The sequence below is a fragment of the Thalassophryne amazonica genome, chromosome 2 (assembly GCF_902500255.1).
Source record: "Thalassophryne amazonica chromosome 2, fThaAma1.1, whole genome shotgun sequence".
NCBI classification, from domain to species: Eukaryota; Metazoa; Chordata; class Actinopteri; order Batrachoidiformes; family Batrachoididae; genus Thalassophryne; species Thalassophryne amazonica.
This window is the reverse complement of record NC_047104.1, coordinates 4,878,676-4,939,623: the sequence shown is the minus strand read 5'-3', so window position 1 is coordinate 4,939,623 and position 60,948 is coordinate 4,878,676. Positions and strand designations below refer to the sequence as shown.

Sequence of the window (60,948 nt, the reverse complement as noted above, 5' to 3'; positions counted from 1 at the left end):
TAATTTATTCCTCAGAATTGAGTGATTCCATATTTTTTTCCCTCTGCTTGGTCTAAAAAAGTAACCGTTACTGACTGCCACAATTATTTTTCCTGATTTCTTATAGTGTTTCTTAAAGCCAGGAAGTTGCCATTTGAAATGACTGAAGTTTTGTGTCATGTCTGTGATCTGCTTTTTTTCTACAAAATTAAACAACTGAATGAACATCCTCCGAGGCCGGTGATTCCATAATTATTGCCAGGGGTTGTAGTCGTCCAATCTAGAAGAGACAAACGCATGAATCAGGGTCTCAGCATCAGCCATAGACAGGATGGGACGAATCCTCGCTATATTTCGCAGGTGGAAGAACGCAGTCCTCGTAATATCTCTAATGTGGAGGCCAAAGGACAACATAGGATCAGAAATGACCCCAAGGTTCCTCCCTTTGTCAGTGTGATGTATGACACACGAGCTTAGGCTAAGCGTTAGCTGATCAAATTGATGCCGATTTCTCACTGGACAGAACCATCATCAAAGTAGGAAGTTGCTAGGCATCCAGCTTTTCACTGATGCAAGGCAATCTTCTAAGGATTTTATGTGGATGAGATTACCAGCAATTACCAGCATGTATAACTGAATATCATCAGCATAGCAGTGAAAGGTAATCCCAAAACACCACAATATGTGCCCAAGGGGTGATATATAAAGGGAGAAAAGCAGGGGGCCTAAGATGGACCCCTGTGGAACCCCAAATTTCATGTCACTAAGGTTGGAGGTAGTGTTATTGTTCAAAACAGACTGAGAGCGACTGGTCAGGTATCACGTCAACCATGCAAGTGCACTCCCAGTAATCCCAAAATGGTATCAAATGCAGCACTGAGATCTAACAGCACCAGAACTGTAGTGGTGTCCGAATCCATTGCAAGCAGAAGATCATTCACCATTTAGTGAGAGCCATCTCTGTGGAATGATATTTTCTAAAAGCAGACTGCAATGGCTCATTAAGATAGTCCACGAGCTGCCATGAAACCACCTTTACCAGAATTTTAGAGCAAAATGATAGATTTTATATCGGCCTATAGTTTTTCAATACACTAGGGTCAAGATTAGGTTTATTAAGTAATGGTTTAATCACTGCAGAGTTGAAACATTTAGAAACAGATCCACAAGTTAATGAGAGATTAATAATTTCCAGCACAGTCTTAAACAGTTTTGCTGGGCCCTTGGACAAGGTCCTTAATCCCCTAGTTGCTCCCAGTATGTAGTATCTTGTATGGCAGCACCCTGACATCAGAGTGAATGTGAGGCATTATTGTAAAGCACTTTGAGCATCTGATGCAGATGGAAATGCACTATATACTGTAAATGCATTCCATTTATCATTTGGTATAGGATCAAATAAGCGGGTTGTGCTTTTCGTAGACGTTCTGAGTTTCGTCAGCACGCCTAGTGAAATACTATCAAATTCTGTAAATCTAGGTAATACCTCAGTAGTGGCGCCCACCTCAGTAGCAGGGTGTAGTGGCTGGGTTAAGGCATGCTGGGATATGTTTAACCTCATGTCTTCTATTTTGTTCTCAAAGTAATCCAGGAAATCTTGTGCTGTAAAAGGAGAGCGAGCTACAGGTGGTTGTCCATGAATAAGTGTTGCCACCATGTCGAACAAGAACTTTGAGTTATGCTTGTTTTTGTTGATCAAATCAGAGTAATAGGTCGACTTTGTAGCCAGTAATGCATGTTTATAGTCTAAGATAGCATCACGCCACGCAAGGTGGAATACTTCTAATTTTGAACTACGCCATTTCTGTTCAAGACCTCTAGCATTATGCTTGAGGTCACGCAAGCAATCATTCAACCAAGGTGACTGTGTTTTCGAGGGCATGGTTTTAATATAGGAGGTGAGATTATGTCGAGTGTAGTTTTGAGCGCTGAGTTTAAACTATCCACAAGACTGTCTACTGACTGAGCATATTCCAAACATGAAGCTAAGACATCAGGCAGTCTAGCTTCGAGTTCAATCGTAGTTGAGGAGTTAATGTGTCGCCGCAATGATAAATAAGGTTGTTGTTCCACTAAACACGGCAGTGAAACTTTAAACCTAATACGTAAGTGATCAGAGACCACTGATACAAGAGGCATGATGTCAATATTCATGACAGCAGTACCACATGCGAGAACCAAATCCAGGGTATTTCCACCAATGTGAGTTGAGTCCCGAATGTATTGCTGAAATCCTAATGCATCCACAATTTCCATAAATGATTTGCAGAGGGGATCAGAAGGCTTATTTATATAAATGTTACCAAAGTCACCAATAATCAGAATGTTATCTGCACTAGTCGACAAGTTAGAGATAAACGCACCAAATTCATCTAAGAATTCAGAGTATGGGCCAGGGGTCCTATATATACAGTGACAAAGTAATACGGCTGATTTTTATTCTTTTGACCTTGGCAATGCATAGCATTGTGGCTTCATGGGCAGAGCAGAGAATCAGATGTTCAAACAAGTTATATTTGTGATCCCCAATAGCTGATAACAGCAACACCCCTGCCTTACTTCACATCACGAGGGACGTGACTAAATGTGTACACTGGTGGGCAGGCCTCATTAAGGGAGAGGGCGGCTGTAGGTTTAAGCCAGGTTTCAAATAACCCAGTCATATCTAAGTGATGATCCATAATTAGATCATTAATCAACAATAATTTTGAGGACAGTGATCTTATGTTAATGAGAGCCAGACTAAGGACCTCAGTGGGGTTGACAGTTGGACTGTTTGAATTTAGGGGTGGTTCCAAAGTAGCATATATAAGATGCCTGGACGTAGGTTTAGGTTTGAGACATTCCACACGGGCTGTTGATACTGCTGGAATAACCAATGGGCCATCCTCAATTTCAACATCATCCAATGTACAACGCCAATTCCAATGAAGTTGGGACATTAGGTAAAATGTAAATAAAAATGGAATACAATGATTTGCATTCAGTTGAATAAACCACAAAGACAAGATACTTAATGTCCAAACTGATAAACTTTATTGTTTTTGTGCAAATATTTGCTCATTTTGAAATGGATGCCTTCAACAGGTTTCAAAAAAGCTGGGACAGTGGTATGTTTACCACTGTGTTACATCACCTTTCCTTCTAACAACACTCAATAAGCATTTGGGAACTGAGGACACTAATTGTTGAAGCTTTGTAGGTGGAATTCTTTCCCATTCTTGCTTGATGTACGGCTTCAGTTGTTCAACAGTCCGGGGTCTCTGTTGTCGTATTTTGCGCTTCATAATGCGCCACACATTTTCAATGGGCGACAGGTCTGGACTGCAGGCAGGCCAGTCTAGTACCCGCATTCTTTTACTACGAAGCCACGCTGTTGTAACACGTGCAGAATGTGGCTTGGCATTGTCTTGCTGAAATAAGCAGGGACGTCCCTGAAAAAGACGTTGCTTGGATGGCAGCATGTGTTGCTCCAAAACCTGGATGTACCTTTCAGCATTGATGGTGCCATCACAGATGTGTAAGTTGTCCATGCCATGGGCACTAACACACCCCCATACCATCACAGATGCTGGCTTTTGAACTTTGCACTGGTAACAATCTGGATGGTCTTTTTCCTCTTTTGTCCAGAGGACACGATGTCCATGATTTCCAAAAACAATTTGAAATGTGAACAGACCACAGCACACTTTTCCACTTTGTGTCTGTCCATTTCAAATGAGCTCGGGCCCAGAGAAGGCGGCAGTGTTTCTGGATGTTGTTGATGTACGGCTTTTACTTTGCATGGTAGAGTTTTAACTTGCACTTGTAGATGTAGCGACGAACTGTGTTAACTGGCAATGGTTTTAGTGTTCCTGAGCCCACACGGTAAGATCCTTTACACAATGTTGTCGGTTTTTAATGCAGTGCCGCCTGAGGGATCGAAGGTCACAGGCATTCAATGTTGGTTTTCGGCCTTGCCGCTTACATGTAGAAAGTTCTCCAGATTCTCTGAATCTTCTGATTATATTATGGACTGTAGATGATGGAATCCCTAAATGTCTTGCAATTGAACGTTGAGAAACATTGTTCTTAAACTGTTGTACTATTTTTTTCACACAGTTGTTCACAAAGTGGTGATCCTCACCCCATCTTTGCTTGGGAATAGCTGAGACTTTTGGGGATGCTCCTTTTATACCTAATCATGACACTCACAATTAGTGTCCTCAGTTCCCAAACGCTTATTGAGTATTGTTAGAAGGAAAGGTGATGTAACACAGTGGTAAACATACCACTGTCCCAGCTTTTTTTTTTAAATGTGTTGCAGGTATCCATTTCAAAATGAGCAAATATTTGCACAAAACAATAAAGTTTATCAGTTTGAACATTAAATGTCTTGTCTTTGTGGTGTATTCAATTGAATATAGGTTAAAGAGGATTTGCAAATCATTGTATTCTGTTTTTATTTACATTTACACAACGTCCCAACTTCATTGGAATTGGGTTTGTAGTAGTGGGTATTAAGTTTGCAGAGCATATCCTCTATGATTTTTATGGACTTGTCTACGGAAGCAGGCCACTGTCTCAACTTGTTGATTTTCCCTCCCTGGCAGATAAACTGCACTGTCACCATAGTTGTTTTTCTGCACTAATTTCCCCACTAAGATAATGGATTCCACCCCCACATTTGTCATAAACCTTGCAGGGTCTCTAATCACCTGCTCTGTGACCTCCTGTAAAATCCTAATGTTACCCTCTCTGTAGAGCTATATCTATGTTCACAGACAAGATGGCGGCGCCTTCCCCAGTTGTGTGAAGGCTGTCAGGCATCGGCAAGCCACGGTGACCCCAGAACGAAGGCCCATTATCAATAAAACTAAAGCCTTGCTGTCTACAAAATTGCGCCAGCCACCTATTTAAAAATGTGAGACTGCTAAATGCCTCATCATTACCCTGGGAGGGGAGGGGACCAGAGACTATTAATCAATGCCAACACATGTTTCTGGGACCTCTGATTGCTTCATCCTGACATCATTGGCACTGCCGTGAATAACTATGTGACTCTTGTCTCGTGTCATGATCTTTTGTCTGTCTACCCTTCTGGAGCATCAGCATCCTAAGATGGGAGGCAGTGTCGGGACCTTTGGCCCCAGGAATACATTTAATGTCAGCCATTGTCTGTAACCTGACTTTGCGGGTGATGGAATCCCTTATCACTAAAGCCTGGTGTTTCGGCCTGGAGATATGAGTGGAAGTCACGCATGGGCTCAAAGAACTCACATCAGGAATATCCAACGGAGAAAACTGGTTCACAGTTTGCAGTGGCAAGTGTGATCGAGGTACCACAACCTGGCACCAAGCCCTACATGACTTCCTCCACCTAACCACAGTCTGAAAGCCGTCCTCCACAGCCGGTACTTCTAAGCTGATGCTAATGGACTCGCAAGCCGGCCCAACACTAACCTCGTCTGGAGTGCCCGTATCATCTAACTCCACTGAGCTAAGAAGCTGTTCTAGCTTACGTACACGGCTCTCTAAAAGAGCCACCCTATCTTCCAACATTACGCAGAATTTACGTAAAATGTAAAGTAGTGTACTTTGTGCTCCAGAAAATTCAAGAGTATAGCCAAACTAGTGTGAGCTAACCGCTAATGAAAATGGTAACCACTCCTAAGATTCACACAGGAGTAAAATAATGAGCTAAAATTCACAGCTGTTACACTGAAAAACTAACAGAAGTATTAGACTGGTTGAAACAGTAATAAAAGAAACACGGACAGGGAAAAAATGCCTTTTTCTGTAGCTTTTGCCACTTCTCTTTTTGCCTTACACGGCATCTTCTTGCACTCCTGTCTATTTTCTTCATCTCTCTGAATATCCCTATTCTTTTTCACCAGCCTCTTTCTTCTTATACTTTCCTGGACATCTTTGTTCCACCACCAAGTCTCCTTGTCTTCCTTCCACTGTCCAGATGTCTCACCCAGTACCTTACTGTCTGTCTCCTTCACCACATCTGCAGTACTTTTGCACTTGTCCAAAACTTCTTCCCCTCCATCCAGTGCCTCTCTCACCTGCTCACTGAATTTCACACAAGTCTCCCTCCTTCAGCTTCCACCATCGGATCCTTTGTCCAGCTCTCACTCTCTTCCTCTTCTTCACCTCTATAGTCGTCCTATAAACAACCATCCTATGTTGTAGAGCTACACACTGTCCTGCCACCACCTTACAGTCTCCGTTTCTTTTAGCTTGGATCTCCTACACAGATTTGTAGTCCACCTGTGTGGTCTGCCCTTTTCTTAAAGTTGCCATTTCCATCCTTTTTGCAAAATCAGCTACCATCTGTCCTTCCGCATTCCTGTCCTTGTTATCATATCTACCCATTACTTCCTCATCACCTCTAAATAAATGTTAAATAGACTGCATTTATAAAGCGCTTTTCCATCTGCTTCAGACGCTCAAAGCGCTTTACATACTTACCCCATTGTGAGGCTGCTGCCATACAAGGTACTCAGTACACACTGGGAGCAACTAGGGGATTAAGGACCTTGCCCAAGGGCCCTTAGTGATTTTCGGATCAGACTGGGATTTCAACCAAGGATCCTCTGGTATCAAGCCAAAACGCTTTAACCATGAGACCATCACCTCCCCACATCCCTTCACCTTTCCTTCACCAACATGCCCATTGAAGTCTGCTCCTATCACCACTCTTTCATGCTTGGGCACACTCTCCACCACCTCATCTAACACACTCCAGAAATCTTCTTTCTCCTTCATCTCACAACCTACCTGTGGGGCATATGCACTGATGATATTCATCATCACCCCTTCAATTTCCAACTTCACACTCATCACCCTGTCAGACACTCGCTTAACCTCCAACAAACATACTGTTTCTTTAAAATGACCCCAAGACCATTTCTCTTCCTGTCCTCACCATTCTACAACTTACAACAACTTGAACCCCCCTTCTACGTTCCTGCTCTTACTTCCCTTCCACTTGGTCTCTTGCACACACAATATGTCTACGTTTCTCCTCTCCATCATATCAGCCAGCTCTCTCCCTTTACCAGTCAGACTACCAACATTCAAAGTCCTGACTCTCACTTCCACCCTTCTAGTTTTCCTCTTCTCCCGCTGTCTCTGGACACGTTTTCCTCCTCTTCTTCTTCTTCTTTGCCCAGCAGTAGCCTGATTTCTCATTGGCACCCTGTATGGCAAAGGCACTGTTGGCAGTTGTTGTTAACTCGGGCCTCAGCCAATCCAGTAAGGAAATTAAATTCGATTTGTTCTCTTCGTGGTTATTTTGGGTTGTTTTACGTTGGATGCCCTTCCTGAAGCAACCCTCCTCATTTATCCGGGCTTGGGACCAGCACTCAGAATGTACTGGCTGAACACCCCATGTGGCTGAATTGAAACTTTCTTCTTTATAAAATTCTTATCACTGCCTCATGAAGGCTCAGCTAATTTTAGATTATTTTAAGTTATTTTTTTATCTGTTGTTTTGTCTGAATAATAACATTCTGTCTACATCTACACAGTCACATTAATGTGTGTGTGTGTGTGTGTGTGTGTGTGTGTGTGTGTGTGTGTGTGTGTGTGTGTGTGTGTGTGTGTGTGTGTGTGTGTGTGTACACATAAATATATAAAAGTACTCACACAATCAAAATATTTACTGTTTTACAATGTCCTAAATTTTTCAAATGGAAATAAATCAGTTTATGCCAAATATGTGGATGTGCTTATTTTTGTCGTTTCTTTCTTCAGCAATTAAAAGTGTGACCACTAGATGTCACCATCATGTTCTTTCGAAGCAAAAAAAACACAAAAACAACTGTCAGTTGGCTCTAAAGTGTCAAAAAGCTTTGATTCTGTGACTGTTTTTATAAAATGTTTTTGTTGTATTTGTTTTCCGTCATTCACAGCTCACAATAAATAACATCAACGGCACCGTCGCTAATGCTTTATTTACACTGTCCTTAAAGTCACGCAGTGATTGATGTGTTTTCAAAAAAATTCCAGCTTTGATTAAACTTCAACATTAAAACATTCTGTAACAAAGTGACAAAGTGTTATTGTGATTAGCTCACTAGCTAACTAACTAGCTAAGCCGTTTAATTAATGTTACACCTTCATCTCTTCAAAATGGCAAAACATCAGGTTATAGAATTAGCTAATGAATGTATTATAGTCAAGGCTACATACAGTAAGAGTAAAGGTTTTGTTCTGACACTCAACTTTAAACTGACAAAGTCTCGTGAAGCTTCACTGACAACAGATTTTTGGAATGTGTCCTGAACACATGATCATTAGCCAAAGAAAGTTAATATACGTTACCCAAACTGAAACTTGAAGGATGCATCTGTGTGGTGACATAAACCGAGCCACCAGAACCAAACCGCTAAGAGGCCGACGCCTGCTGGGAACCAGAACTATGGAGGACCAGCTGAGAGTCCGGGTCTGCGGCACCGTCTTTGTCTCACGTGCACGCAGGGGCCGTTTCAAGAACACTGAACATTTGTATAGTTTCAGTTGCAAATCTAATAAAACACTTCATGAAGAATCTTGACAGTTACTCATTTGTTTGTTAAATCATTTTATTTGGGATTAGGGAAAGATTTAAGGTTCTTAATTTAGAGTGTTTTTTTAAATTATCTGCTGACGGTTCGTCTGTACGCGCTGCTCCGCTGTTGTTCAAAAACTTCGTTTCTTGCCAGTTTGACACAATTGTCTTTGAAAGTTTCAGTGAATTCTTCAGTCGATCTTATTTTTCTATGAAGTATTTTTTTTTATAATTAATGATTGTCAGGATCTAAACAGTTTTTTTCTACAGTACCAAACAGACACGACCTCATGACCACCTACATTAAGAATTTTTTTTTTCCTGTCATCAGTCTGTCCAAGTTAAAAATTCTGTGTTTAATTCTATATCTTATTTTAGTTTCCATAAAAACGACCTTCAGGTTTCTCTTCATTGAGCTAGTTTTTGTCATCATATTTTCTCCTTTTATTTTTAGAGATTAGAAATGAAATATTTGAATCAATGAGTCTAAATGTTTTTTTCATCATTTCACTGCAGCTTTGAACTGTTTGTATAAAAACTTTTAAACATTTTAAGACGTATTAATTCAGTGTGCAAACTTCAGCCTCAGGAAGCAGAATGTGATTTCAAAGCTCGACTACACTTTGATATTTTATGTTTATGCACAAGTTGTTTTTTTCTCATATCAGTTTAATTTTGAAATGAGAAAATTCTATATAAAAATGAGGTCACTGGCCTCGTAGGTCTGTCAGCTGCTCTGCCTCCTTTGACGATGTTGTAGCAAATTATTTTGTTGAGCTACATGAAAGTGTTAATGTTCGGTTTCTTTAAGTCACATAAGTCACCTGGATGCTTTGACATGAGGACGTCTGGCCTTCACCCACCCCGAGCCAGCACGTCAGGAATGATGAAATATGCAGGTCGGAGCTCGTCCTTGGACTTCATATTTTCTCTGCACGTTGAGACGGCTCGTGAGGATGTCTGGACCAAAACACTGAAGTCTGTAGATGGGTATCACTTGTCTGGAGAAGACTTGTGATGCGTTGCCACCTCAAGAGGTTTGGAAGTGCAAAACGGAGGAAGGAGTGTGTGGGAGCAAGGATCTGGGTTTAAGGCAGTCTCTGCAGTGAGAGACGGCCTGCACAAGGGATCTTCTTAAAACCCTGAACATTTGGAACCAGTTATGCATGTGTTAGCTTTCAGGATTAAAGACGAGTCCATCTTGGCTCAAACATTTTGCAGATGACACTGTGTTGTACAGCAAAATGAGGAGGAAGTAGAGAGGAACAGAGGAGACTTTTTAGAAAACAGGATTGGAGACATCAAAGACCGAATGTGGTTTAATGAAGATCAGGATTCAGATTTGGCTTCCAGGTGGAGTTATTGAACAGAGCAGATACACGACAGGCTGAAACTGAGTGAATAAATAATCCACAGAGTGCAACTAGAACAGGGTGTCAGGAGTGTTGTGTGTCCCAAGAATCCAGGAAAAGGTTGAAGGTCAGATCCGTCAGAATGTACTACGTCCACCACAACAGGCTCTGGGGACAGATTGGTGACAGCTGGTTCATCTTTGCATCTTAAAAATATCCATCTATCTGCTGCAGGTAGGTGGTGCATGGGCATCCTCTTGGACTTATAGTGTTCCTGAGGTCCTCATCACCTCTGTGCTGGATCATCCCCAGAGAAGCAGACCTGCAACTGACGTTCCTTCATAATGCAAGCAGCCCGCCTCAGCTGAGTCCACTGAAGTAACAAACCAGTGGTACCCAAGGAACCTGCAAACACACAGAGTACCAAAGACATCCAGCTGTCACCTTTGGTCACCGGTTAGAATCCAGCTCTCAGTCGTACACTAAGAGTAGAAGAGTCAGGACCTGAAAGACTCTCACATCCTGTGATCTGGATGTTCACTGATTCCACAAAGATCAGCCATAAAATCAATGACATGCTGGACTCCACAACACATCCCAAGAGCCAGTCAGAACACAAGAGGAACCAGAACACATCCCTGATGAATGCCAAAATTCACTGGGATGAAGTCAGAGTTTTTGAACCTGGATCCATATAGTACTCGCAATACGAAGAATCCAATTCTCAGGAATTTCAAGAAACCCGTCAAGTCTCTGAGTGAGCGCTTCCATTTGGGCTGAACATGGAACTCGCAGAAAGCTGAAGAAAATTACACTGAAACCAACTAGACATTTTGTGTCTACCACCTGAGAGAAGAGGATCTGTCTGTTTGTCTGATCTGATTTTCACAGTTGTTATTTGTGCAAAATGTCCTGAGTGACTCCCTGGTGGTGGTGGCAGAGAAGAGACCACTGGACAAACTGCTGGACATTATGGACGATGCCAGTCAGCCTCTGCACACCGTCATCAACAACCAGAGGAGCCTCTTCAGTCGCAGACTGCTGCTTCCCAAGTGCAGGACCAACAGACTGAAAAACTCCTTTGTCCCTCAGACTATCAGACTGGACAACTCCTCACTCAGGGGGAGGAGGAGGAACAGGAAGACAGAGGACAGGAAGGAGAGCAACTGTAGTAGTCAGTAAACCAGTATTGAATGGTTTGTCTGGTATTTATAGTTATATTTTAAAACTGTTTTTCTTTTTTACTTTCACTTTTGATACTCAGTCCTTCAGACTGACATGTTTTTGCACACTGCAAATGAAGTTTGTGCTTTTTGGCAAACTGTGGCTCAGTGGTTCAGTTCTGACCCTGTTTATGGAGGAATGTTGCACTGATTTATGTTCTAAAGTCCGATCGGTGGATGCAGATATTGGTCCTCGTTGTCACCCTGCATCACTGGACATCTGACCAGGTGTCGCAATTTGACACCTTTGGGGTCACAGGTCAACTGCAACCTCTGGAACCAGCAGTTCAAAGGTCAGCTGAGGCCTCTGGAACCAGCAGTTCAAAAGTTACCTGAGGCCTCTGGAACCAGCAGTTCAAAGTAGTGCTGGGTTGAAAAGATCGATTTGATGATTTTAAATCGATTCTCATTTTAATGCCCACAGATCAATTCATACATCCAAAGATCAATTTTTATATATATATATATAAATACACTTCTCGCCACTGTTCTTAACAGCGTACCTAAAGAAGTACGCTGCAGTTGGGCCATTACACTGTTTTCGAGGGTGTGTAACAGGAAAAATTAAATGATCGTTTCTCTACATTGATTGTGGACGCACTGATTCTAAATCAGAACCAGCGCGTCCACAATCAATGCGCAGGCGTGAGTTTTGTAGGGGACACCGCCCAGAAAGTTTTTAAAGTTATAACTCCCTGAAACACTATACCTCCATTTTTAAGGCCAAATTTTGTGAAGGAGTATTAATATGTTGCATAAGTAGACAATCAGGTAACAACTTAAAAAACGCTTTTAATAACACGAACTCAAATCGATATCGGATCAAATTGAACTCATTGATTCTGAATCTTAAGAATCTGAATCAAATTGATTCTTGAAATTTGAGTCAATACCCAGCCCTAGCCCAGCTGAGGCGTCTGGAACCAGTGGTTCTGGGTCTGTTCCAGTTGATCTGTGGGTGTTTCTTGATGTGACCTTTAGTGATGATGCATCTGCAATGAATGTTTCTTTCGTCCGTGAGCTCATCTGGCACGATATCGACGCCACATCGTTAGGAAATGCGTCTTCATTTGGAGCCGTCCGGGAGCTTCGTATTCCCAAATTCCCACGAGCTGCGTCTCGGCATTGTGTCGGCCGGCGACCTTTTACCAGAGCAGTCGGACTTGATAAACACATCAGAAGGGACGATGAGTGTCTGCACTGCACACAGCCATTACCCACAATCCTTTGTCAATGTCCTGTAATTAAAATGTCAGCGTTTAATTTTCCAGCCACCGCGTTCCTCTCGGCAGAATCTTTTCCCCAATAAAAAGTCTAATCGAAATGTTCTTTTCACTGCAAACAAAAAAGGATACGGAGGGAGCCTACAAGTGAGGCGAGCGTAGAGCGATCAATAAGCCGTTTAGTTAATTGATTGGTCCCTGAAATGGGATTCATGAGGGTCAACGTTTTATTGGCTGCTGATACACATCTTAATTATAAAACATCTGACCTCCGCTGACGTCGTTATTGAACCTGTTCTGATTGAGACGCGTCTGATTTCTCCATAAAACACGTTATGACGTGAAGTAAACATCCTACACAAAGGAAAAAAAAAAAAAACTATGTTAAAATAATGTGGTCACAGTGTGAAATCTTTCACCTCCACTCCTGAAGGGGGCAGTGTTTAGTCGCACTTGAGTGAAATTGCATTTTTTGCTCTATTTGATTTAATGCATAAGAAATTTGAACAGGCCAATCACAGGGGTTGTAGGCGGAGCTTGAGGACTAGGTGATCAGCGCTGGGATTTTTCTATGTTCAGTTGTTTAGGAACAACTTTTACTTATATATAAGACAAAATAGTATTTGTTGTTATTGTGCAGGACCTCCAAAACTCGCAAACTTGCAAAACAACCTGCGACTTAAACTCTGGAAAATCTGCTGCTTATCGTACTTCAAGGTGCATGATGGAGTTTTTTTGCTTGTTTTTTTAATAAATTCAAATGAGTCATTCCCAGTTTTCACTATAAATTGTTCTCAGTTTAAAGGAATCTGGTTGGATTTTTGGCAGAAATCCCTTTAATTATTTGCCCTGTGACTTCTGCTCCTGGATATCGTGATATTTCTCTGATATTTAACTTGTGCTTCTGCAGCACCGGTGTCGCAGGACACAACTGAGATTCTGCAATGTATTAGCACCATCGGGCCCCTGTGTGCCAGAGGGCAACTCAAATTAATGGGCGCAATCAGGGTCACAGTTCATCCACTCCGATCAAATGTCCATAATCAAAATCATAATCTAGCAATCGGTATATAAGGTTGTCAATCAAAATCAAAGTAGAGAGATCAAGATCAATTTTCAGCCATCGCAATCCGAAGTTTGCAATCAAGCTAAAAAATTCTGTAATTAGGGTCGAAGAACAGAGATCAAGGTCAAACTTCAGCAAATACGATCAAAGGTTGAGAAACAAGGTCTGCCATCAGGATCAAAGAATGGTGATCAAGATGAAAGATCTACAATTGAGCGAAAAGGTCATCAATCAGGATCAAAGTTCAGCAAGTAAGATCAAAGGTATCAATCAAGATTAAACTTCAGCTATCCCTATCAAAAGACAATAATCATGATCAAAGTTCAGTAAATGGAATAAAGGATTACCAACCAAATAAAACTTCTTCCATAATGATCAAAATTTAGCAACTAGGGTCAGAAGACAGCAATCAGGATCAAAGGACAGTGATCAATCAAATCAATCAAGCAATCAAAAATTCTTAAAGTGTTGCAATCAATTTTTGACCATTAACTGCAGATGACCTGCCTGTAAATATGAACCAGTTTTGCAGAATAACATGCATTCTCATATTTGTTCCTTTGGTCAACTGATATTTTCCATTTATCAGGGTAAAAAAAACAGTAATCAAGATCAAAGTTCAGCCATTGGAATTAAAAGTTGGTGATGATCAAAGTTCAGCAATCAGGATCAAAGGACAGTGAACAAGACCATAGTCTAGGTATCAGAACCAAAGGTTAAGAGTAAAGGTCAATGTCAAGCAATCAGGATCAAAGGTCAACAATCAAAGTTATATTTTGGCATTCAGGATCAAAGGTGAAGAATCAGGACCAAAGCTCAGCACTCAGGATTAATGTCCAACAATCAAAGTTACACTTCAGGAATCGTGATCAAAGGTGAAGAATCTGGACCAAGGTCAACAATCAGGATCAAAGTCCAACAATCAAAGTTACACTTCAGGGATGATGATCAAAGGTGAAGAATATGGACCAAAGTTCAACGATCAGGATCAAAGGCCAACAATCAAAGGTACATTTCAGGAATCAGGATCAAAGGTCTGTGATCAGTAACAAGTGGTTTGAAACAAGATTAGTGTTTTTCTTTGTCTTTTCCCCATAAAATAAGTTCAGGTTCTTTTACTCCTGTCTGGATCTGGTGTGTCACGAGTGGACAAAAATTCAGACTTTGATTTGGGGCTTAATTGAAATCAGAAGTGCCGTAGCAACTTGGCTGAAGCCTGCACTCCTTGACTTGTCATTAAGCACGACGTCACGCGTCTAATTTTATGCCTGCTGTCAACTATGTATCATATGTCAAAGGTCACTGATACAGTTTGTGTATGGTTCATTGTGAGGAGACCAAACGTATCAATATGATTGATAAGAAAAGGCGGCGCCTGCGCTGATGACCTGCTGACTTGGACTCGTAATGACTCAGAGCTGAAGCACATGTATATTTCAGGTTAAAGGTTTGTTCAAAGCTTTGCAGGCGAGTGTTCGAGGCCCTGCTCATCTGCGTCAACGCCAACAATAAAGACACTGAAACGTCTAATTAAAAATTCGTCAGCTCACGTTTCCACCAAATAAACAGCCGAGTAAATAATTAAAAGGAGACGAATAATTACAGTATAAAATTGTAATTATTAGGGGGGTGAAAGAGGAGACGACGCCGTCAGGATCAGGTTGAACATCAATAATGCAGCGAAGTCAAACTGACAAACATCCACTTATTACGACAGATGTTTTGTTTGAAGATATTAAAATATAAACTAACTGTACTTGTCAAAATGAAGTTAAATTTTAAATGAGCATTTCTACATTAAAAAGAAATAAAAAATCAAATCTGAGGCTCAGTTCAACGCTTGGGGTCCCAACCCCCACTTTGAGAACCGCTGACTTAATCACTAATTAATACTACAGTAGATGTTGGTGACACTAGTTTGCTTAACCAGTCATTGATCTGCTTATTAATTTACTACTAAATGCAGCCAATCAGCTTGATTGACACCATTTACATCATGTTTTTGTCATTTCTCTCTCTCTTTCTCTCTCTCTCTTTCTTTCTCTCTCTCCTGATGTTCATCATTTTCTCATCATAATGTCTGAAAACATTTGAAAATTTTCTTTGAATGATTTGTAACAAAAACCAAATTAATTCATTTCCACCTTTCCTTCCTCCATTACTTTTTCTCTCCTTTATTTACCCTCCATCCTTCCTCCTTGTCTTGTTAACTTTTTCCACTCCTCCTTTCCATCGTTCCTCCCTAACGTCCTCCTCACTCCTTTTCTTTCTCTTTTCCTCCTCTGCCCTCTATACCTTTATTTTTTCTTAATTTTTATTCTCATTTACCATTTTTCTTACATTCATCCTCATTCTCTTCCTCGACTTTTCTTTCTCCTCCCTGCCTTTCATCCCTCTCCCCTCCCTTCCTCCTCATTTTCTTTCTATTTTCTTTGCCGTCCTTTCCTCCTTTTTGTAGCCCTCTGGCTTCCTTCCTTTCCTCCTTTTTGTAGCCCTCTTGCTTCCTTCCTTTTGTCCTTTTTGTAGTCCTCTTGCTTCCTTCCTTTCCTCGTTTTTGTAGCCCTCTTGCTTCCTTCCTTTCCTTCTTTTTGTAGCCCTCTTGCTTCTTTCCTTTCCTCCTTTTTGTAGCCCTCTTGCTTCCTTCCTTTCCTCCTTTTTGTATCCCTCTGGCTTCCTTCCTTTCCTCCTTTTTGTAGCCCTCTTGCTTCCTTCCTTTTGTCCTTTTTGTAGCCCTCTTGCTTCCTTCATTTCCTCCTTTTTGTATCCCTCTGGCTTCCTTCCTTTCCTCCTTTTTGTAGCCCTCTTGCTTCCTTCCTTTCCTCCTTTTTGTAGCCCTCTGGCTTCCTTCCTTTCCTCCTTTTTGTATCCCTCTTGCTTCTTTCCTTTCCTCCTTTTTGTAGCCCTCTGGCTTCCTTCCTTTCCTCCTTTTTGTAGCCCTCTTGCTTCCTTCCTTTCCTCCTTTTTGTAGCCCTCTGGCTTCCTTCCTTTCCTCCTTTTTGTAGCCCTCTGGCTTCCTTCCTTTCCTCCTTTTGTAGCCCTCTTGCTTCCTTCCTTTCCTCCTTTTTGTAGCCCTCTTGCTTCCTTCCTTTCCTCGTTTTTGTAGCCCTCTTGCTTCCTTCCTTTCCTTCTTTTTGTAGCCCTCTTGCTTCTTTCCTTTCCTCCTTTTTGTAGCCCTCTGGCTTCCTTCCTTTCCTCCTTTTTGTAGCCCTCTTGCTTCCTTCCTTTCCACCTTTTGTAACCCTCTGGCTTCCTTCCTTTTGTCCTTTTTTGTAGCCCTCTGGCTTCCTTCCTTTCCTCCTTTTGTAGCCCTCTTGCTTCCTTCCTTTTGTCCTTTTTGTAATCCTCTTGCTTCCTTGCTTTCCTCCTTTTGTATCCCTCTGGCTTCCTTCCTTTCCTCCTTTTTGTAGCCCTCTTGCTTCCTTCCTTTTGTCCTTTTTGTAGCCCTCTTGCTTCCTTCATTTCCTCCTTTTTGTATCCCTCTGGCTTCCTTCCTTTCCTCCTTTTGTAGCCCTCTTGCTTCCTTCCTTTCCTCCTTTTTGTAGCCCTCTGGCTTCCTTCCTTTCCTTCTTTTCGTAGCCCTCTTGCTTCTTTCCTTTCCTCCTTTTTGTAGCCCTCTTGCTTCCTTCCTTTCCTCCTTTTTGTAGCCCTCTGGCTTCCTTCCTTTCCTCCTTTTTGTAGCCCTCTTGCTTCCTTCCTTTCCTCCTTTTTGTAGCCCTCTTGCTTCCTTCCTTTCCTCCTTTTGTAGCCCTCTTGCTTCCTTCCTTTCCTCCTTTTTGTAACCCTCTGGCTTCCTTCCTTTTGTCCTTTTTTGTAGCCCTCTGGCTTCCTTGCTTTTGTCCTTTTTGTAGCCCTCTTGCTTCCTTCATTTCCTCCTTTTTGTATCCCTCTGGCTTCCTTCCTTTCCTCCTTTTTGTAGCCCTCTTGCTTCCTTCCTTTCCTCCTTTTTGTAGCCCTCTGGCTTCCTTCCTTTCCTTCTTTTCGTAGCCCTCTTGCTTCTTTCCTTTCCTCCTTTTTGTAGCCCTCTTGCTTCCTTCCTTTCCTCCTTTTTGTAGCCCTCTGGCTTCCTTCCTTTCCTCCTTTTTGTAGCCCTCTTGCTTCCTTCCTTTCCTCCTTTTTGTAGCCCTCTTGCTTCCTTCCTTTCCTCCTTTTGTAGCCCTCTTGCTTCCTTCCTTTCCTCCTTTTTGTAACCCTCTGGCTTCCTTCCTTTTGTCCTTTTTTGTAGCCCTCTGGCTTCCTTGCTTTCCTCCTTTTGTAGCCCTCTGGCTTCCTTCCTTTTGTCATTTTTGTAGTCCTCTTGCTTCCTTCCTTTCCTCCTTTTTGTATCCCTCTGGCTTCCTTCCTTTCCTCCTTTTTGTAGCCCTCTTGCTTCCTTCCTTTTGTCCTTTTTGTAGTCCTCTTGCTTCCTTCCTTTCCTCCTTTTTGTATCCCTCTGGCTTCCTTCCTTTCCTTCTTTTCGTAGCCCTCTGGCTTCCTTCCTTTCCTTCTTTTCGTAGCCCTCTTGCTTCTTTCCTTTCCTCCTTTTTGTAGCCCTCTGGCTTCCTTCCTTTCCTCCTTTTGTAGCCCTCTTGCTTCCTTCCTTTCCTCCTTTTTGTAGCCCTCTGGCTTCCTTCATTTCCTCCTTTTTGTAGCCCTCTTGCTTCCTTCCTTTCCTCCTATTTGTAGCCCTCTTGCTTCCTTCCTTTCCTCCTTTTGTAGCCCTCTTGCTTCCTTCCTTTCGTCCTTTTTGTAACCCTCTGGCTTCCTTCCTTTTGTCCTTTTTTGTAGCCCTCTGGCTTCCTTGCTTTCCTCCTTTTGTAGCCCTCTTGCTTCCTTCCTTTGTCCTTTTTGTAGTCCTCTTGCTTCCTTCCTTTCCTCCTTTTTGTATCCCTCTGGCTTCCTTCCTTTCCTCCTTTTTGTAGCCCTCTTGCTTCCTTCCTTTTGTCCTTTTTGTAGCCCTCTTGCTTCCTTCATTTCCTCCTTTTTGTATCCCTCTGGCTTCCTTCCTTTCCTCCTTTTTGTAGCCCTCTTGCTTCCTTCCTTTCCTCCTTTTTGTAGCCCTCTGACTTCCTTCCTTTCCTTCTTTTCGTAGCCCTCTTGCTTCTTTCCTTTCCTCCTTTTTGTAGCCCTCTAGCTTCCTTCCTTTCCTCCTTTTTGTAGTCCTCTTGCTTCCTTCCTTTCCTCCTTTTTGTAGCCCTCTTGCTTCCTTCCTTTCCTCCTTTTTGTAGCCCTCTGGCTTCCTTCCTTTCCTTCTTTTTGTAGCCCTCTTGCTTCTTTCCTTTCCTCCTTTTTGTAGCCCTCTGGCTTCCTTCCTTTCCTCCTTTTGTAGCCCTCTTGCTTCCTTCCTTTCCTCCTTTTTGTAGCCCTCTGGCTTCCTTCCTTTCCTCCTTTTTGTAGCCCTCTGGCTTCCTTCCTTTCATCCTTTTGGTAGCCCTCTTGCTTCCTTCCTTTCCTCCTTTTTGTACCCCTCTGGCTTCCTTCATTTCCTCCTTTTTGTAGCCCTCTTGCTTCCTTCCTTTCCTCCTTTTTGTAGCCGCCTGGCTCCCTTCATTTCCTCCTTTTGTAGCCCTCTTGCTTCCTTCCTTTCCTCCTTTTTGTAGCCCTCTTGCTTCCTTCCTTTCCTTCTTTTTGTAGCCCTCTGGCTTCCTTCCTTTCCTCCTTTTTGTAGCCCTCTGGCTTCCTTCATTTCTTCCTTTTTATAGCCCTCTTGCTTCCTTCATTTCCTACTTTTTGTAGCCCTCTGGCTTCCTTCCTTTCCTCCTTTTTGTAGCCCTCTGGCTTCCTTCCTTTCCTCCTTTTGTAGCCCTCTTGCTTCCTTCCTTTTATCCTTTTTGTAGCCCTCTTGCTTCCTTCCTTTCCTCCTTTTTGTAGCCCTCTGGCTTCCTTCCTTTCATCCTTTTGGTAGCCCTCTTGCTTCCTTCCTTTCCTCCTTTTTGTACCCCTCTGGCTTCCTTCATTTCCTCCTTTTTGTAGCCCTCTTGCTTCCTTCCTTTCCTCCTTTTTGTAGCCGCCTGGCTCCCTTCATTTCCTCCTTTTTGTAGCCCTCTTGCTTCCTTCCTTTCCTCCTTTTTGTAGCCCTCTTGCTTCCTTCCTTTCCTTCTTTTTGTAGCCCTCTGGCTTCCTTCCTTTCCTCCTTTTTGTAGCCCTCTGGCTTCCTTCATTTCTTCCTTTTTATAGCCCTCTTGCTTCCTTCATTTCCTACTTTTTGTAGCCCTCTTGCTTCCTTCCTTTCCTCCTTTTTGTAGCCCTCTGGCTTCCTTCCTTTCGTCCTTTTTGTAGCCCTCTTGCTTCCTTCCTTTCCTCCTTTTTGTAGCCCTCTGGCTTCCTTCCTTTCCTCCTTTTGTAGCCCTCTGCTTCCTTCCTTTCCTCCTTTTGTAGCCCTCTGGCTTCCTTCCTTTCCTCCTTTTGTAGCCCTCTTGCTTCCTTCCTTTCCTCCTTTTTGTAGCCCTCTTGCTTCCTTCCTTTCCTTCTTTTTGTAGCCCTCTGGCTTCCTTCCTTTCCTCCTTTTTGTAGCCCTCTGGCTTCCCTTCATTTCTTCCTTTTATAGCCCTCTTGCTTCCTTCATTTCCTACTTTTGTAGCCCTCTTGCTTTCTTCCTTTCCTCCTTTTTGTAGCCCTCTGGCTTCCTTCCTTTCCTCCTTTTTGTAGCCCTCTTGCTTCCTTCCTTTCCTCCTTTTTGTAGCCCTCTGGCTTCCTTCCTTTCCTCCTTTTTGTAGCCCTCTTGCTTCCTTCCTTTCCTCCTTTTTGTAGCCCTCTGGCTTCCTTCCTTTCCTCCTTTTGTAGCCCTCTTGCTTCCTTCCTTTCATCCTTTTTGTAGCCCTCTTGCTTCCTTCCTTTCCTCCTTTTGTAGCCCTCTGGCTTCCTTCATTTCCTCCTTTTTGTAGCCCTCTTGCTTCCTTCCTTTCCTACTTTTTTGTAGCCCTCTTGCTTCCTTCCTTTTCTCCTTTTTGTAGCCCTCTTGCTTCCTTCCTTTCCTCCTTTTGTAGCCCTCTTTCTTTCTTCCTTTCCTCCTTTTTGTAGCCCTCTGGCTTCCTTCCTTTCCTCCTTTTTGTAGCCCTCTTTCTTTCTTCCTTTCCTCCTTTTTGTAGCCCTCTGGCTTCCTTCCTTTCCTCCTTTTTGTAGCCCTCTTGCTTCCTTCCTTTCCTCCTTTTTGTAGCCCTCTGGCTTCCTTCCTTTCCTCCTTTTTGTAGCCCTCTGGCTTCCTTCATTTCCTCCTTTTTGCAGCCCTCTTGCTTCCTTCCTTTTGTCCTTTTTGTAGCCCTCTGGCTTCCTTCCTTTCGTCCTTTTTGTAGCCCTCTGGCTCCCTTCATTTCCTCCTTTTTGTAGCCCTCTTGCTTCCTTCCTTTCCTTCTTTTGTAGCCCTCTGGCTTCCTTAATTTCCTTTTTTTTTTGTAGCCCTCTTGCTTCCTTCCTTTCCTCCTTTTTGTAGCCCTCTTGCTTCCTTCCTTTCCTCCTTTTTGTAGCCCTCTTGCTTCCTTCCTTTCCTCCTTTTGTAGCCCTCTTGCTTCCTTCCTTTTGTCCTTTTTGTAGCCCTCTGGCTTCCTTCCTTTCCTCCTTTTGTAGCCCTCTTGCTTCCTTCCTTTCCTCCTTTTTGTAGCCCTCTTTCTTTCTTCCTTTCCTCCTTTTGTAGCCCTCTGGCTTCCTTCCTTTCCTCCTTTTGTTGCCCCCTTGCTTTCTTCCTTTCCTCCTTTTGTAGCCCTCTGGCTTCCTTCCTTTCCTCCTTTTGTAGCCCTCTTGCTTCCTTCCTTTCCTCCTTTTTGTAGCCCTCTGGCTTCCTTCCTTTCCTCCTTTTTGTAGCCCTCTTGCTTCCTTCCTTTCCTCCTTTTTGTAGCCCTCTGGCTTCCTTCATTTCCTCCTTTTTGCAGCCCTCTTGCTTCCTTCCTTTTGTCCTTTTTGTAGCCCTCTGGCTTCCTTCCTTTCGTCCTTTTTGTAGCCCTCTGGCTCCCTTCATTTCCTCCTTTTTGTAGCCCTCTTGCTTCCTTCCTTTCCTTCTTTTTGTAGCCCTCTGGCTTCCTTCATTTCCTTTTTTTTGTAGCCCTCTTGCTTCCTTCCTTTCCTCCTTTTTGTAGCCCTCTGGCTTCCTTCATTTCTTCCTTTTTGTAGCCCTCTTGCTTCCTTCATTTCCTACTTTTTGTAGCCCTCTTGCTTCCTTCCTTTCCTCCTTTTTGTAGCCCTCTGGCTTCCTTCCTTTCCTCCTTTTTGTAGCCCTCTTGCTTCCTTCCTTTCCTCCTTTTGTAGCCCTCTGGCTTCCTTCCTTTCCTCCTTTTTGTAGCCCTCTTGCTTCCTTCCTTTCCTCCTTTTGTAGCCCTCTGGCTTCCTTCCTTTCCTCCTTTTGTAGCCCTCTTGCTTCCTTCCTTTCGTCCTTTTTGTAGCCCTCTGGCTTCCTTCATTTCCTCCTTTTTGTAGCCCTCTTGCTTCCTTCCTTTCCTCCTTTTTATAGCCCTCTTGCTTCCTTCCTTTCCTCCTTTTTGTAGCCCTCTGGCTTCCTTCCTTTCCTCCTTTTTGTAACCCTCTGGCTTCCTTCCTTTCCTCCTTTTTGTAGCCCTCTTGCTTCCTTCATTTCCTCCTTTTTGTAGCCCTCTTGCTTTCTTCCTTTCCTCCTTTTTGTAGCCCTCTTGCTCCCTTCATTTCCTCCTTTTTGTAGCCCTCTTGCTTCCTTCCTTTCCTCTTTTTTGTAGCCCTCTTGCTTCCTTCCTTTCCTCCTTTTTGTAGCCCTCTTGCTTCCTTCCTTTCCTCCTTTTGTAGCCCTCTTGCTTCCTTCCTTTTGTCCTTTTTGTAGCCCTCTGGCTTCCTTCCTTTCCTCCTTTTTGTAGCCCTCTTGCTTCCTTCCTTTCCTCCTTTTTGTAGCCCTCTTTCTTTCTTCCTTTCCTCCTTTTTGTAGCCCTCTGGCTTCCTTCCTTTCCTCCTTTTTGTAGCCCTCTTGCTTTCTTCCTTTCCTCCTTTTTGTAGCCCTCTTGCTTCCTTCCTTTCCTCCTTTTGTAGCCCTCTGGCTTCCTTCCTTTCCTCCTTTTTGTAGCCCTCTGGCTTCCTTCCTTTCGTCCTTTTTGTAGCCCTCTTGCTTCCTTCCTTTCGTCCTTTTTGTAGCCCTCTGGCTTCCTTCCTTTCCTCCTTTTTGTAGCCCTCTTGCTTCCTTCCTTTCCTCCTTTTTGTAGCCATCTTGCTTCCTTCCTTTCCTCCTTTTTGTAGCCCTCTGGCTTCCTTCCTTTCCTCCTTTTTGTAGCCCTCTTGCTTCCTTCCTTTCCTTCTTTTTGTAGCCCTCTGGCTTCCTTCATTTCCTCCTTTTTGTAGCCCTCTTGCTTCCTTTCCTCCTTTTTGTAGCCCTCTGGCTCCCTTCATTTCCTCCTTTTTGTAGCCCTCTTGCTTCCTTCCCTTCCTCCCTCATGTCGATGTCTGTAAATCAGATTTAGCTGTAATCTGATGAATCTACTGTTTTTGATGCTCCAGTCTGTTTTCCGTTCAAATCCAACACATTTAAAACATGTCTGCGTCAGTGAAATTTCAGAGCCGCTGGTTCTTAATGTGAGGATTGGGGCCCAGCATTGGTTCCAAGCTACCAGCCCGAAGACCATATCTGGCCCCTGAGGAGGCACCCCTGTGTTGTTTCTACAGTTTTAGTGGAAACCCATCAAGTCTTCTGCGCTTAGGGGAGACAGGGCACAGTTATTGGGTTACTCCTTTTGTGTACCCAATGTTAAAGTGGCCTCTGGGTGCCTCTGATGGGCCTCTGGGTGCCTCCAATGAGCCATTGGGTGCCTCCAATCTGGGTGCCTCCGATGGGCCTCTGGGTGCCTCCGATGGGCCTTTGGGTGCCTCCGATGGGCCTCTGGGTGCCTCCAATGGGCCTCTGGGTGCCTCCGATGGGCCTTTGGGTGCCTCCGATGGGCCTCTGGGTGCCTCCAATGAGCCATTAGGTGCCTCCAATCTGGGTGCCTCTGATGGACCCCAGGGTGCCTCCGATGGGCCTCTGTTTTGCGACAGACCTATATGGGCTCCAAACATCAGCAATATTCAGCAGAAACATTCAAACTGTTGTCATCTGATTTCCACAAACCTTGAGGTTTGGTTTGACAAATCATATCAGGAGGAAGAATCTCGTCAGTTTGAGAGCTGATCAAGATCCAGGTGTGGGTTCTGGAATATTTAACATGGCAGTTTAGAATGTGTGATTTCTAAAGCTAAGTGTCTGTTACACATTTGGACAGAGTGATGGTATTTAAATTAATTTGCCTTGGCTGAAGTCTGCACTCTGAGTCCTTTAATAGTTAAATTATAGGAAACATTTAAATCATTCTTAAAGGGAATCAGTGTTTCTGCAGCTCAAGATGACATAAAAAAGTACTTTAAATTACTGACAAAAATTATAAACTTGATCAGTTGTTTTTTTTTTTACTCAAAATATCAAACTTTAACAGATTCCAGCTTTGCATTTGTTAATAATCGTGTTTTATTTTGTGGAAAACTGGTTCCGTTTGTTAATGTGCGCGCGCGCACGTGTGACAGAGAGAGGGGGATGGAGATAGAGAGAGAGAGAGAAGGAGAGAAGGAAAGAGGGAAGGAGGTGTTCCATGTGCTCGTTGTCTCCACGTCACTCACCTCCTCAGCATCGAGCAGGATGGAGGTCTGAGACCGACACGCGTCTCCTCGCTGCTCCGCTTTTTATTTCTTTTCTGCTCCTCAGTAATTGGCCGCTGGAGAACATTTTCCTCCGCAAAGAAGGTAAGTGTGTGTGTGTGTGTGTGTGTGTGTGTGTGTGTGTGTGTGTGTGTGTGTGTGTGTGTGTGTGTGTGTGTGTTTTAAAAATGGTTTGTTTTAAACTTTGTCCCTGGCCCGGCTCCGCGCTGCGGCCTCGGATTATTTCTCCTCCTCTCCGGTAAGAGCTTTGGAGGAGCTCAGCCTGAGAGCTGAGCCCGTTTAAGAAGATCACAGCAGCACAAGTGCACCAGCAAAGAAGCAAAAAAATAAAAATAAAAACAAGAAAAAAAATTCATTTATTTTAGTTTGACAATAAGGACTTTTTATTTTATGTTTTTATAGAATAGTGATTAAAAACTGAGTTGGATTCGTTTATCTTTGTGCGCAATGATGAGTTTCACTTTTAACCGTCGTTATACTATAACTTTTTTTAATTACATAATTGCAAAAATAAAATTGAGTTTTTAAATTCCTCACACATGAAAAGGTATAATTTTTTTTCTTATTAAAAGTAGCATAACTTGTGTTTATTTTTAACAAATAGTAGAATTGCTATCTTTTCTGATTTTACGGTTATTTTTTTTAATTAAAGCCTTAAATTTCTAGAAATCTCGGGAAAAAATGTAAATTGTGTTGTGTCATCCCGTAATCATTTTGAAATATACAAAAACGTATATCAACAATTGTAACAAATGCGCATTTGTTCTAAATGTTTATTTCTGTTCAATCAGAATATATTATCACATTCTGAAAAATCCTACAAATAATTATTCTCGCTGTTGGTTATTTCTTACAGTTAAAATGTAAATTACTTCCTTCAAAAGGTCAAATTTTGTTTAAATAAATACCAATACTACACAATTAAGATGACTTAAAATATGAGATTTGAGAAGTAATGGAGTGATCATCAAAATAGTTTTTTTCTGTTCATCTAATAATATGAAAAAGAAATCAAAATAACGACAAAATATTGCTAATAACGAAATTTATATAATTGGCTGATTTATTTTTGTTGTGTCATATTTGTAATTATGTGCAATTATAAATCGAATTTGATTATTTTTTAAAAGACTTGCGCGTTTTAGAGCGTTTTGGCGCTTGTTGCGCTGTGGGATCTAACGATCTTATTATTATTATGATGATGATGATGATGATGATTGTTGTTGTTGGTATTAATCCAGGCTGCGCTTTGATTGACAGGTGTCCAGGGATGGAGTCGATGCCCGGTCAGCTTGCAGCGGGACGAGACAGCAGCTCTTCCCCGGTTCTGAAAGCGGACGCGGCGCAGAACTTTCCGGGTCACAGCGGCTCCTTGAAACCGAACCAAGTGAGCGAGACGTCCCTGTACGGGGTCCCGATCGTGTCCCTGGTCATCGACGGCAAGGAGAGGCTGTGCCTGGCGCAGATCTCCAGCACGCTGCTGAAAAACTACAGCTACAACGAGATCCACAACCGGCGCGTGGCGCTGGGCATCACGTGCGTGCAGTGCACGCCGGTGCAGCTGGAGCTCCTGCGGCGCGCCGGCGCCATGCCCATCTCCTCCCGGCGCTGCGGCATGATCACCAAGCGCGAGGCCGAGCGGCTCTGCAAGTCGTTCCTGGGCGCGCACTCGCCCCCGAAACTCCCAGAAAACTTCGCCTTCGACGTGTCCCACGAGTGCGCGTGGGGCTGCAGGGGCAGCTTCATTCCCGCCAGGTACAACAGCTCGCGCGCAAAGTGCATCAAGTGCACGTTCTGCAGCATGTACTTCTCCCCCAACAAGTTCATCTTCCACTCGCACCGGACGCCTGAGTCCAAGTACCTGCAGCCGGACGCGGCCAACTTCAACTCGTGGCGGCGCCACCTGAAGCTGACGGAGCGGAAGCCGTCCGACGACATCAACCACGCGTGGGAGGACGTCAAAGCCATGTTCAACGGCGGCAGCAGGAAACGGACCCTGCCCATCTCCGGCTCCGGGGTGTCCTCCGCCTCCTCCTTCAAGTCCCAGAGGTCCTCCGGCCTTACACCCGCCGCCTCTCCGGAGATCCCCCACAAGGCTTTGCGCTGCGACGAGGAGCACGGCAGCAGCAACGTGAGTTTGGCGGGAGGCGCGCGGGGCTTTCCGGTGATCCCGGTACCCAGTAAGAGTTTCAGCATGCTGCAGAAGATCCCCCCGCCCCTGTTCCCCGCCCACCCCTACGGCTTCTCCGGGTACGGCCTGTGTCCGAAGAAGGCCGACGGCGTGGAAATGAACAAATCCAACGTTCCCGTGTTCTGGCCCGGCACCAAGGACGCACTGTACCCGGCCTTCCCGGTGTTCTGGCCCGCCGCGGGCGGCCTCCCCCTGCCGCCCTACCCGGGCTCCACCCCCAAACCCCCCGCCGAGCTGCCGGCGGTCCGGCAGAGTGAGCTGGATTTACCGGACCAAAGTGACCGGATCTCAAACACGCCCAAAGACAGCAGCAGCCATCATCATCATCATCATCATCATCAGGAGCAGGAAGCGGAGCGCTGCCCCGGGTCCCGGTCCGCCAGTAGGACCGACGACGACCGGTCCGGGGACGAGGGACCTCAGAGGAGGAGCAGCTACGTGTCGGCCTTCAGGCCGGTGGTCAAAGACGCGGAGACCATCGCCAAACTCTACGGGAACCGTGAGTGCTACGGCGCGCGCACGGGGTACCTGTCCCCGGACTTCGTGTGCAGCGAAAGCTCCAGTTACAGGTCCGCGTCTCCGGACCGGGACAGCGTGGAGGACGACGACGACCCCGACGTGGACGTGGAGTCGAACCGGGGCCCCGAAGAGGACGACCTGATCCGGATTGTGGCGGGAGGGGATCAGCCCTGCTCCCCGGTCACGGACCGGATCTCACCTGGAGCCGAGGAGTTCCAGGAGCAGCCGGGCAGCCCGACAGAGGAGGACCCGGCGCAGACCGGCTCCTCGGACGAGGACAGACAGGTTCGAGGGTCCCCCGTTCACGAGGTGAGATTATACACCCGGATTACGACGTTTGAATCAACAGAAATCCAGATTAAGGTCTGCGTGTTTCCAATCTGACCTTTATTATTAATAATAGTATTTCTAAATATTAACAGTTTTCAAGAGCAGATGAATTAAAATCTTGTTCTGTTTATGATTTTTTTACTTGAAAAAATTTTTAATATTTTGTTTAAAAATTAAAACCTTTTTATCCAAATTATTAAATCTCTTTCTACATTCATCATAAACAATAGGTCAAAGGTCACAGATTGACAGGTTGGGTCTTTCAAGACAAATCAGAGTGGATTTTTTTCCCCCACTTTCGATAAAGTCCAAATAATTATTTAATTTAATTAATGAATTAATTAATTTTTTACATGTTTTTGACAGATATAGATTTAACACACACACTTGACCCTGTCAGCTTTAACTTTGTTTTTGTCACTTTGCTGATTCAAAGGTCATTGCTGCTTCTCCTTGCAGGTGTCAGAGGAAAACGATGCTGTTTCCAACGAGTTTTCATTGTTTGGACCGAAACAATCCAGCAGATCAAACGGTAATTAAACAACAATAAATTCACATTTCTCTCTCTTTTCTGCATCCAAAATGTATTTATTTATTTGTGTGTTGGTTTTCTTTTTCAATCTATTTATTTTCACATTTAGATGAGTCTGAAGCGCAGAGTCCCGTGTTCTGTCCCGAGTCAAAACACAGACAAGGTCAGTGTATTTATTTATTGTTTATTTTAAATTAAAACCTTCCTTTTATCTTTTCTTAATGATGAGTGGGTTTTTTTCATTATGTTTGCATGTTTTACAGCTTTAATCATGTCTTTGTGATCTTATTTTGATGATGTTTTATTGTTTTGTGTGACGTTTGAGCAGCTGACGGATCTTTACGTATTGACATCAGCGTGCGTCAGAGAGATCTGGACAACATGGCTAAAGGTGAGCAGCCGGACACACTCAGACCTAAATACTGGGAAATAATTAATCAGTCTCATCCAGTTCTGGCCCACACCTTAATCTGGTCAGGATCTGTTTAATCAACCTATTTAAATATTTGTCTGATAATTATTTTATACAGAAAATGTATTAAGAAAATTGGGTTTATTATTATTTTAAATGTTGCTCGGCTTTCTAATGATTAATGTTAATTTTACTCATGTTAAACACAAGATTTAAACTCTGATACTTGTTGAAAGTGAATTAACATTTTATCAGCCTGAAGTGTTTCTGGCTGATAACCACTTAATGACGTCACATGGGACGTTTGACTTATTGTTGTAAGAGAGAGGCTGTTAATATTTAAACGAACCCGGAGGCTCCAGATAATTATTTTACAAAAACACCATTATGAGCGCGTGAGCCCCAGGCCACGTGATGCAATTATCAAAGTCAGCTAAATGTTCTCATGTGACGCCCCCTGCAGGCTATAATCTGAATAAGAAGAGAATCTGTATAAATCACAATGAGCGCAACTACGGAGCTCTATGTGAAACTGTGTGTGTGTGTGGGTGTGTGTGTTTCTCTCTACACACATACATAGATAGATAGACAGACAGACACACACACAATATTACTGGTGTGTGTGAAATTGTGAGATGAATTCAGATTTTTGGCTTTTCAACTCAAAATAATGACATAATTTAAATGTTTGTGTCCCTCAAAATTCAGATTTTTGGCTTTAAAAATTCTCAGTATGTTGTGATGTATTGATGTATTTAGTCCTTTTGTAAATCATAATTATGAGCTAAGATTTCAATTTGTCAGTTGTTTTTGAGTTTGCTAAGTTACAGTAGCTTTTTTAAAAAAACCATAATCATGTGGTACAAAATAAAAATGTCCCATCTCATAATTCTAACTTACAGTAATAATAACCAGCATTTAGTGTCACTGGAGCTTGTTTGCTTGTTTATTTTATTTTATTTATTTATTGTGATGAAATTGGCTTCACATCATCCAATCACGTCAGTATTTGCAGGGCTGCCCCCTAGTGGTGCTGTAAGAATTCAAAAATTAGTGGCGCCCCCTACTGTGTAACGGCAGACATTTAGACTGGGGGCGGAGTCTCTTAGAGAAGGAAGTGTTGGGGGGGGACGTGGAAAGTTTTGCAGTAAAATCTTAATGAACCTGATAATTGTAAATAAATAAAAACTAGAAGCACTCAGAGAGTGCAAACCTCCGCCAAGGCCATGGGGTCAATGACGCTGTAACATCTACACGCCGTGGAATCATTGAACCTAAAAAAGTCTAACAGTGATGTTTGCTCAGTAGTAAAAAAAAAGTTTCATCTGCTGTGACTGGATAGCATGTATCCTTAGCGCTTGGCATCCCAGTTTATTGCAACTTGCACCTTTCCCAGAAGCTACTGTCATCTGAGCACTGATATTGATATTGCATGTGCTTATAGACAAAAACAAATAAGAGACAAAATTCAATTTATTATTCAACTAAACTGCAAATATATGAATTTTTTAACATTTATGAAACACTTCTCTAAACAAGGCCATAGGGTCACTGACCCTAAAGAGATTCCCTCCTTGGCACAGTGATCTATGCAACAATTCGGTGTTACAACCAAAACTATGATACATACACTTTTTTCCCTTTATATTTGACATCCTTGACCATGAAAACGTACCACTAGAACTTGAAATCACTTTTATGTCTTTATTAGTTCAAAAGTTATTGTATAAAAATGATTTTTCGGTAATGGTGGTTTTCTTCTGGATCTAGCTCCATAACATTTGAAGCTACAAATCTGATGACACCTTACTGAATCAGTACAGATTCAGCTACAATTTGGGGTTAGTTGTGCATCTCTAGCTTCATTTGTCACCTCACACTGACACATTTTCTATTTTCCCTATATTTTTGTATATTCTGGATCATCAGATCTGGAATCCGATCATCGCCAAACTCTGTTGTTTGATAGAACATTTGACTATGTTACACCCTAATTTTTTTCAAGCCTTTCTGCCTTGTTTTTGTGGAGTTACAAACTAGAATGTCAAAATTCCCCCTGTCCCGCAATGGTGAACAATTCTTTAAAAAATTCCTGGATCCGGATCGTGATCCGGATCACCACTAAAATTTAATCACTTGTTTCTCGTGTCATTTCCAACCACTCCACAAAATTTCATCAAAATCCGTTCAAACCTATTTGAGTTATCCTGCTGACAGTCAGACAAACAAACAAACGTGACTGAAACCATAACCTCCTTGGCGGAGGTAAAAACCCTCTTGGACGATTATATTAATGTACCAGTTTTATTGTACATATTGTAATCCATGTTTATTTTAGTTTTTATCCGAGGCCATCAAACATGGCCATTGGGTATTGCGAAGACTTTGTGTCCATCTGTCTGTCCGTCTGTCTGTCTGTCCATCTGTGTGTTCATCTGTCCATCTGTCCGTCCAGCTGTCTGTATGTCTGTCCGTGCGTCTGTCTGTCTGTGCTCAGCATAAGTCCAGTCCAATTACTGGCAGAATCTTCAAATTCACAGTAAAGATTCTTGGGACACAGACCTTGGACAAGTTCAGAGATGGCTAAACTTGACCTATTTTAAGAGGTTAAAAACTCACATTCTGTTTCATTTTGTTCTGGTTTTTTTTTTGGGGGGGGGGGGGGTTTGGAGGTGACAGCCAATCAGAGTAGAGCAGCACTGTGACATCACAGGTTGGTAGCTAGCTCCAAACTCTGTTTTGTTTGCGTGTAAATAGAACCACTTTGTCATATATTATGTCAAAGCTAGCAAGAAATAAACACTTCTAAGACTGAAAACACTGTTTTTGTAACCTGATAACACCTCTGGAGTCTTTACAAGACATTTTGCAGATGTCAGCGTACATGCTAACTTTCGCTAACTCAAAGCTAACTTCTGCTCTTGTCCAAAGCACATGTATGAGCACACGCACGCCCTCCTACAGACGGCGTTAAAACGCAGTTATTGTATTATTGTTTATTATTGATTAACAGAGTGGCTTTATTGAACATGAACAAACACACACACACACACACTTTGCACTGGGACACCAATTAAACAACTGCAAATTATGTAGAAGTCAAAGATAAATATGGCTGAGGTTATTTTAGCATTGCATTATTTTCTTTTTCTTTTTAAATGCACCCTGTAAGCTACATTTGAGGTATTTTCTTTTGTTCTTTTTTTTCCAACTTCCTGGTCCATAGTGATATTTACAGGTTGCTCACTTTCTGCAGGAAAAATCAGCCCCAAACATGACGTTTTGTGACGTTGTGATCTGGAGGAAAATCCAAAGAAAACACAAGAGAACCTCACTATACTCTCAGATGGTGTTACATCTGGGAGGCCTTTAAATTTTAAAGTCCTTCACTCGTGGAGCAGAGAATTTGATTGGTCAATGGCCCTGTCAAATAAAATATGCATCAAATTCACTTTTTTAAGTTTGTTCAATAATTCCAAATATTTTGTAACATTACAAAAGTTAAACCAAAGAAATAACCATGTTTTTAAAAAAACAGAACTGGAAATAAAATTCTCTGTTAATCTAAAAATTTGAGTTTTTATCGTCATTGTTTATCATGAGAATGAATCTCAATTTGATGTCAACTCACCTCCTGCAATTTTAAAAAGTTTTTTGGTTAGTTGATTTTTGTTCATGGTTTCAGGATTAATGAATAAGATTAACATCTGACCAGTGGAATTGATGGAAATGAATCTTAATGTCAAAAAAATAATAAACTAGCTTGTTTTTCTGTTGTTTGTGAGTTATGAGCATCAACAATCACAAATAAACTAAATTATAATGTTCTCTGCCGGCAGGTTATTAAGAGTCAGCTGAATAAAAAATATTCATAAAGAAAACATGTAAAATAAGTGAACATGTTCTTCACACACACACACACACACACACACACACACACACACACACACACACACACACACACACGGAAAAGAAAAGGAAATGTGTGTGAAAATAAATACACTGAAACCAAAGTACAACACATCCCGTCACACGGTTCAATCCCCCACTAAGTTGATATATTTATCAATATCACAAAAATTAAATAAAGGAAATAATCTTTTTGAAAAATAGTAATTTTGGGAGCATGCACCTGCGGAGCCGTTTTAGGTCCTGGATGGAAACCACCAAAAATCTATACCTTGAGATAAAATCCTCTATTCAACTTCATGTTTTTGTGTTTTTATGATGTTCGTTGAACCTCAGTGGTTTTTACCTGAGGCCATCAAAATATGGCCATCGGTATTGTGAAGACGTGTCCATTCTCTGTCCGTCTGTCCATCCCTCTGTCCAACTGTCTGTGCTCAGCATAAGTCCAGTCCTGTTACTGCCAGAATCTTCATATTAACAAGGAACATTCTTGGGACACAGACCTTGAACAAGTTCAAAGACAACTAACTTTGACCTATTTTAAGAGGTCAAAAGGTCACATTGTGTTTAATTCTGTTTGGGGTTTTTTTTGGGGGGGGGGGGGTGACAGCCAATCAGAGTAAAGCAGCACCGTGATGTCACAGGCTGGTCTAACTAGCTGCAAACTGCTTCGTTTGTGCAAAAAAAACTGTTTTGTTTGTGTGTAAATATAACACCTTTGTCATATATTATGTCAAACCTAGTGAGAAATAAATACTTCTAAAACTGAAAATGCTGTTTTTGTATCCTGGTAACACCTCTGAAGTCATTTTTTTTTCTTTTTCCTGGTTCTCTCCCTCAGCCCCAACCAGTCCCAGCAGAAGACTGCCCCTCCCTGAGACTGGTTCTGCTGGAGGTTTCTTCCTGTTAAAAGGGAGTTTTTCCTTCCCACTGTAGCCAAGTGCTTGCTCACAGGGGGTCGTTTTGACCGTTGGGGTTTTACATAATTATTGTATGGCCTTGCCTTACAATATAAAGCGCCTTGGGGCAACTGTTTGTTGTGATTTGGCGCTATATAAAAAATTGATTGATTGATTGATTTACAACACATCTCGTGGACATCAATGTGCACGATAACTTCCGCTAACTCAGTGCTAACTTCCATGCTCATGAAAAGCTCATGTATATGCACATACGCCCTCCTGCAGACGCCCTTAAAACGTAAATGATTGATTGATTGATTGATTGATAAAGGGGCTTTGTTGAATATGTACAAATTGTACATAAGACAATAGGATCATAATAATTAATGTAAATAATTATATATATATATATATATATATATATATATATATATATATATATATATATATATATATATATATATATATATATATATATATATATATATATATATATATATATATATATATATATGTGTGTGTGTGTGTGTGTACTTTGCCCTGACATATCATGGTTAAGAAGGCCATGCTCATATGCTCATATGGCTGAGGGTATTTTAGCATTGCGTTATATTGCGTTGCATTTTTTAATCCCGCTGCGTTTTCATGCCAACAGTTAACTTCCCAAACTAATTTTTCAAATACTGTTTCCTTGCAAATGAAGCATTTGTCAAAGATGAGTGAAGCACTCAGAGCTTTGATTCCTACCAATATCTTAATCTGACTGTAAAAGTGAACTTTGCTTGGACATTAAAGGTGCTCTTTTGTGACGTTTCCTTGAAGCCAATGAAAATGTTTATTTTGCGTTTGTTTTTGCAGAAGAGTTGCAGAAGCAGCTTGTGGAACAAGTGGAGCTCAGGAAGAAACTGGAGAGGGAGTTTCAACACCTGAAAGGTAATGGACCAATGACAGCTGACAGAACTGGAGTTTAAAGGGGTCCTAGTGTGTTAAATCAGTTATTTACATTTGTTTGTGGTTCTATGTTAAACATACTTAAAGTTCCACAGTAATGTGACTGTGCACCTGGGAATTCATCTGCTTGTTTTAACTGCTAGGACATATCATCTATACCTGTTTTATAACCGCTGTGACATATATCACATTCATCTATAAGTGGTTTTTAACCACTGTGAATGTCTCAGATGACTATATCTGGTTTATAATCGCTGTGACATATGTCACAGTCATCTATAAGTGGTTTTTAATTGCTTTGACATGTCTCACAGATATCTGTATCTGGATTTTAACCACTGTGACATATGTCACAGTCATCTATAAGTGTTTTTTAATTGCTGTGTCATGTGTCACACATGTCTGTATCTGGTTTATAACCACTGCGACTTATGTCCCAGATGTCTATGCCAGGTTTATAACCACTGTGACATATGTTGCAGATGTCTATGCCAGGTTTATAACCACTGTGACATATGTTGCAGATGTCTATGCCAGGTTTATAACCACTGTGACATATGTTGCAGATGTCTATGCCAGGTTTATAACCACTGTGACATATGTTGCAGATGTCTATGCCAGGTTTATAACCACTGTGACATATGTTGCAGATGTCTATGCCAGGTTTATAACCACTGTGACATATGTTGCAGATGTCTATATAGGGTCTATATCAGGTCTATGGAGTTACTGTGTTGACAAACTGAAAAGGACGACGGATTCATTCACTAACTGCACTTTATAGGTACATGCCAAAGCTATGACAAAACTTTTGGAGCAAAGCTGTTTTTTTGCTGGCTGAGAATGTGCATAATAGCACCCCTTTAATCTAATCAGACAACTTTATTTGTCCCTGAGGGGCAATTCAGTGCAGATTTTAGACATTTTGAATGCAGGTTTTTTTTTTTTTTTCATTAAACGTCTGTAATGTCATAGAGTCTGTGAATAATGCCGTCTTTGGTTCTTCAGATAATTTTCAGGATCAAATGAAGCGTGAGCTGTCCTACCGGGAGGAAATGGTCCAGCAGCTGCAGATTGTCCGAGGTTGGTCTCACGTCTTTGTGCCGCTGTAGATTTTAAAGAGGATGTAGATCGATGCTCTTTATGGGGAAAAACTGAGCCACAGAGCAAAATTTAAGACCCATCAATCAATGGGAACCACCTGGACCCCAAACAGAGGAAAAGTGACACTTGCATATTGCGACGAGGTGCGATTGTGTGCAGATGTCTTCCTGTAACCTGCAGAGAGAAGACGCCGAAACTCAAACCACATTGTTTTGTTTGCAAAGGTTTTTTTTTTCTCAAAATCACGCTGTGCAGAATTGAACCAACATCACGTTATGTGGTGCTGTATCGACTTACACGCCAGAGACGGCGGCAGCTGAAGCCGCCCTTAAAGGCTCGGCTTCGCGTTACACTTGTTTAAACACAGAGGTCACGCAGGGGTCACTCACCACGGCGGGGGAGCCAGCAGCCAGCAGCTCACTTTTTCTTTTCCTTTTTTTTTTGACATTGATACGCTTTTTGTTTTTTTGTTCTTATGATTTGTTTTTTATAGACACATTGTGCGGCGAGTTGGATCAGGAGAGAAAGACTCGTTATGCAATACAACACAAGCTGAAAGGTAACTTTATCCGGCCCAAAGAAAAACACCTCAGTGTCATTTCAGCCTAAATATGCAAGTGCTACTTTTATGAAAGAGACCAGGGGTCTCAAACTAATGGCCCGGCGGCTGAACGCAGCCCATCAGGCAGTTTTATACGGCTGGCTGCATGTTTACTTATTTATTTATAATCCAAACCATCATATAGCCTTTTTTTTCCGTGACAGGACACGCCGTTAAAATTAGTAGCACGTTTGTAAAAGGGGTGGAGCCAGAAAATGTCTCTTGATTGTAAAATGGAGCATGTTGATAAATTGATGAATCCTGCGTTCCAGTGTGGTTGGCTTTGGATAAATCTCAGCAGGTGGAGCAGGTCATCCACCGACCGAAGGGTCATGAGGTTGAATCCCAGTCACTCCTTTCTGTTTGTTGACGTGCCACTGAGCACAACGCTTACCTTTGAGGTTGATCCTTGTACTGTTGAAGGCTGCGCCCAGGGTGGGTGGTAGAACCATTCTTCCATCTTTAACACCATGTGAGGGCAGAGGCTGGTGCAGCAGCTTGCGACCTGCTGTCACAGCGGGGTGACGGCTTTAATATATTTGAACGCTTGTTAGATACGATAATTTATTAATCATCATGTTTTATTTCTTTTTTTTTTTACAAAATGGGTTTAAAATATCAGGCTGTGCTGAAGTAGTTAAAACACAAAATGTGTCACACACATTCTGTGTCAACCCACTAGGGGGCACAAGCATCAGTATTGGAGTTATTTTTGCAGATATAAAAACTTTTATTTTCATGAATAAACAATGCAGAGATAAATTCTGATTGTTGGAAATATGGTGTCATTACATAGTTTGTCCAGTGGAGGGTGATGACATTGTTTCCATCGCTGTCAAGCATGGCTGGGACCCCATCACCCCTTGGTCACATTAGCTACAAGTGACAGAGTCATTTTCTATGACAGTGGGTGTTTTGCACCAGGTAGAGCCAAAATAAACAAGAAGTCTATTTTATGTAAATCTTGACCGATGCAGCACAGCGACCGCCAGTCTGAGCGGAAGGCAGTGTGACACACGTTAGTGCAAGCAACACATTCTAGCATAGCAGAATACTCTCCCAGACAGCCACACTTCTGTATGAATCTAGTAGGTTTGAGTTTTTTTCTCATATTTTGTAAAAGTGGGCAAGAAATAAGTACTTTTATATATGATGGCAGATATATTGATAATGTAAAAATTTTTTACTTCTTAATATCAGTATCTGACCCCAAAATATCAATATCGATCAGGTTTGAGAGCAGCAGCATCTGCCAAACACACCAAATATTTCATCCAAACATTTGACCATTTTCTTTTTGTTATTGGTTAAGACATGTTCTTCTTCCAGCTTCAGTTAGTGACAGTGATGCTCAGTCAATGTCGCTGTATCACTTCGATCATTTAGGAACATCGCAAAGTCCACGTTACATGCCTACAGTTATGTGGGATATTTTGGTTTTTGAAGCATGTCTGGGTAAAAGGAGGTGGAGCCAAAATATTTAAAAACATTTCTTGGCCTTGCATAGGGCGTGGTAATAGAAAAAGCTAACATTCATAATATATATATATATATATATATATATATATATATATATATATATATATATATATATATAGGAATGTAGCAACATGATGCACCCGATACATCCGTTTTTACAAATTTAGAATGGGGTTTTCTTTTATGTGAGCTGAATCATTTATTGACACATCGATCAACAAAAAGACATGAAGTGGAATAAAAGTGAAACTGTACACAATCAGAAATATGTTTAAATGTGGTGGATTTAAACAGTTTTTAATTTTTAAAATTGAAGAGTGAAAAAGCCGAGCTCACGGTCACGATGTGCATGTTTAGCGTCTGATCTTCCACGTGGTGCAGAGTGACACTCGACACAAGTGTTGCTGCTCCTTGTTTGTTTGTTTGTTTGTTTGTTGTGTTTGGTGGCTTTTTGACTCCAGGACCAGTGTTGCAGACCAAATGGTCCACCCCTAAAAATTGGTCCGCCCACCTTCACTGCGCATGCGTCATTTCGGACAGCAGCAGCTCGTCTGAGACTGAGTCTCTTCACCCAAAGCAATCAAGTGGATTAATGTAATTATTAGCCATCAGATGATAAAGATAAAAACCTCTTAAACTGTTCTTAAGTCAGTTTTAAGCAGAAACGAGGTGATAATCACTGACACTTTGAAATGACGGAGGCACAGTGAACACATCAGCTAGCAGCTCGTGTAGCCGCGGCGCTCTGATCGTTTCCTCCGTCTTTTAAGATGAAGTAATGCTGAGTTTAAGTGGAAATGAAGCTTCAGATACAGATGATGACTGGAGGCAGTTTGAAGCAGAAACAAGGTGATAATCGCTGAACCGCGGCTGATGACGCAAGTGAAGGAAGGGGGGACCAATTTTTAGGGGGGACTGTTCGGTCGGCAACACCGGAACCACAAACAGGACCCAGAGTGTTCTGTGGGGATGGTTTGAACCCTGCTGGTGCTGTGTGAACTGGGATCCAGATCCAGTTATCAAACCTGGAGTCAGGTCCCGGAACCAGTGTCTGGCGCCAGACGTCTCCACACTGAGCCGTGCAGCTCAGCGGCGTTTCGGTCTAATTCAGAGTCGTAACGTTTATTTTGCGGCTGCTGTTTCTGATTCGTTAATGTGCGTCAGACCGGCTGAGGGAGAACAGCGCCACCACCTGGCACCAGTTAATGAGTGAACTTTAACCACTTCATTAGTCATCTGTCACATGACCTTCAGCACACAGCTGGACTGAATCACTGCAGAGAAACGATTATTGATCACTGATTGGCTGAGTGTCATCACTGCGTAGGAACGATTTTTGATCACTGATTGGCTGAGCATCATCACTGCAGAGGAACGATTATTGATCACTGATTGGCTGAGCGTCATCACTGCGTAGGAACGATTATTGATCATTGATTGGCTGAGTGCCCTCACTGCAGAAGAATGATTATTGATCACTGATTGGCTGAGTGCCATCACTGCATAGAAACGATTACTGATCACTGACTGTTTGAGCATCATCAATGCATAGGAACGATTATTGGTCACTGATTGGCTAAGGGTCATCACTGCATAGGAATGATTATTGGTCACTGATTGGCTAAGGGTTATCACTGCATAGGAACGATTATTGATCACTGACTGGCTGAGTGTCATCACTGCAGAAGAACGATTATTGATCACTGATTGGCTGAGTGTCATCACTGCATAGGAACGATTACTGATCACTGATTGGCTGAGCGTCATCACTGCGTAGGAACGATTATTGATCATTGATTGGCTGAGTGCCATCACTGCAGAAGAACGATTATTGATCACTGATTGGCTGAGTGCCATCACTGCATAGGAACGATTACTGATCACTGACTGTTTGAGCGTCATCAATGCATAGGAACGATTATTGGTCACTGATTGGCTAAGGGTCATCACTGCATAGGAACGATTATTGGTCACTGATTGGCTAAGGGTCATCACTGCATAGGAACGATTATTGGTCACTGATTGGCTGAGCGTCATCACTGCGTAGGAACGATTATTGATCATTGATTGGCTGAGTGTCATCACTGCATAGGAACGATTACTGATCACTGATTGGCTGAGTGTCATCACTGCATAGGAACGATTACTGATCACTGATTGGCTGAGCGTCATCACTGCATAGGAACGATTACTGATCACTGATTGGCTGAGCGTCATCACTGCGTAGGAACGATTATTGATCATTAATTGGCTGAGTGCCATCACTGCAGAAGAACGATTATTGATCACTGATTGGCTGAGTGCCATCACTGCATAGGAACGATTACTGATCACTGACTGTTTGAGCGTCATCAATGCATAGGAACGATTATTGGTCACTGATTGGCTAAGGGTGATCACTGCATAGGAACGATTATTGGTCACTGATTGGCTAAGGGTCATCACTGCATAGGAACGATTATTGATCACTGACTGGCTGAGTGTCATCACTGCAGAAGAAAGATTATTGGTCAGTGATTGGCTAAGGGTCATCACTGCATAGAAACGATTATTGATCACTGACTGGCTGAGTGTCATCACTGCAGAAGAACGATTATTGATCACTGATTGGCTGAGTGTCATCACTGCATAGGAACGATTACTGATCACTGATTGGCTGAGCGTCATCACTGCGTAGGAACGATTATTGATCATTGATTGGCTGAGTGCCATCACTGCAGAAGAACGATTATTGATCACTGATTGGCTGAGTGCCATCACTGCATAGGAACGATTACTGATCACTGACTGTTTGAGCATCATCAATGCATAGGAACGATTATTGGTCACTGATTGGCTAAGGGTCATCACTGCATAGGAACGATTATTGGTCACTGATTGGCTGAGCGTCATCACTGCGTAGGAACGATTACTGATCACTGATTGTCTGAGCGTCATCACTGCGTAGGAACGATTATTGATCATTGATTGGCTGAGTGCCATCACTGCAGAAGAACGATTATTGGTCACTGATTGGCTAAGGGTCATCACTGCATAGGAACGATTATTGGTCACTGATTGGCTAAGGGTCATCACTGCATAGGAACGATTATTGGTCACTGATTGGCTGAGCGTCATCACTGCGTAGGAACGATTATTGATCATTGATTGGCTGAGTGTCATCACTGCATAGGAACGATTACTGATCACTGATTGGCTGAGCGTCATCACTGCATAGGAACGATTACTGATCACTGATTGGCTGAGCGTCATCACTGCATAGGAACGATTACTGATCACTGATTGGCTGAGCGTCATCACTGCGTAGGAACGATTATTGATCATTAATTGGCTGAGTGCCATCACTGCAGAAGAACGATTATTGATCACTGATTGGCTGAGTGCCATCACTGCATAGGAACGATTACTGATCACTGACTGTTTGAGCGTCATCAATGCATAGGAACGATTATTGGTCACTGATTGGCTAAGGGTGATCACTGCATAGGAACGATTATTGGTCACTGATTGGCTAAGGGTCATCACTGCATAGGAACGATTATTGATCACTGACTGGCTGAGTGTCATCACTGCAGAAGAAAGATTATTGGTCACTGATTGGCTAAGGGTCATCACTGCATAGAAACGATTATTGATCACTGACTGGCTGAGTGTCATCACTGCAGAAGAACGATTATTGATCACTGATTGGCTGAGTGTCATCACTGCATAGGAACGATTACTGATCACTGATTGGCTGAGCGTCATCACTGCGTAGGAACGATTATTGATCATTGATTGGCTGAGTGCCATCACTGCAGAAGAACGATTATTGATCACTGATTGGCTGAGTGCCATCACTGCATAGGAACGATTACTGATCACTGACTGTTTGAGCATCATCAATGCATAGGAACGATTATTGGTCACTGATTGGCTAAGGGTCATCACTGCATAGGAACGATTATTGGTCACTGATTGGCTGAGCGTCATCACTGCGTAGGAACGATTACTGATCACTGATTGTCTGAGCGTCATCACTGCGTAGGAACGATTATTGATCATTGATTGGCTGAGTGCCATCACTGCAGAAGAACGATTATTGATCACTGATTGGCTGAGCGCCATCACTGCATAGGAACGATTATTGGTCACTGATTGGCTGAGCGTCATCACTGCATAGGAACGATTATTGGTCACTGATTGGCTGAGTGTCATCACTGCATAGGAACAATTACTGATCACTGATTGGCTAAGGGTCATCACTGCATAGGAACGATTATTGATCACTGATTGGCTAAGGGTCATCACTGCAGAGGAACGATTATTGATCACTGACTGGCTGAGTGTCATCACTGCGTAGGAACAATTATTGATCACTGACTGTTTGAGTGTCATCACTGCATAAGAACGATTACTGATCACTGATTGGCTGAGCGTCATCACTGCATAGGAACGATTACTGATCACTGATTGGCTGAGCGTCATCACTGCGTAGGAACGATTATTGATCATTGATTGGCTGAGTGCCATCACTGCAGAAGAACGATTATTGATCACTGATTGGCTGAGCGCCATCACTGCATAGGAACGATTATTGATCACTGATTGGCTGAGCGTCATCACTGCAGAAGAACGATTACTGATCACTGATTGGCTAAGGGTCATCACTGCATAGGAACGATTACTGATCACTGATTGGCTGAGCGTCATCACTGCGTAGGAACGATTATTGATCATTGATTGGCTGAGTGCCATCACTGCAGAAGAACGATTATTGATCACTGATTGGCTGAGTGCCATCACTGCATAGGAACGATTACTGATCACTGACTGTTTGAGCATCATCAATGCATAGGAACGATTATTGGTCACTGATTGGCTAAGGGTCATCACTGCATAGGAACGATTATTGGTCACTGATTGGCTGAGCGTCATCACTGCGTAGGAACGATTATTGATCATTGATTGGCTGAGTGTCATCACTGCATAGGAACGATTACTGATCACTGATTGGCTGAGCGTCATCACTGCATAGGAACGATTACTGATCACTGATTGGCTAAGGGTCATCACTGCATAGGAATGATTATTGGTCACTGATTGGCTGAGCGTCATCACTGCGTAGGAACGATTATTGATCACTGATTGGCTGAGCGTCATCACTGCATAGGAACGATTACTGATCACTGATTGGCTAAGGGTCATCACTGCATAGGAACGATTATTGGTCACTGATTGGCTGAGCGTCATCACTGCGTAGGAACGATTATTGATCATTGATTGGCTGAGTGTCATCACTGCATAGGAACGATTACTGATCACTGATTGGCTGAGCGTCATCACTGCGTAGGAACAATTACTGATCACTGATCGGCTGAGCGTCATCACTGCGTAGGAACGATTACTGATCACTGATTGTCTGAGCGTCATCACTGCGTAGGAACGATTATTGATCATTGATTGGCTGAGTGCCATCACTGCAGAAGAACGATTATTGATCACTGATTGGCTGAGCGCCATCACTGCATAGGAACGATTATTGGTCACTGATTGGCTGAGCGTCATCACTGCATAGGAACGATTATTGGTCACTGATTGGCTGAGTGTCATCACTGCATAGGAACAATTACTGATCACTGATTGGCTAAGGGTCATCACTGCATAGGAACGATTATTGATCACTGATTGGCTAAGGGTCATCACTGCAGAGGAACGATTATTGATCACTGACTGGCTGAGTGTCATCACTGCGTAGGAACAATTATTGATCACTGACTGAGTGTCATCACTGCATAAGAACGATTACTGATCACTGATTGGCTGAGCGTCATCACTGCATAGGAACGATTACTGATCACTGATTGGCTGAGCGTCATCACTGCGTAGGAACGATTATTGATCATTGATTGGCTGAGTGCCATCACTGCAGAAGAACGATTATTGATCACTGATTGGCTGAGTGCCATCACTGCATAGGAACGATTACTGATCACTGACTGTTTGAGCATCATCAATGCATAGGAACGATTATTGGTCACTGATTGGCTAAGGGTCATCACTGCATAGGAACGATTATTGGTCACTGATTGGCTGAGCGTCATCACTGCGTAGGAACGATTATTGATCATTGATTGGCTGAGTGTCATCACTGCATAGGAACGATTACTGATCACTGATTGGCTGAGCGTCATCACTGCGTAGGAACAATTACTGATCACTGATTGGCTGAGCGTCATCACTGCGTAGGAACGATTACTGATCACTGATTGTCTGAGCGTCATCACTGCGTAGGAACGATTATTGATCATTGATTGGCTGAGTGCCATCACTGCAGAAGAACGATTATTGATCACTGATTGGCTGAGCGCCATCACTGCATAGGAACGATTATTGGTCACTGATTGGCTGAGCGTCATCACTGCATAGGAACGATTATTGGTCACTGATTGGCTGAGTGTCATCACTGCATAGGAACAATTACTGATCACTGATTGGCTAAGGGTCATCACTGCATAGGAACGATTATTGATCACTGATTGGCTGAGTGTCATCACTGCGTAGGAACAATTATTGATCACTGACTGAGTGTCATCACTGCATAAGAACGATTACTGATCACTGATTGGCTGAGCGTCATCACTGCAGAGGAACGATTATTGATCACTGATTGGCTGAGCGTCATCACTGCAGAGGAACGATTATTGATCACTGACTGGCTGAGTGTCATCACTGCGTAGGAACAATTATTGATCACTGACTGAGTGTCATCACTGCATAAGAACGATTACTGATCACTGATTGGCTGAGCGTCATCACTGCATAGGAACGATTACTGATCACTGATTGGCTGAGCGTCATCACTACGTAGGAACGATTATTGATCATTGATTGGCTGAGTGCCATCACTGCAGAAGAACGATTATTGATCACTGATTGGCTGAGTGCCATCACTGCATAGGAACGATTACTGATCACTGACTGTTTGAGCATCATCAATGCATAGGAACGATTATTGGTCACTGATTGGCTAAGGGTCATCACTGCATAGGAACGATTATTGGTCACTGATTGGCTGAGCGTCATCACTGCGTAGGAACGATTATTGATCATTGATTGGCTGAGTGTCATCACTGCAGAGGAACGATTACTGATCACTGATTGGCTGAGCGTCATCACTGCGTAGGAACAATTACTGATCACTGATTGGCTGAGCGTCATCACTGCGTAGGAACGATTACTGATCACTGATTGTCTGAGCGTCATCACTGCGTAGGAACGATTATTGATCATTGATTGGCTGAGTGCCATCACTGCAGAAGAACGATTATTGATCACTGATTGGCTGAGCGCCATCACTGCATAGGAACGATTATTGGTCACTGATTGGCTGAGCGTCATCACTGCATAGGAACGATTATTGGTCACTGATTGGCTGAGTGTCATCACTGCATAGGAACAATTACTGATCACTGATTGGCTAAGGGTCATCACTGCATAGGAACGATTATTGATCACTGACTGGCTGAGTGTCATCACTGCGTAGGAACAATTATTGATCACTGACTGTTTGAGTGTCATCACTGCATAAGAACGATTACTGATCACTGATTGGCTGAGCGTCATCACTGCATAGGAACGATTACTGATCACTGATTGGCTGAGCGTCATCACTGCGTAGGAACGATTATTGATCATTGATTGGCTGAGTGCCATCACTGCAGAAGAACGATTATTGATCACTGATTGGCTGAGTGCCATCACTGCATAGGAACGATTATTGGTCACTGATTGGCTGAGCGTCATCACTGCATAGGAACGATTATTGGTCACTGATTGGCTGAGTGTCATCACTGCATAGGAACAATTACTGATCACTGATTGGCTAAGGGTCATCACTGCATAGGAACGATTATTGATCACTGATTGGCTAAGGGTCATCACTGCAGAGGAACGATTATTGATCACTGACTGGCTGAGTGTCATCACTGCGTAGGAACAATTATTGATCACTGACTGTTTGAGTGTCATCACTGCATAAGAACGATTACTGATCACTGATTGGCTGAGTGTCATCACTGCGTAGGAACAATTATTGATCACTGATTGTTTGAGTGTCATCACTGCATAAGAATGATTACTGATCACTGATTGGCTGAGTGTCATCACTGCGTAGGAACAATTATTGATCACTGACTGTTTGAGTGTCATCACTGCATAAGAACGATTACTGATCACTGATTGGCTAAGGGTCATCACTGCATCGGAACGATTATTGATCACTGACTGGCTGAGTATCATCACTGCATAGGAACGATTATTGATCACTGATTGGCTGAGTATCATCACTGCATAGGAACGATTATTGATCACTGACTGGCTGAGTATCATCACTGCATAGGAACGATTATTGATCACTGACTGGCTGAGTATCATCACTGCATAGGAACGATTATTGATCACTGACTGTTTGAGTATCATCACTGCATAAGAACGATTACTGATCACTGATTGGCTAAGGGTCATCACTGCATCGGAACGATTATTGGTCACTGATTGGCTGAGTGTCATCACTGCGTAGGAACAATTATTGATCACTGACTGTTTGAGTGTCATCACTGCATAGGAACGATTATTGGTCACTGATTGGCTGAGTGTCATCACTGCAGAGAAGCGATTATTGGTCACTGATTGGCTGAGCATCATCACTGCATAGGAACGATTATTGATCACTGACTGGCTGAGTGTCATCACTGCATAGGAACGGTTACTGATCACTGATTGGCTAAGGGTCATCACTGCATAGGAATGATTATTGATCACTGACTGGCTGAGTGTCATCACTGCGTAGGAACAATTATTGATCACTGATTGAGTGTCATTACTGCATAAGAACGATTACTGATCACTGATTGGCTAAGGGTCATCACTGCATAGGAACGATTTTCGATCACTGACTGCCTGAGTATCATCACTGCATAGGAACAATTATTGATCACTGACTGTTTGAGTGTCATTACTGCATAAGAACGATTACTGATCACTGATTGGCTAAGGGTCATCACTGCATAGGAACGATTATTGATCACTGACTGGCTGAGTATCATCACTGCGTAGGAACAATTATTGATCACTGACTGTTTGAGTGTCATTACTGCATAAGAACGATTACTGATCACTGATTGGCTAAGGGTCATCACTGCATAGGAACGATTATTGATCACTGACTGGCTGAGTGTCATCACTGCAGAGAAGCGATTATTGGTCACTGATTGGTTGAGTGTCATCACTGCAGAAGAACGATTATTGATCACTGATTGGCTGAGTGTCAACACTGCAGAAGAACAATTATTGATCACTGATTGGCTGCGCATCAACGATTATTGATCACTGATTGGCTGAGCATCATCACTGCGTAGGAACGATTATTGATCACTGATTGGCTGAGTGTCATCACTGCAGAAGAATGATTATTGATCACTGATTGGCTGAGCGTCATCACTGCGTAGGAATGATTATTGATCACTGATTGGCTGAGTGCCATCGCTGCAGAAGAACGATTATTGATCCCTGATTGGCTGAGCGTCATCACTGCATAGGAATGATTATTGATCACTGATTGGCTGAGTGTCATCACTGCGTAGGAATGATTATTGATCACTGATTGGCTGAGTGTCATCACTGCAGAGAAGCGATTATTGATCACTGATTGGCTGAGTGTCATCACTGCAGAAGAACGATTATTGATCACTGATTGGCTGAGCGTCAACACTGCAGAAGAATGATTATTGATCACTGACTGGCTGTGCATCAACACTGCAGAAGAACGATTATTGATCACTGATTGGCTGAGCATCATCACTGCAGAGGAATGATTATTGATCACTGATTGGCTGAGCGTCATCACTGCATAGGAATGATTATTGATTACCAATTGGCTGATCTTGGGTTTTGCAGGCAGTCATTTTTGACTCAGCATGTCACCTGCTGCATAGCCATGAAAATAACTTTTGTTGGCTCCACCCTCTTTAAAATTACAGTCCTCTGGCCGCTTTGAGACCCCTGGTGGAGACTTTTAGACAGTTGGACTCTTGTGTGGAAAATCTTTTGGCTGTTTATTCCAGATCCTGATGTCCTTCAACAGTTTGATCTGTGTCAGTACTAGTTAGACATTTGGTCACACTAGTTATTTTGCTGGATTACCTGAACAAAAACTCTGACTAGTCACACTGTTTTAACAACTAGTGACACATTTGTCATAATAGTTCCAATAGAAAACTTACTAGTGACACCGGGATTTGCACTAGTACCACCAAAGTCCCAGCTAGCCAGGGTTTACCCTCTGGAGCAAACTAGTAATGCTGAAATCCTGACTAAGTTGTCCAAATGAGCTGCAAAGGCTCTGGCATGTTAATTAGTCTTGCACCTTTTCACCTCACCAGTTAACTAGCAAGTATTTTAAACCTCACTTTTAACTGGTAAGAAGAAGAGACTTTAATTAGTATGTATTTTAACAATGAAAGAACATTGTCAGTCAGGGGTGTAACGAGGGGATATTCTAGTCCTCATTTAACTACCAAACATTTTGAGCCTCATTGGTGAACTCATAAGCCCAAAGTTGACTAACTAGTTAATTAGTAACCATTTTGGTTTTCACTCTTTTAACTAGGGAATATTGTGGACCTCACTAGTTAACTCGTCAAGTCAAAATGTCTTACTAGTGTAATGAGATATTTTAGACCTCATCATTTAACTAGTTAACATTTTGAGCTTCATTGGTGGACACATCAATCAATCAATCAATTTTTTTATATAGCGCCAAATCACAACAAACAGTTGCCCCAAGGTGCTTTATATTGTAAGGCAAGGCCATACAATAATTATGTAAAACCCCAACGGTCAAAACGACCCCCTGTGAGCAAGCACTTGGCTACAGTGGGAAGGAAAAACTCCCTTTTAACAGGAAGAAACCTCCAGCAGAACCAGGCTCAGGGAGGGGCAGTCTTCTGCTGGGACTGGTTGGGGCTGAGGGAGAGAACCAGGAAAAAGACATGCTGTGGAGGGGAGCAGAGATCGTTCACTAATGATTAAATGCAGAGTGGTGCATACAGAGCAAAAAGAGAAAGAAACAGTGCATCATGGGAACCCCCCAGCAGTCTACGTCTATAGCAGCATAACTAAGGGATGGTTCAGGGTCACCTGATCCAGCCCTAACTATAAGCTTTAGCAAAAAGGAAAGTTTTAAGCCTAATCTTAAAAGTAGAGAGGGTGTCTGTCTCCCTGATCTGAATTGGGAGCTGGTTCCACAGGAGAGGAGCCTGAAAGCTGAAGGCTCTGCCTCCCATTCTACTCTTACAAACCCTAGGAACTACAAGTAAGCCTGCAGTCTGAGAGCGAAGCGCTCTATTGGGGTGATATGGTACTACGAGGTCCCTAAGATAAGATGGGACCTGATTATTCAAAACCTTATAAGTAAGAAGAAGAATTTTAAATTCTATTCTAGAATTAACAGGAAGCCAATGAAGAGAGGCCAATATGGGTGAGATATGCTCTCTCCTTCTAGTCCCCGTCAGTACTCTAGCTGCAGCATTTTGAATTACCTGAAGGCTTTTAAGGAACTTTTAGGACAACCTGATAATAATGAATTACAATAGTCCAGCCTAGAGGAAATAAATGCATGAATTAGTTTTTCAGCATCACTCTGAGACAAGACCTTTCTGATTTTAGAGATATTGCGTAAATGCAAAAAAGCAGTCCTACATATTTGTTTAATATGCGCTTTGAATGACATATCCTGATAAAAAATGACTCCAAGATTTCTCACAGTATTACTAGAGGTCAGGGTAATGCCATCCAGAGTAAGGATCTGGTTAGACACCATGTTTCTAAGATTTGTGGGGCCAAGTACAATAACTTCAGTTTTATCTGAGTTTAAAAGCAGGAAATTAGAGGTCATCCATGTCTTTATGTCTGTAAGACAATCCTGCAGTTTAGCTAATTGGTGTGTGTCCTCTGGCTTCATGGATAGATAAAGCTGGGTATCATCTGCGTAACAATGAAAATTTAAGCAATACCGTCTAATAATACTGCCTAAGGGAAGCATGTATAAAGTTAATAAAATTGGTCCTAGCACAGAACCTTGTAGAACTCCATAATTAACTTTAGTCTGTGAAGAAGATTCCCCATTTACATGAACAAATTGGTCACAACTGTCCAAGTAGTAATTAGTAACCATTTTGGTTTTTTGCCATTTTAACTTGTGAATATTGTGCAGATCACTAGTTAACTAGGTAAGTCCAAATGTCTCACAAGTGTAATGAGGAGATATCCATCCATCCATCCATTTTCTTCCGCTTTATCCGGAGTCGGGTCGCGGGGGCAGCAGCTCAAGCAAAGCCACCCAGACCTCCCGATCCACACACACCTCATTTAACTTGTAAACATTTTGAGTCTCACTGGTGAACTAGTCAGGTCACTAGTTAAATTAGTAACCATTTTGGCTACTTAAGTAGTGAACATTGTAGAGGTCACTAGTTGACCAGTTAAATCAAATGTATCCATAGTTAGCTAGTTGATATTTTGGACCTCACAAGTAAACATTTTGAGCCTCACTGGTTAACTAGGCAGGTCAAAAGAAGCTTTAAGTCACTCAGTAGTCAAGTTTTTGGTCTTCACTACACTCTACAACATTGCAGCCTTGTTTGGTTATGTCCACTTGCTGCCTCTCTTTAACATAAAGAGCTTTTACAAGTTTTGGATGTTGAACTCAACTTTACAAGTTGAGTTGAGTTGTAAAGTTGAGTAACCAAACAACCAAACAACATAACCAAACAAGGCTGCAATTTATTTTTTAGAGTGTAGTTAACTTATTAGCATTTTGGCTGTCACTACTTAACTACTTATGTGAATAGATATTTGCTGACTTATGTTCACTAGTTAGATGGTCAGCGTTACCACTTCAGTCCGGTGGACAGTCAAAAACTGTGACTAGTTGGGACTTTGTTGTGACTAGTGCAGGGCCCAGCATCACTGGTAAGGTTTCAGTTGGAACTAGTTCTGCAAAAGTGTCACTGGTTGGTGAAAACAACCGACAAGTAAAGCATTTTTGTTCAGTGAGTTCAACAAACCGCCAAAACAGTACAAACAAATGTCCAACTCCTGTTCCTGCAAAGATGGAACTGGTGGGTTAAAGTGACGTCTGATGTCAGGATCTGGACTAAACGCTGAAGTGGTTTTCCATACACAGGTGTGCACGTTACAGGGACCAGAGTCTGACTGAGCCTAGTGTTCAGCTGCATGTTCTCACTGATGGACTCGTTCCTCCCCAGAAGCTCACGACGCACTGCACCATTTCTCCTGCAAGATGCTGACGCCTCGACAGTGCACCGGAGCCTGCACCTTCAAACCGCCGCTGCTGCCACCGTAGGACTGAGACCAGCCTCCGCCTGACCTCGGGGCGGCCTCCGCCTGACCTCAGCACAGCCAAAAACACACAGGTCCGCCTCCAGCGCTCTCACATGTCCCCAGCTGTGAGATGAGGACGGCCCGCTGTACAGACCCTCTGACCGTTGAAGCACTCGAGACTGGACGGGGCGGCCGTGACCCCGCCTGAACTCTTCAGAGATCAGAATGTACCCGAGTCCTTTTTTGGTTCTGAATCAAAGGCTCCCGTGCACATCAGAAAAATGCTGAAACCAAGGAGAAGCTCTGCAAAGAAAAAACACTATATACATATTTATATCTCTAATATCATGTGATGATGTGCAATGGCTCGTATAATTGTGAGAGTTAACGATGTCATGAGTTGACTTTGGTTGCTTGTTTGAATATACTGAGTTTTTACATATAGCCTTATTTGTTATTTATTTGTCTGGCTTTGGTTTCATTTATTGGTTAGGCTGTACATGTAGTTAAGCACTTTAAACCTGCAACATGTCTGAATCTGACCAGGTAACCAAACTGAGCACTTAATCCACCACACAGGCACAGAATGGACATTTACAGATTCTTCAGTCTTTTAAAACAGAACACAGTGTAAAAACTGTATCTCTCTGAATCCAAACACTCTCATAATATTTGTCCCCCATCGCCTGGTGGAGGGACAGAGAAATGCAGTCCATCCAAAACATTGTACTCCCAATAGCTTTTCATAGATTTGAGATGGGTTTACCAAATTTGCTGCAGGAATGCATCCCTTGAAGGTCTGGATCAAGCTCCATGATGAGTGACCTTGACCAAATACTGAAGGTCACAGAGCCAAACATAGCATCTCTGAAACACTGTACTCCCTATAATTTTTGATAGATTTGAGACAAGTTTACCAAATTTCCAGCAGAGATGCATTCTTTGAAGGTCTAGGTCAAGTTCCATGAAGAGTGACCTTAACCAAATAGTGTAGGTCACCGAGCCAAAACTAGTGTCTCAAAAACATTGTACTCCCTATAACATTTGACAGATTTGAGAAAGGTTTACCAAATTTGCAGCAGGGATATATCACTTGAAGATCTAGGTTCCATGATGAGTGACCTTGGCCAAATACTGAAGGTCACAGAGCCAAAACTAGTGTCTGTGTATGATGAAGACTGTACTCTCAATAACTTTCCAAGGATTTCAGACAGGTTCATCAGATATGCAGCAAGCATACATTCCTTTAAGGTGTAGGCCGACGGCAACAGGGCCTTCAGGCCAATATCACACTTTGCTTCACAGATTTTTTTGCTCTTGCTTCCTAAATTTTATTTGTTATCATTCTGAACCTTCAAAACTATGAAACTATGAAAATAAAATGTTTCAATTGGCAGTAACTGAGAAAAAAAATGTTATTTTCCATAATCTATGTACTTTGTGCCTGATGACATCACAAAGCTTGTCTGAACTGCTGCAGTATGTCACCCTCTAGGTGTTGATAGTGAGTTTGGACACGTGTCACTAACTGTATTTGTTTCTGTCTCGTTATGGTTGTTACTTAGACCAGCACACAGAGGTCACAGGGTCACTCTGTTTGTTTCCTAACTGTCTGAAGGCGTTACCTCAACGACGAGTTGATTTTGTGGAGATGAACCCTTTCAATCAGAATGAGTCAATTAAACATCTCTCAAAGCTTTTTTCCTAAAAAAAAAAAAGAAAATGTGTGAAGTAATTAAAACATACTGCATAGCTAATATTTATAATTAAATGAAAGTTGTGATTACTTTTCAACTTTAATATGACAGAATTTTGGTGATTTTTTTTTTTTTTTAAATCAAGCGATTATTGGAAGCTGTCTTTGTGTTGTCATGTACAAGGCAATATACCTACAAAGAAATGTTTTATTTTATTTGTTTTGAAAATTAGGTTTGCATATTCATTATTTAATGTTATAAAGAAAAAAAATCTGTTGACCCACTGACGAAGAAACAGACAAAACATTTCATTGCTGTAAAACTTTTACTGGTCAGAACTTCTTGCACAGCGCTGTATAGCTTTAACATTCATGTCTTATGACATCATAAAGGCCTGATGCCCATCAATGCTCAGCCATTGTTTCCCATCATGGACATATATTCTCTCTGACCCCCTCTAGTGGTCACTGCCACTGAGTCATAGACAGATACAGCTGTCCAAACTCAGTACTGCCTCCTATAGGACAGTCCACTGCAGAGCTCAGACTTTTCTTGTGATGTCATAAAGCACAATGCATTTTTTTTATGATTACACATTTATCAGGCCCTTTGAAAATTGTTTTATAGCCACAATCTTGGGGGCAGTTGTCCCGCACAAGCCCTGACTGTCTGCATTCTAACAGTATCTCCCAAAGGCCTCAGAAAAAAAATCAAAAGAGTTGAAGGTGCGAGGTGCTCTACGTGCGCCTATGAATCATGCCGCCAACAGTTGAGACCAAACCTTTTTCATTGCTGGACACTTCTTGTATGGTGAAAATAATCTTAAGGTGTTTTTGAAGAAGGAGGAGTTCGGTTCGGTGTAAACTGCCACTCACACAGCTCCATTTGTGCTCTCGTTTGTTGGACTCCTGAGGCCCCGGGGTCGGTCTGAGTGACCCTGGTCCTGGTTTCTGATGCACTCACTGATATTTGCATTCTGTATGTATCCATATCGATCTTATTAAAATGCAAAAGCCACTTGCTTACTTCCTGCTGTGCTTTACTGCCCCCCGCTGGTGAAGTGGATCATGTTTCATCTCCATTTATTTGATCTCTTTCATTAGGCGGATACATCAGCACGGGACATGTGCACTTATAGTGTTTGACGTGGAGTCGGGGCAGCAGGCTGATCTCATGCTGAAATCTGATTCTCCTGATGGGACGACTAATAGATATTGATTACATGCTTCTCCTCCCTGGGTGCTTCATTGTGACCCAGATACTGACACGCGGCCAGTGTTGATTTTTCTCTGTAATTGCTCTCCATGGCAACGACGGCTCCATTTGGATGCTAACAAGGCCTGAAAATGGAGCCCAACTTGAAATAATTTGTTTTAATGTGCAGTCAAATCCAGAATCGTTTGGACAGAGACACCTATGTGAGCGGTTCTGAAATCTACTGATGAATCGCAGTTCAAATGCAGACTGTCGGCTTTAATTTGAGGGTAACTGGGAGAGCGCCGACCTCACCACCCACCGTCCACTTTCATTTAAGTCGAGTCCAAACCTGATTCCAATCGTAGTTCACTCTAATAGACCCTCCTCTGCCCAAAAATACTCTCACACACAGCAGATCTGCAGCATTATGTGGATCTGGGCCAAAGTACTGAGCTTTGATCTTTCTCATAACTCAGGGTCTACGGTCTACTTTGAGTTGAACACCAAACCAAATTCTGACCCTTAGTCCACCCTAGTGCAGTCTCATGTCCAAAAGTACACTTTTGTCCACCAGATCTGGATCATGATCTGCATCAGGACTAAAATACACCTATGGAGCCTGAACCTTCAACTTGGATTTCTTTAACCATTGTTTGCTGACCTGTGATCCTAATATTTGATCCTACTCACTGACCTTTAGTCCTTATCTTTCATCCATGTCACACCTCATGGCCATACAGTCTACTTTGAGTTGAGTATTAAACCAAACCCCAGTCCTTAGTCCGATCTAGTGGAGTCCCCTGTACAAAAATAAGCTTGTCCACAGATCAGAAGCATCCAGATCTGAACCAAAGTACCTCTGGGCTTTGTTCCGTATCACTCATAGAATGTTGATCCAACCAGGGTCTAACTTTAGTGTTAAAATATGAGGTTCTGCTCCTTGATCCTGATTATTTTGATCCAGTAATCAGAATCAAAGCAACCATTTATCAAAGACAGTCTCAAGATTGAAGGAATAGGAGTAAAAGGTCAAAGTCCTGTTCCACCCGTTGATCTGGATCATCACTCAAATTTAAAGATGTCTTTCTGGACCCATGGTCGACCTCTCCACTGGATTTCATTGAAATCTCTTTTATGTACTTTTGAGATATCCTGCAACAAAACAAAACCTCGTTGCCAGAGGGTTAAAAAAAAGAAAAAAGACCCTGTCATATTCAGTCAGGGGCAGTCTGTGAGTGTGTGTGGCTCCGCCCACCACCCTGCAGAACAGTGCAGGCGTCCAGTTGGAAATCACCCCTGGCGTAGTGGTCCATCCTCGTCTCCTGTCTGTCCCAGCCAGGTGACAGGTGGGTGTGTCCTTCAGGTTGTAATTGATGTTGGCTGATGATGTGATCCTCTGACGCTCCCTCATTAACTCCTCATTAATCACAAAAAAGGATCCTCAAGAGAGACCTCAAACACCCGGCCTTCACCACCCGCATCCAAGTCTCAGAACAGGACCCTGATGAAGACTTGGACCTTTGTCCTCCGGCAGATATCAGCATCACCTCTGTCCAGACAGCCCCCCCCGCCCAGACTGAGTTCCTGATTTACTTCTTGGTTTAAATCTTTTATAGTGGCTGAGCGTCTGATGTGCAGACTGTGGTTTCTTCTCTGCAGGCTTCCTGCAGCCGTATTCCCTCCCTGTCCCTTCATTTTGGTTAAAATTAATGTTTTTGGTTCATGATTTTTTTTTTTTTTTTTTTTTACATTTTAATCTGAATTCTGAGGTGCCTAAAACTTCTGCAGGGCAGTTTTTGCTTTCGGTCATCACAGACCTTCACCACAAAAAACAAATATTCTTAACATCGTTATAACAAGCTACTTTTTTGTGTTTATGCGTTTTTAAACATTTAGTTTCTTTGGAGTCATTAACGTGTGACTGCATGAAGATTTATTCAATAAGAAACAAAAATAAATGTTTTGTGGTGATAGTGCGCCATCTACTGGCTCAAGAACGCCAACAGCAACCTTTATCTTAAAAAATAAATTAATTAATTAAAGCGCCTTAGTTAAAAAGTCTATTTTTAAAACAAAAATGACGCTTATCTTCACCTTCTGTTTGTGGAATAAAAATGGGCAGTTTTAATCTTTTATATATATCAAAAAAGTTTCATTAATACATTAATGCTGAGAGCTGCAAACTGACAAGACTCATTTTGTGTGTCCACTTAGTCCAGTCAAGGGTCTGGAGTCTGTTTCAGTACTCATTGGACCAGAGGCAGGGTTCACCCTGGACAGGACGCCGGGGGAACCGAGGGGGAACCCAGAGGGAACATGCCAAAAACATTCCAACTCCACACAGAAAGGACCAGGCGGGAAAAGATCCGATAACTTTCTTGTGGTGGGGCAGCAGTGCTAACCACTAAGCCACAGTGTACTAATGCCTTCACTTAAAAAAAAAAAAAAGTCCAGGGTGTATTAAATTCAGACTGAGATGAAAACTTCATCTTCACCTCCCACCTGTCCCGGATTCCAGGCTGCCTCAAGAAGAAACTGCTCATTTACAGCACCTTGTGGTGCACCTTGGTGTGGACAGGAAGATGTTCTCTCCAGTTTGTGAGGCTGCCACGTAGAACACGCCGTACGTGAAAGAAAGGCTCAGAGAGACCAAAGGCAGCAGCTCTGAGAGTCCGTCCCTGAGGCTCGTTAGTGGTCACGGCAAAGCTTGACAGGAAACTCGAGGCTCCTCAACTAGAAAAGTCTGTCTGTCCGTCTGTCCGTGCTCAGCATAAGTCCAGTCCTGTTACTGCCAGAGTCTTCAAATTCACAGGGAACATTCTTTGGACACAGACCTTGGACAAGTTCAAAGATGGCTAACTTTGACCCTTAGAATACTAAGGGCTCAAAAGGTCACATTCTTTCTACACACTCTTTGATTGATGACATGCTGATCCAGCTGAGGGTGTTTGTGTTATATTGTGTTATATTTATCTGTTGGTATTGTTAGGGGGAACAGAGATGGTTGGGGGAAGGGGTAGAGTTAGAAATACTAAACTAAAAAATGCGTCACAAAAATGTGACTCTCTTCGTGACAAGAGCATGAAAAGAAGTGTGGGACTGTGCAACATTTGGTGCATTTCAAAATAAAACATGTCATTTTGTCTGTCTGCCCCACGAGAGACTTTGACCATGGCAGCACGAGAACAGGCCCTGAGCACCGGATCTATCCGGGCAGAGGTCAGCTGTCACACAAAGAAGACCTCAGGTTAGGCTGGGCATCAAGAGCCCACACTGGGATGCTCCAGCACATGGTGGCATGGTGCAGGATGCCAGCTGGGTCACTGAACACCGAGAGATGCACAAGTACATGCAGTAGTGCAGGAACATCTGTGCTGAAGCCCTGAATCCAAACAGGAGATGGAACCAAAGGTGGCTGAGAAACTGACGAGCACAACCAAACATCACGGTGGTTAAAGAGGAGTCAAAGAGGAAATTTGAGTCCTGAGCAGGGGCACCGCCAGGGATTTTGAGCTCCATGAAAAAAAAAAAAAATCTTACCGGGCCCCGCCATTAGGCCAGTGGAAAATTTTGTCATTGTTTTACATAAAAGTATACATTTTAATGATATTTTTGACTATCATTCCCATATTTGTGAAAAGATAAACATGATTTGACAGTTACTTGGTAGGGAAGCATTGCAAATATAATGAAATTCATTTAGATTCAATTATTTGCTGCAGGACTGATACTCTAGACTGAAGAAATACATATATGAGGCTGTATGGTTGTTGCTATTTAATCTTCTGATTTCCAGAAGATGTAAATATTTCTCTGACTGGATTGAGAGCAGTCACCCAGTCTGCACGCACTAGAAATGTTCTCTGTTCCTGCTGCAAAGCAGGGGGATGAGCGTCCCAAACATCATACTTCAGTGATAGCTGGTGCTTTTTAAACCATTAAAATTGTTCTGGAATAAATACAGACTATAGGCTTTTTTTAAATTTCAGAAAACTTTTTTTATTCTTTAATTTTTTTTTCTCCATAATAATCGATGAAGTCAACACACAGCTGGTCACCTGGTTCCTGAAGGGGTTGTTCAGGTGGGTCAGGGAGGACTGACAGATGTGCTGCTGCTCCCAATGTGTGTTTGGAATATGTGTCATTTTTTGAACAGAGCAGCTTGCTAAACATGTGCCTGCATTCACTATCTAAATAAAACAGTGAAATCCAGAGTTTTCTTCAGAAATATGAGCTAACGTGGAAAAAGTGACAACAGACTAATATTCTAGAACTTTCTGTCACAGACCCACCTTGCCTGTAAAAGAACTGGGTGATATACTGTCACGTCTTTCTCCCGTCAAAGCTTTTTTTTTTTTTTTTTTGCTCTCTGAGCTCTGACCTGTCCTGTCTCTCATCCTCCACTGGATGTCTGATGAAAAGTTTCTGCAGTTTTCTTGGGGTCGTTCTCATCCTCTAAACATGTGTTGAGAAATGGCCTATAATGAAAACCATTATACAATTGGATAAGACAAATCATTTAAGGACGGACCTGAACGGAAACCATTTATTGTGTTTATCATTAAGCTAGACATAGTGTTGTGAAAGTGTAGTGACACGGACCCCCAACAGGGGGCGCAAATGAACGGCCAATAGATGAGCCAAAAAGTAACAATTTAATGTTGTGAAATGTGCACAACGAATATACAGACAATCTCAGAATATAATTACAGTCAATCCACAAAGGTGACATGTGGGCAGGCTCGAGGATAGAAGACGTCTGTCCTGAGAAGAGCCGGAACGACACGATTTCCGCCGCCACCGAACCCAGAGAATACTGGAGCCGCCAAGTCCCGAATTCCCAGGTGATCACCGTCCCCGACTGTCGGATCTGGTACTGCTCCAATGAAGTATGATATCTCGGCGATGAGGTGGAGATGACGTCTGGGTTTTATGGAGTGAGATGATGAAGAATGAGTGACAGCTGTCAGGAAGTAATGAGTAACAGCTGTCACTCCCGGCTGTGTCTGTGGCGGCAGCTCCCTCTCGTGCCTGAAGCCCGCACTTCAGGCAGGGCGCCCTCTGGTGGTGGGCCAGCAGTACCTCCTCTTCTGGCGGCCCACACAACACATAGCTGCACTAACCTTAGAATAGTTTCTTGATTGGCTGGCTGAATAGTGGTAACGTAGTGTTTGCCTGATGTGCTTAAATAATAGATGTGTAAAGCTTTAATAAAATAATATGTAGAATCAAGTATAATGGGTTGGAGCCTCTGGTTGAGTGAGACAATAGATGCCAGAAGATGATTGGTTACACAAAATGCCAATGTGATGCCTTTACTTTGCCATGATTAAGAGTTTGCTGTAACCATTTTAAGTGCCTTGATTTACACCAAAACTCAATGATGTTTGAGTGTCACCTTGCATTGATATAATCCAGCTAATTGACCACCGTGTGCCTTAGTATGTATGTTCACCTGCACTTAAATATATTTACTGTGTGAAGTATCACTTATATTCATATCCGCACCAGGGTTATCAGTAATTTGAGTGATGTGATTTTTGAATGCAATGCATAAATGAGGATGTCTTGTCAGTAAACAGCCCAAGAGTATAGTTGATGTAATGGGACTCTTTCGAGTCCCAGAGGAGGGACTGTAGAAGCATTTTTAGGTCCTTAATTGAACTGTATATTCTCTGATGAACTATCAAGTGTCCTGATCTGAACTGTATGTCCTCTGGTTGAACTAACAGGTGTTCAACCTAATAAGGGCTCCATTAGTCACTCGGCCTGTCAGGTACTTTCCAAGTTGGCAGCAGAGTTGGCTGATATCCCAGCAGTAATGAGCCCGCAGGCCAGGCCCGCCGCACCTGTGGCAGATGGTGTTTTTTAAAAAAATCAGTTGTAAATCCTTCAAGTTTTAATGGGAGCATTTGTCACATTGAAATAATGACCTAACACCTGCTTAGGGTTCACCAGAGCACGCTTCCAATAGAAAACCATGTCTTGGGAATGAAATAAATAAAAAAGTCGAAGGAGGAGCCATGCCCACGGGTCTCCAATATATAGATGAGCGCGGTTGGAACATATTCAGTCTCTCTAGAGGGCTCAGTTTATACAAGCTCTGTTTTGGAGGCTTGAATAAACGTAAAAACTGTGCATTTTGTCTTACTTAAGGCTGAATTATTCTAAAGTGTTGTGTCCTTTTCTTGCAAACCACCTGCAATCAGTTTTGTGTTATCTAAAGAAGACATCCTGAGACGACCAAAAAGAAAGACCACGTCACATGGTAAGTGGAGTTGATTCCAAAAAGCTCTATTCTGGTCTCATTTGACCACATGACCTTCTCCCATGCCTCCTCTGGATCATCCAGATGGTCACTGGTGAACTTCAAATGGGCCTGGACATGTGCTGGCTTGAGCAGGGGGACCTTGCTGCCCTGCAGGATTTTAAACCATGACAGCATCATGTGTTACTAATGTAATCTTTGTGACTTTGGTCCTCTTCAGGTCATTGACCAGGTCCTCCTGTGTAGTTCTGAGCTTTCTTACAATCATCCTTACCCCACAAAGTGAGATCTTGCATGGAATCCCAGACCGAGGGAGATTGACAGTCATCTTGTGTTTCTTCCACTTTCTAATAAATAATCATAACAGTTGTTGTCTTCTACCAAGCTGCTTGCCTGTTGTGCTGTAGTCCATCCCAGCCTTGTGCAGGTCTACAGTTTTGTCCCTGGTGTCCTTAGACAGCTCTTTGGTCTTGGCTATGGTGGACAGGTTGGAGTGTGATTGATTGAGTGTGTGAACAGGTGTCTTTTATACAGGTAACAAATTCAAACAGGTGCAATTAATACAGGTAAAGAGTGCAGAATAAGAGGGCTTCTTAAAGAAAAATTAACAGGTCTGTGAGAGACAGAATTCTTGCTGGTTGGTAGGTGTTAATAAATTATTTAAAAAATCATACATTGTGATTTCTGGATGTTTTTTTTAGATTATGTCTCTCACAGTGGACATGCACCTAAGATGAAATATATATTGTGGAGATAGGGTTTGTGATCAAGATTTCCTGAAGTAATTGATCCGTAAACTGAAATCCATAAACTACTTAAAGTGGAAGAAAATGTATATCATGAATGATATTCACATTTTGCAACTTATGTTTTCTGAGACCTGCGTTCACGTGTTGTGGGACATTTTCTTCATGGTTTGCAGCAAAATTATTTACAGTTCGTGGATATTTTTCTGTGTAGGCTCTCAGTTGTCCAGGTGGTTTCCATAGTAGAGAAGCTTGAATCTTTGACTGGACTGGGTTGCTTGACGCGAGTATTCACAGCGGTGAGTGTTGAGAAATGGTTCCAGAACAAATACATTTAGTGTTACCAGTACCTGTGTGATTGTAAGTTTATAACTGAGTGTCATATTATTTTGTCAGTGTTATATTTGTATTAGGGGCCTCACTGGGCTCCTGTCAGTCATGGGCCCCGAGAATCCTCCTTATTCTCCCCTTTTTGGTGCCCCTGGTCCTGAGTGAGGGCAACATCAGGTACCAAAGACAAAACTAAGACCTGCAACAGGTGTGTGAGGTAAAGCCCAAAGTGATCTACATGTCGTGTCCCATCTGTGTAAAGTCCTTTGGACGCGCCTCATTCCGGTACACAGCAGAGCTCGGGATGAGATAAAATTAACTCATGTTAAGTATGTTTTACTCCGTGAAGCATCACTGAGGCAGAATAGTTGTGACAAATAAAATAAACTGAATTAAATGAATGAATG

The 60,948-nt window shown here is 42.5% G+C and overlaps 1 protein-coding gene across 1 annotated transcript; it reads left to right on the top strand.

Moving 5' to 3' along the window:
- The first annotated feature begins 24,018 nt into the window (after nucleotides 1-24,018).
- Nucleotides 24,019-50,739, top strand: LOC117501454 (SKI family transcriptional corepressor 1 homolog-B-like). Its single transcript, XM_034160359.1, has 9 exons — nucleotides 24,019-24,074; nucleotides 25,251-27,009; nucleotides 27,490-27,562; nucleotides 27,672-27,725; nucleotides 27,891-27,953; nucleotides 33,644-33,718; nucleotides 34,745-34,819; nucleotides 35,334-35,399; nucleotides 50,228-50,739. Exons 2-9 carry the CDS (start codon nucleotides 25,261-25,263, stop codon nucleotides 50,323-50,325), a joined length of 2,253 nt encoding a protein of 750 aa, XP_034016250.1. The 5' UTR covers nucleotides 24,019-24,074; nucleotides 25,251-25,260; the 3' UTR covers nucleotides 50,326-50,739.
- The last annotated feature ends 10,209 nt before the right edge of the window (nucleotides 50,740-60,948 follow it).

Coding starts and splice junctions, on each gene's coding strand:
- LOC117501454 (XM_034160359.1), top strand. CDS start 25,261: ATGGAGTCGATGCCCGGTCAGCTTGCAGCGGGACGAGACAGCAGCTCT. Junction 33,719..34,744: donor GGAGTTTCAACACCTGAAAG/GTAATGGACCAA, acceptor TTGGTTCTTCAG/ATAATTTTCAGGATCAAATG. Junction 35,400..50,227: donor AATACAACACAAGCTGAAAG/GTAACTTTATCC, acceptor GTTCCTCCCCAG/AAGCTCACGACGCACTGCAC.